Source organism: Dipodomys spectabilis, unplaced genomic scaffold, assembly GCF_019054845.1.
Source record: "Dipodomys spectabilis isolate Male_0828 unplaced genomic scaffold, ASM1905484v1 ptg000319l, whole genome shotgun sequence".
In the NCBI taxonomy this organism is placed as follows: domain Eukaryota; kingdom Metazoa; phylum Chordata; class Mammalia; order Rodentia; family Heteromyidae; genus Dipodomys; species Dipodomys spectabilis.
In genome coordinates, this window is record NW_024870996.1 from 4,488,558 (window position 1) to 4,560,646 (window position 72,089).

Here is a 72,089-nt window from a genome sequence, read left to right on the forward strand (position 1 = left end):
TACCAGAATCAATTCCAAATGGATCAAAGACGTCGGAGTCAAAGCAGACACTCTGAAAACCTTACAGGATGGAATAGGAGAAACCCTAGGTCTCCTTGGCATAGGCCGAACTTTTCTTAATAGAGACCCAGAAACACAACAAATCAAAGAAAGGCTGGATAAATGGGATTACATGAAGTTGCAGAGTTTCTGCATGGCAAAGGACATAGCTCGCACGATCAATAGAAAGCCTACTGATTGGTAGAAGATCTTCTCTAGTCATACAGCGGATAAGGGTCTCATATCTAAAGTATACTTGGAACTCAAAAAATTAAATCCCTCAACAACAAATCTTCAAAGAAACAACTGCCCAATAAATAAGGGGCTAAAGACTTAAAGAGAAACTTCTCTGAAGAGGAAAGAAAGATGGTCAATAGACACATGAAGAAATACTCAACCTCCCTAGCCATAAATGAAATGCAAATCAAAACAGCATTGAGATATCACCTCACCCCAGTTAGAATGGCTATAATCAAGAACTCTAATAACAATATATGCTGGAGGGGATGTGGACAGAAGGGTACCTTACTGCATTGTTGCTGAGAGTCTAAACTTGTTCATCCACTTTGTAAATTAGTGTGGAGGTTCCTCAAAAGACTCCACATAGAACTCCCCTATAGCCCAGCAATCCCAATTTTAGGAATTTACCCAAATGTTTACAAACAAGACCACACTAAAGCTACCAGCACGACTATGTTTATTGCCGCACTATTTACTATACCTAAGATATGGAACCAACCCAGATGCTCTTCGGTAGATGAATGCATCAAGAGAATGTGGTACATATACACAATGGAATTCTATGCCTCCATCAGAAAGAATGACATTACCCGGATTCCTTAAGAAATGGAAAGACTTGGAAAAAATTATATTAAGTGAAGTAAGTCAGGACCAAAGAAACATAGGTCCCATAGTTTCCCTTATTTGCAATGTCTGAGTCAAGCAGAAAAGGTCAGATAAGGTGATTTTAGTGAAATGAACCCTAAGATATGTATTCAAATGTTTTTTTCTTTCTTATGATTGTTTCTAACACATTTATAAAATTATTTCTTTGTTGCTTTGTGTGTCCCTCCCTCACAGTATAACCCCTGCTTTCACTGTATTTGATGTCGGTATAATTTGTGGCGGGGAATAGGAAAAACAATAGGGATACAAGTGGACCCATTGCAACAACGAGATGTACAAGTTTATGTAGAAAACGAACTTTACAACTTTGGTGCGGGGTGGGGGGAGGACTGGGTGAGGGGCAGATTGGGTGGGGGGGGTGGGGGAGGATGTGAAGGGATGGGAAGTGGAAACAAAGGAGGAGGCTACAATGCTTGAACAGAAATATACTCATTATCTTGCTCTTGTAATTGTAACCCCTGTGTACAGTATTTTCACAATAAAAAAAGAAATATCTGATCACAAACACAAGTCAACACACACACACACACACACACACACACACACACTGGCATCTGTAAATTCATGAGAGTGACAGCATAGGAGACCATGTTACTTGTTGATTGGCAAAAAATTCTCACTGTCAAGTTTCATCAGTGGAGGAGTATATAGCTAGCTCCCAGAATAAAGGCAAACACTTCCCAGGGGCATTGTTGATGATTATTGCATTACATTCCTTCTGTTCTTCAGTGATGTCCTCTTGTGGTTTCAGAGATTCCTCATAGGAAGCGATGAAGTCACAGCTCTGTGTGACACCCTTAGAAGAGGCTTCAACTTCAAGCCATGGCTTGTGATTTGGCCCAATGATGCTGCGTTTTTACCCATTGACCAAAGTGCCTTTCATATGCTTTGTACTTCTAGTGATTTTTCTTTCTAAATGCCTCTTCTGTGGTTTCCATGAGGCTTCATTGTAAAATCAGACTATGAATGTAGCACCCCAGGCTTTTGGGCTCTATGTGCTGTTGATAGTGGGGGGTGGGGAGGAGTTGGGGGACAGGACACAACACACATCTCCACTCTTCTCTGCTGTGCTTTCGAGTCCTTTTGTTCATCCAAGCTGAAATGGAACGGAATGGGGTTGGGGGAGGGCTTAGAGATGATCCTCAAGGACAAAAATGGGTTGTCTCCGGTACTCTAGTCCCAAGGGAGCTCACTGAGTGGCAAGACTGTTCTCAGGGCTGCCATGTATTAGTCTACTTAAAACTTTTAGGCACCTGATATATTAGGGATTAGCATTATAACCATTTTACAGATGGAGAGGTTGGCACGATGGAAAGGTCACTTAGTGACTCAGAGTCATGTAGCAAGGAGTCAGAATGTGCCAACCTAAAAGTTACTTCCCAGGCACTAATAACATATTAGTTATTCAGCTGGGTTTAGAAAATATGAAAAATTCTATGCTTGCTTACACAGAGAATACAGAGCTGCAAACAGTCAAATTGCATGTTCTCCACATAGTAGTCAGACACCTTGGAGGACAGAAATCACAACATCTTCTCGTTCCTCTTCTCATTTTCTCATTTTCCCACAGTGCTTTGTGCATACTGCCATGGTGACAGTACTGATCATCTGGGCAGTTGTCAGCGTACCTGACCTTGCTGTATTTGGAGCACAAAGGGCAGGCTCTGGACCCAGAGCTTTGTACCAGTACAGGACACACAGTAGGTTTTCAGCACTCTTTGTGTTGGTCATGGGGCTTGAATTTAGGGCCTGGGTACTATCCCTGAGCTTTATCACTCAAGGATAGCACTCTTCCACTTCGCGCCACAGTGCCACTTTCTGGTGGTTAATTGGAGGTAAGAGTATCACAGACTTTCCTGTTCTAGCTGGCTTTGACCTCAGTCCTCAGATCTTAGCCTCCTGAGTAGCTAGGACTATAGGCATGACCCCTAGCATCTGGCTTATTAGCACTCTTGACTCTTGTGCCATGCAGATGTGAGAGCTGCTGAGAGAGGTGGGGTGAGGGCTTACTATCCTCATTGTAAAGTGGAAAACTGTCCTCAGAGAGGTGAAGGGACTTGTACAAGCTCTGAGCTCTGGGTCCTTTCCTAGACCTGGCTGAGGTCAGGCTTAAGGTGAGCTCTCCAGCAACTCAAGACTGTTTCTCATTCATGCATATGGCTGGTTCTTTCAGGATGAATCGCACTTCCTCAAAAATAGCAAGACCGCACGCTGTTGAGCAGCTGTTCCCATCCTAAAGGTGAGTGCTGCTGGGAATAGACCTGGGCCTGTGCCCACTGGGCTTGAGATCCACTGTCATTGGCCCAGGCATGTAGATGTCTTGTCAGGGCAGGCTGCTGTGAGCTGAGGGCTGTGCTCAGTGTTGCTTCCAGCATCCTTCCTTGGGGCTTGCATGCCTGGTTCAGTTTTTCTTCTGGATATCCTGCTAAGAACCCAGCAGCCCAAAGGAAGACCTGTTGAGGATCACAGGCTTGGTTGAGACTGGACTTCAGAATCCTGTCTAACAGGAGGGGGCCTGCAACAGTTTGTCCACTAAACAGCTCAGGAGAAACTGAGTCACCCATTGTGGCAAAGCTATTAAGGTGCTGGAAACTCAGGAGGTGAGTTATTCAAACCTGGAACCAGGCTAGGGCCAATGGGCATCAGCAGGAAGCACTGTAAAGCTGAGACATGCCTCTTAAACCTGCCTGTTTTCTTACCTTTGAGGTAACTGGAGGGCCAGCCATGGACATTCCTTTCTGTGGGGGCTTCTACCTGTCCCTGAGCAAGCAGGCTGCTGTGCTGGCTTCAGAGCAGGTGCCTACAAGGAATAGGGTCCAGTCTTTCTCTCCATATGTTGTCGTGCAGCTTAGATTCTATGTTCTGTCTGACAGGCTCACACTTGTGTATCCTAGTCCCCCACCCCTCACAGAAGGGAAATTTCTTTTCCTCTTTTTTTTCCCCTCTTAAAATTTGGGTTGGGAGAATATGAAAGTAGCATTTTCCCTTAACCAGTTAGCAGTCTCTCACAGAAGACTGGAGGAACCATTTTGGTTGGTATGGACTAAGCAGACAACTGAGAGTGTATCCTATGCTCACTCTATTAAGGCAGGCCTTGTGTTCCATGAGTGTTTTCATATTGCAGCTTTTATTGCTTAAAAGAAACTTTTACTTTGGCTTAAACTAAGGCAAACAAATTTACTAAAAAATGGCAAAGTTTAAAGCCAGGTGCTAGTGGCTCAGACCAGTAATCCTAGCTACTTGAGAGGCTGAGATCTGGGTTTTATGGCTCAAACCCAGCCCATCAGGGAAGTCCATGAGACTTATCACTAGGTAACCACCAAAAAGCTGGAAGTTGAGCTGTGGCTCAAGTGATAGAACACTAGCCTTGAGCAAAAAAGAAATAATGCACAGTTCAGCGCTTGAAAATTAACTTTATTTTCTCATCTGCCCCCCAAATACATATGTTTACTCATTTCAAGTTGTAATTCCCTAAGGAATAACAGTTAACATAATTAATATATTTTTGAAGGCAGGGTTCTGTCACATGCTTCAAACCTAAAATTTAGTCTTTCACTTAAAAAGCTTGGCTCTGTGTTAGTATTGCCTATAAATATTTATATGTCAGTAGTCATTTATGGATATCCATAAATGAAATGTTTTGCCCTGGGGTAGTGACTCATCTTTTCGTAGAAAAGTATTCCTACACCTTGGTACCAATATTATGGCCACAACTAAGACTAATTCTCTACTCCTGATTGTCTAGACAAAAGAAAGTGTGTAATAGATAGATTATATCATTCAAGTTGTGATATGAAAGCTTATTAGTAACTAATATAGTCATTGCCTGGACTCTCTTGGGGCTTCTTTTTTTTTGGTCTTTTTTTTTTTTTTTTTGGTTGGTTGTGGGGCCTGAACTCGGCCTGGGCACTGGGCACTAGGTACTGTCCCTGAGCTCTTAAGCTCAAGACTAGCGCTCTACCACTTGAACCACAGCGCCACATCAGCCTTTTTCTGCTTCTATGGTGCTGAGGAATTGAACTCAGGACTTCATGCATGCGAGGCAAGCACTGTATCACTGAGCCATCTTCCCAGCCCCTCTTGGAGTTTCTTAGTGGGTTCTAAGCCATGTGTCTCTGGCTAGACCTTTGGAACCATCATGTACATCTTTGACATCTTCGGTATGCTTCAGAGTGACACTTTTAAAACAAGTCTTTAAACTGCCAACACACACACACACACACACACACACACACACACACACACACACACACACACACACACACACAGCATTTGCTGTAGGAGTTCAGAAAACTAATATCATAAAAATAGGGTCCATGAATGTGACCTGCTGTTTATGAATGTATCTCAAAGTTCACTTTCTTCTATAAAGTTGCTTCCTCTGATGCTCAGCAGCAGATTTTTGCTGGATGTTTTCTAGATCAGAGTTGCTCAGCCTAAGCATGGGTAAACCCATTGACATTTGGTGCCCCATGATTCTTTGCTGTGGGGCTGTCCTTTGCATACAGGTTGTTCAGTAGCATCCTCGGCCTTTACCCACTAGATGCCAAGAGTACTCCTAGAGTGACAGCAAAATGGTCTCCAGATGTCAAATGCAAAATGTCCCCTGTGGGGAAAAAAATCATTCCCCACCCATCTACTCCCTGACTCCCACTGAGAACCATTGAACTAAATCCTCTAAGAAATTAATTTGAGTGCATTTAGAATAAGAAGATACTAGCCACTCGATTGTTCCTTTAGTGTATGCTTATTACACAACTATAGTCTGATCATTACATCATATTTTCAGCCAATGTGCTTCAGGATTTTATCATATAAACTGATATAACAGGACTAGGTCATATCCAGAAAAATGTAATTTTATAAATGACAGCAGTATTACAAAGAACACATTAGGTCAAAAGAAATTGCCAGGCTGGAGGATGGGTCAAGGGTAGAGTGCCTACAACAAAGCCCTGAGTTTAAACCCCAGTACCACGAAAGAAAGAGGAAAAGAGAAAGGAGGGAAGGATAGATGGAGTGGGGAAGAAAGAGACTAGTGACATTGTCCCCCAGGAAATGAGACATCATTCTTCCCCCACAGTACTATTATCCCTGGGCTACTAATACCAAGCAGGGTGGTTCTATTTTTATATATAAATATATGTAGGCAAGACAGAACACTATAAAGAACAAACTTTAAATCTTTTGAAAACCACCATTAAGTTGAATTATTTTTGTAACATGTCAGTTGTGGGGAAGATCTTTTTTTTTCTTCTTTTTCTTTTTGATGCCAGTCCCAGGACTTGAACTCAGGGCCTTGGCACTCTTTTAGCTTTCTCACTCAATGCTGGCACTTGAGTCACAGCTCCATTTCTGGCTTTTGTGGTGTTTAATTGGAAATAAGAGTCTCACAGACTTTTTTAAAAGCCCAGGCTGGCTCCAAACCATGATCCTCAGATCTCAGCCTTCTGCGTAGGTAGGATTGAAGGTATGAGCCACCAGTGCCCAACTAGGATCATCTTTTTTCTTCATAATAATTTTTATTGAGATTAAATGATTACATAAATTTCACAGTATTGTAGGATAGTGATACTTAGTTAAAATTACAAACACATTTTAACCTTCACAAGGCAAATTGTCATTATCTTGGCCTATAAAGTTTATGAATTCTACAAGCTTTAACAGTACAATTTCTTCGGCGTTGGGTGATATCTATATTTCTCTTCTTTTACTTTGTGTTAGCTGTTCCCTCTTTTTCTCTCCTTCCTTCCCTCCCATTGCTGCCCTTGAGTCACTTAGTTCATTTTCATGTCCAGTGCAGCTGATGTGCCCCTGTTGTATTTTTTCCCATTTCCCTCTGATTCTGTGCCCTCCTCCTAGCTTCCCTCAGATGTGCATATATATATATATAATTTATTAGGTCAAGAACATGGAGTCATTTAGAAATTGTATGACAAATTAACTAGATGCCCTTTGTTTCTTTTTTCTTTTTTTGGGGGGGAGGGGGGTCCGGTTGTGGGGCCTGAACTCTGGGCTTGGGTGCTGTCCCTCAGCTCTTCAGCTCAAGGCTAGCACTCTACCACTTCAGCCACAGCGCCACTTCCAGCTTTTTTTCTTTTTGCTTATGTGGTGCTGAGGAATCGAACCCAGAGCCTCATGCATGCAAGACAAGTGCTCTACCACTGAGCCACCTTCCCAGACCCTCCTTTGTTTCTTTAGCCCTATTTACTTTGTCGTATCTCCTTGCATTTTGGATTTACCATCCATATATCAGGGAGACTGGATGCTGTTTGTGTCTTTGATCTTGTCTTATCTTGCTCAGAATGATTTGCTCTAGTTCTATCTGTTTCCCTGTGAATGTCATTATTTTGTTCTTTATAATGGCTGCATAATATTCCATTGTATATAGGTATCACAATTTTTGGATCCATTCATCTGCAGTAGAGCATCTGGATTGTTTCCATATCTTGGCTACTGTGAACATAGAGGTGCATGTGTTCTTGTATCTTTGTCCCTGTGGCTCAGGGTAGATGCCTAGGAGTGGTATGGCTGGGTCATAGGGGAGGTCTATATTTAGCTTTCTGAAGTGCCTCCGGACTGCTTTCCAAAATGGTTATATTAGTGTACTTTCCCACGGGCAACACAATAGGGTTAAGATCATCATTCTTTTTTTTTTTGTCGGTCATGGGGCCTGAACTCTGGGCCTGGGTACTGTCCCTCAGCTCTTCAGCTCATGGCAAGCGCTCTACCACTTGAGCCACAGTGCCACTTCCAGCTTTTTTGCTTATGTGTTGCTGAGGAATCTAATCCAGGGCCTCATGCATGCAAGGCAAGCACTCTATCCACTGAGCCACCTTCCCAGCCCAGAATCATCATTTTTAATGACTGAAACATTCCATTGTACACACATATCCTGTAGTTAAACCTTCAGCACTTGGTTGTTTCCCTTGCTTGCCGTCACAGGTAATTCTGCAAGTGAAAATCATCTTTCTTTATACTTGCTTGCTCATTCTAGTAGGACACATTACTACAAGCAGAATCGCTGGACTGGCTGTCATGTTTTCTTCTGGAGGCCTCTGACATCCAGACTGGCCAGGCATAACCATTTTCGTTCCTATGCAGCCTGTGTTCAAGGGTCTTTACCCTCCTATGAACTTTGAAGATTATGGTCATTCATTGAATACCAGAGTGTATGTTTCAGTTTTTTGTTTGATTTATTTGCATTTTTTGTGCTACTGAGATTTGAACCCAAGACTAGGACTTTCTAGCAGGTATTCTTACACTTGAGCCATATATCCAGCATTTTTTGTTTTGTTTCCTTTTTGAATATGGGTCTTCCTTCCCCGCCAAGCCCCCACCCCCACCCCCGCGACCCCCTCTGCCCAGGTTGGCCTGAACAGCAATCCTCCTATTTCTTTGTAGCTGGGATGACAAGTACATACCACCGTACCCAGATTTTTATTGGTGGAGATGGGATCTTTTAAACTTTTGTCCAGGCTAGTGTTGAACCACAGTCTTCTGAGTCTCTGTCTCTAGAGGTCATATTTTTTTTCCCCTCATGTGAGGCTACAGGAGTTCCCAAGTCCAGTCTATTCTTGTCTGTTCCCTGAAATTCAAATTCATTACAGAGCCAGACTTAGAAGGAAATTATTGAAGCTAAATTCTTTCTCTTGTATTCTCTCTCTCTCTCTGTCTTTCTCCCTCTTCCTCTCCCTCTCTCTCTCTCTCTCCCTCGCTCTCTTTCTCTCTCTCTGGTGCCATTATTGAGGCTTGAATTTGAGGCCTGGGATCTGGCCCTTAGCTTTTTTTGCTCAAGGCTGATATTTTGACACTTAAGCCACAGCTCCACTCATAGCTTTTTCCTAGTTATTTGGAGATAAAAATCTTCATAGACTTACCTGCTTGGACTGTATTCAGACTGTGATCCGTAGATCTCAAGCTTCCTGAGTAGTTCAGGCATGAGCCTCAGGGACTTGAAGTCTAATTCCTAAAGGAAAATAGTGTATTTTACAGAGTAAAACCACCTACCTTGGTATTTAATTTTTAGGCTATCTTAATAATACCTCTACACAAATGATTTGCACTCTGCATAATATGACTTTAATTAGTTACAAATTACCACTTGCTGAATTATAACATCTTGGTATTTTGAATCAAGATGCTGGTAATCAGTTTTCATCCTGTCTCTTACCCAAGGACTGCCTCATATGTGGCATCATAATTTTAGAGAGGTGGTACTGGCTTAGTTTGAAAGTGCTCTGTGACCATGCAAATGACCTTAGTGAGGTCACTACCCTTCAGGCTTTTACCCTTTAGGTAGTGAGCTAGAAGAAACCAGAACATTTGCTAAGTATCACTGAGAGATAGGTGGCCTTTGGCTGGTCCTGGGAACAGCTCCTGGTCTGCAGTGGCCATCTTGGGTTGGTCTTTTGTTATGGGGGAGTAACCCCTCAGATGCCTTGTGGAGAGTAGAACTTCTTTTTTTTTTTTAAATGTAACCATCCAGTGTGTTTACTTGTAGATTTATAGGCATATTCTAGTTACCACAAATGGAAATCGCGCAACCTGTATTTCTTTTGGTCTGGCTTACTTAATATGATTTTGTCCAAGTCTTTTCTATTTCCTTGCAAATGGTACAATATCATTTCTTCTGATGAGTGAGTAGAATTCCATTGTGTATATATATATATCACATTTTCTTGATCCATTTGTCCGTTGAGGGGTGTCTCAGTTTATTTCATATCTTGGCTATGGTAAACAGTGCTGCAGTGAACATGGTTGTGCTGGAAGCTCCAGTGCAGCCTTGTTTGTGTTCTATTGGATAAATGCCCAGAAGTTGGATTGCTGGGTTATAGAGAACCTCTATGTTTGGTCTTTTGAGAGACCTCCATACTGTTTTCCAGTGTGGTTGAGCAAGTTTACATTCCTACCAGCAGGGTAATAGAATTTCCTTTTGGCCACATCCCCACCAGCAATGTTTTTTGTTAGTTTTCTTGATAATGGCCATTCTAATTGGGGTGAGATGAAATCTCAGTGTTGTTTTGGTTTGCATTTCTTTTTATGTCCAGAGATGTTAAACATGTGTCTATTGGCCATTCTTACTTCTTCTTCTGAGAATCTCTTTAAGACTTTAGCTCATTTATTAATTGGGTTGTTGTTTCTTGAAGGGTTTATTTTTGAGGGTTTAAATTTTTTGAGTTCTAAGTATATTTTAGATATGAAGTCTCTGATGCATAGCTGGTAAAAACCTTCTCATATTCTGTGGGCTTTCTGTTTATCTTGCTAGCTGTGTCCTTTGCCATGCAAAAACACTTCAGTTTGACATTGTCCCATTTATTCAATCTTCCTTTAATTTGATGTGATTCTGGATCTTTATCAGGAAGTTTTGACCCATGCCTAGGAGCCCTAGTGTTTCCCCTACCACTTCCTGTATTTTTTTTTAATGGTATCTGGCATTTTAGTCTTTGATCCATTTTGAATGAATTCTGGTACAGGGTGATATATAAGGACCTAGCTTCAATTTTCTGCATGTGGATAGCCAATTTTGCCAGCACCATTTTGTTGAAGAGGCTGTTTTTCTTTCAATCTGTGTTTTTGGCTTCCTTATCAAATATTAGATGGTTATCATCTGGATTCATTTATGGGTCTTTTATTCTGTTCCATTGGTTCTTAGGCATATTCTTGTGCTAGTCACGCTGTATTTATTTATTTATTATTAATTTTTCTGTCGGTCATGGGGCCTGAACTCTGGGCCTAGGCGCTGTCCCTCAGCTCTTCAGCTCAAGGCTAGCACTCTACCACTTGAGCCACAGCACCACTTCCATCTTTTTCTCCTTATGTGGTGCTGAGGAATCAAACCCAGGGCATGTAAGGCAAGCATTCTACCACTGAGCTACCTTCCCAGCCCCACCCCCCACAAGCTGTTTTTATTACTACGGCTTTGTTACAGAATTTGAAGTTTGGTATTGATATTCCTTCAACAGTGTTCTTCCTGATAAGTATTCTTAGAGTCTGTCATTCCATATGAATTTTTGAATTGCTTTCTCTATTTCATTGAAGAATGTTGTTGGGATTTTGATGGGGACATGATAAATTATAGAGATCTCTAGTCATTCACACAGAGATAGACCAACGGAGGATATTCTTAGGAGAGGATCACAAAAGTGCAATAGCTATGTGCATCTGATCATATAAAATAATATTTGTCAAAATGAACTCCAGAAAATGTAAACAAGAGTTTTTTTTTCTTTGCTGCTGTTATTGTTTTCCTTTGATTAGCTTATTTGCCTGTCTTTGGGAGGATAACAGGAGCACAGAATTGATGAGGCAAAGGGTGAACAAATGTAGCAGTGATATTGTCTAGATACTACATTGAAATGAACTATATAACTTGTGTGTGGTACTGAGAGGGGAAAAACTGAAAGAGAGCAAGGGAAGGGGTGACATTGTTCAAAAGTAAATGTACTCAAACCAGGCCCCGGTGGCTCATGCTTATAATCCTAGCTACTCAGGAGGCTGAGATCTGAGGATTGCAGTTCAAAGTCAAACCCGGCAGGAAAATCAATGAGACTCTTACCTCCAATTAATCACCAGGAAAGAGGAAGTAGTGCTGTGGCTCAAGTGGTAGAGCTCTAGCCTGGAGCTGAAGAGTTCAGGGACAGCGCCCAGGCCCAGAGTTCAAGCCCCATGACTGACAAAAAAGAAAAAAAGTACTCTTTATCTGACTTATGTAACTGTACATCGCCTTTATGATAACAAATTTTTTTTGGTTGGTTATGGGGCTTGAACTCTGGGTCTGGGCGCTGTCCCTGAGCTCTTTAGCTCAAGGCTGGTGCTCTATGATTTGAGCCACAGCACTACTTCCAGGTTTTTCTGTTTATATGGTGCTGAGAAATTGAACCCATGGCCTCATGCATGCAAGGCAAGCACTCTACCACTGAGATACTTTCCCAGCCCGCAATAACAATTTTTTTTAAGAAAAGAATAGAACCTCAGTCTTCTCTATTACTGGATTTTTCCTTCCTACATATCGAGCTTTCTTTCCATTCTCCAGTCTTCCATTTGCTGAAAGGTATTGACTCTTCTGGGTTTTAGGGGGGGTTATTGTTGTTGTTCTTCTTCTTGTTCTTCCTGAAATGTAGCCTGAGATCTTGCTTTTTTTTTTTTTTTGATACATAGTCTCACTATGTAGCCCAAGCTAGCCACAAACTCTTACTCCTCCTGCCTTAGCCTTCTGAGTATTGCACTTAACATGCTGCATTTGTTTGAGATCTAAGTGCTTGTTGGTTGCTTGTCCCCAAAGTATGCTTGCCACTGTCCTTATTTTTGAAAATTCTGCAGTGACTTAAGAACTAGTTAAAACTTAACTAGCTCCAATGTCCATCATGTCAGGATTCTTGAGTGTTAAGACATTTGGGTGGTGTGGATGTGGCTTTGTGTTTGTTAGCTACCTTCAGCATATCCTGTTCCTACATTGTGTACATTGCATAAGTTTCACTGAAACCATAGCAGTAGTTCTAGGCGCCGGCTCTGGGGAGCATGATTTTATTTCTGACCTGGCATGTTGGTGAAATACATTATAGCCAATAAAGATATTCAATAAACCAAATTACTGGCTCTGATGCTAACAATTTCTGGACTGCTTCTTATATGAACTTTGAATAAATAACACTAAGATTCATTTCAGTAAATCTAGCAACTTACTCTAATATCAACCTGTTGTACAGATTTTGTTAAAACCATTAGTAAAGTAAGCCTGTCTTGGAAGGTCATCTGTCCCGAGTAGTGTCTGTTCATAACCACATCATCCTTCCAACATCAAATTCTTTTCTACATTGTTCCATTGTAGCTTTCTTGGATCCCTCTTTTCTTTCTTTCCCTAGGAGAGGTAATTATAAAGTGTTTGGTTTGGTGTTGACTTATATATAGCTTTGTGTGTTTATATTTCCCTAGATTAGAACTTCTCAAAGGTAGAGGCATATAAATCATTTGCAGCACAGCACAGATTAAAGGCCTTATGGATGGCAGTGATGACACTACATACATATTGGGACTGAGCAGGAAGTGGGCTAAATCATTCACAGCAGATGAGATTTTATTCTGGTTTCTTTTTACAGCCAGCCTTTTTCCTTTTCTATAATGCTACTTGTGCTTTTCCATACCTATACATATCCGTTTGCACTAGTCCCACTGCTCCTGTCTAGGAAGCGTGTGGGGGAACTGACTCAGTACTAACTGCATCTTATACATATCCTACAGAGGTTGGAGTTAATTTCCATCACCTGGTTCAGGAGTCACTTTGGCCCAGGCTCTGCCCCAGGAAAACTTGGTGACATGGGGAGCAGGTTTGAGAGGATGGACAGGTTGTTCTCTTCTTAATGGAACTTTTCATTTTGCCCCTTCATTGAAATGGGCTTAAACCATGCAGAGAGATGCTACAGACATCATTCAAGAAGCCCATTGTTATTTTAATGAGTCTGCACAAACCCATGCAGGAAATTAGAAGACCCAAGTAATTGAACTGTGGAAAATTATAGCTGGAGAAATTCAGAGTTCTACCATCATAATGGAATTAGTTATTGGCAGTGGCTAAGAGGTCGAAAGTGCACTCTAGAATTGTATATATTGTATATTTATGAGTAATCATCTTTCTTCCCACTGTTACATCTTATTTATTTATTTTATGAGGCAGTGTATTCATTTGAAAATCTAATTTCCTCCCCTAGGAGATTGACTTAATGCCACTACCTTATATTACTGTCATTAACTCAAGGTTACAGTGGTTAACAAGCTGTTTCTAGACAACTGAGCTCTGCTCAGAACTGAAGTGAATTTTACCTCCAGCAATTGTGGAGACTTTACGTTCTAATATGTTAAGAAGTGTCTTTCCTTAGTCTCGCCCACTTTCCCCTTATACTGAGAGGTGGGAGATGAGTCTGCTTTTCTCTTGGCTGGTGTCAGGGTGGTGAAGGCTCTAGAATTTGTCATTGGGGTTGACCAACTATTTATTTCGGTCCTGATCACTGCTGAGTGGGCTGCACCTAGGCTGAGTTTAGAGTCAGTGTAGCAGGTCTTATCATGCAAAGACCCCAAAATTAACTTGAAGCAAGGGTCTTTAGGCTTGAACCAAAATGAAGTTTGTAAAGGCATTTTTCTTTTTTTTGAGTAGTGGTAGAGTTTGAATTCCAGGCCTCATTCTTGTTAGGCAGGGGTTTATTGCTAGAGCTATACCCAAAGTCCTTTTTGCTTTAGTTATTTTCAGGTAGGGTCTCATGTTTCTACACAAGCCAGCCTTGGACTATTACCCTATCTCTGGCCTCCTGAATAGCTGAGAGACCACTGGCTTGCACAGTGGTGCTCAGCTTAAGATGGGGATGGGGTAGGGGAGAAGTAATCTCATGAATATTTTTCCTGGGCTAACCTTGAACAGTCATACTCCAGATGTTCTTTCTAAGTAGCTAGAATTAAAGCTAGAATTAAATTTTGTTTTATTAAAAACAAAACAAAATAGAGCCCCCAAAGTCAATAAAGGTTTATAGCTAGGCAATCCCTCACTCTTTCTCCTGGGCCTAGCAGTGTCTGACAGTACCTGACAGTGTCTGACAGTAAATCCTTTTGGATGCATTCTGTAGGAAGTTCAGCTCTATGGCTCTCTTTTCCCACTTCCTATTCCACTGATGGAGTCTTTGAGTTCACTCCATGTTTTCTACAACATTAACCAGCTTCCTTCAAATTATTTCTCAACATCTAGTGAACATTTATTGGTGACTTGCTTTTGTGCCGGGCACAAAGTTCTACAGAAAATAAAGGGCATAACAGCTCAGTTCTTCATCTCAAGAAGCTTGCAGTTGAGTGAGGTTGGCAGGGGAAAGAGAGTCCAGAATATTGTAGTCAGTGCTGTGAGAATAGCTAAGAGGCACTTTAGAGCTGAGAGCCCACCTGACTGCAGACATGGCAGTGGCACTAGGTTCTCACAACACATATGGTTATGATTCCCTGGCCTAGAAATCTCAGGTTATCAGCCACAGATTGTGGTTGGCCTCTAGCAACTTTGGAATCTAGACCTACCCTGAGATCTAAGGTATTTGAACTTAAGAACCATGAGAGGTAAGAGCTCCCAGAAAGTGGAAGGCCATGGATTCCAAGGAATCCTTCTATTGCAAAGGGCACAACTCCTGCTCACTGGGGCATTTTGCATATTCCCTGTGTCCCAAACACCTTTTGTCATTTGTCTTCCAGGTTGCCAAGAGAGTGATCTTACTATCAGGCACGCCAGCCATGTCCCGGCCATCAGAGCTCTACACGCAGATCGTTGCTGTCAAGCCGACATTCTTCCCTCAGTTTCATGCCTTTGGACTTCGCTACTGTGATGCCAAACGGGTATTCTCTCTTTCCTCCCTTGCCTTGATTGTTCACCCTGATTTTGACATGTGATCTTGTTGCTCCTTCTCTTTGGCTGTGATATGAGCTGAGGATGAAGGGCCGGGAAACTGGACTAAGTTCCAGTTTGCTCCTAACCCTAACTTTGGCATATTTTCAAAGGCAAGATATATTCAGATGCCTCCTAATTTTAATGTCTGTGGTGATTCTAGATTAGCATTGTCTACAAAATGGACCAGCAGATAGTGCAGAGTTGTGTCCAGCTCTGATAGTCATAACCCTGAGCCACTCTTATAGTTCCTCCAGCAGGCAGGGTTGCTGGGGCTGTAGAAGGAAAGTTCACACCAGATGCTGGCCCCTTGAAGGTAATATGGTGGCGAAAGGGAGGTCCTAGGCAGAGTCAGGAAAATATATGAAGAGGCAAGAGTTGCTTGGGAGGAATCTGAAATAAAACTGGGGGAAAAATCCTCTCTACAAAAAAGGCAAAAGATCCCTGGAGCAAGCAGAGTAGAAGCATGATCCAGAGCTTCCCTGGGAGGTTTTTCTGCAGAGCTTTTACTCCTAATGGTGACTCAAGTGTGTCATCCCTGGCTGGAAGGTCTGAAACCTCTGACCCTCACATTCTTACGTGAATGCATTGCCAGTGGAGCAGGAAACCTGTAATAGAAATGTGCTACAGTCAGTATCGCCATTGTAAAAGCCAGACCAGAGTGATTCTTACTTTGTAGCCAAATTACAAATATGTACTCAGTTCTTATTTGCATCAAAGACACTGATAGTGTGGAAAAATGGGAACTATTTTTGGTGCCAGTTCTGGGGCTTGAACGCAGGGCCTGATTGCTGTCCCTGAGCTTCTTTTGCTCAAGGCTAGTGTTCTACATTGAGCCGCTGCTACCTTTGGTAGTTTAATGTAGATAAGAGTCTCATAGACATTCCTGCCTTGGCTGGCTTCAAACCATGATCCTCAGATCTTAACCTCCTTAGTAGCTAAGTTTATAGGCATGAGCCATCAATACCTGGCTTAAAATACTTGTTTTAAAAGAAAAATCCTAGCTGGGTGCTGGTGGCTCACGCCTGTAATGCTACCTACTCAGGAGGCTGAGATCTAAGGATCCCTGTTTAAAGCCAGCACAGGCAGGAAAGTCCGTGAGACTCTTACCTCCAATTAACCACTAGAAAACCGGAAGTGGCTCTGTGGCTCAAGTAGTACAGAGCTGAAGAGCTGAGGGACAGCACCCAGGCCCAGAGTTCAAACCCCACAACTGACCAAAAAAAAAAAAAAAAAAGAAAAATCCTTTATACATTTAATTGGTAAAAGTATTGCAAGAGTCCTGTTTATAGTTATAGTATATATAACACAAACTACAATGATTTCCAAAGTTAATTCCAAACTTTTGTAGTTGATTGTTGATGCAGGAAATTTCTCAATTACTAAATGCATTAAAAAACTGGGGCTGGGAAGGTGGCTCAGTGGTAGAGTGCTTGCCTCACATGCATGAGGCCCTGGGTTCGATTCCTCAGCATATAAGCAGAAAAAGCTGGAAGTGGTGTGGTGGCTCAAATGGTAGAGCGTTGAAGAGCTGAAGAGCTGAGGGACAGCACCTAGTCCTAGAGTTCATGCCCCACAACTGACAAAAAAAAAGAAAAGAAAAGCCTATATTTCTATGGGGAGTGAATATGTGGCCATGCACTTCTCTTCTGGGGGAGGAGCGGTTGAGACAGGGTCTTGGCTGTATGGTTCAGGCTAGCCTGTGACCAACTATGTAGCCCAGATTGGCCTCTGAATGTTTGATCCTCCTGCCTCTACCTCCAGAGTGTTGAAATTAACAGATGTGTGCCAGTGTGCTCAGTTCTCACCACATGCTTCTTTAACACAGTCTGTGACTCATTTTCTCTGTGGTTGGATCTAGACTGAGTTGATTTTGTATAGGTTTCAGGTACGCTTTGTACGTGTGACTTTGTTTACAAATAATGTTTGGATCAGGATTTCTCCCTAAGCTAGTTTATCTCTATAGCTTCAGAGATAAACAGGTCTGAAGGCTGAGTCATTTTCAGTACTCCCTAGGTCATCCCTTCCTTTGTTGTCTGTATCAGGCTCATACTAGAAACTCAGTATATCATTCTTGAATTCTTCCATTCCCCCCTTATCTTCACTCCCTCACCTCCACTTCCAAACACCATTAGTGCTTTTTCCTCCTCACATCCTTTTCCTCAGCCCAGGGTCTGGGACCAGTAAGTTTTCAATGAAAGTTTGTTGGATTGTGATTGTTCCAAAGTCCAGTTTAAAATCATTGGTATTATTTGGCTTTAACCTACAAGATTAAGAGGAAACAATATTAATCTTAGAATGTGATGTCAAATTAATTCTGATACCTTCTTGTGCCCAGCATGCTTTTTTTTTTAATTTCCATCTTCATGCATTAAGAGAAGCTGCTGAAAAGAGTACCCATGCTGAGCTCATTTGCTGCCCAGTGGCTATCTAAAGGAATCTACTGAGAACTTTCCATTGATTTCTGCCTTTTAAATTTTTTTTTAGTTTTAAGTACTCCTACAAAGAGATTTTGATTCAACATGTCAGTTTGTGAGTGCAATGCATCTTGCTCAATGTCACCACTTCTGTCATTCTTCCCCAATTCTCCCAACCCCACCCACCTACCCAGGTTACCACTTTCACATATGTACATTGAATGTTATGGCTGTATTCTCCCACTCTTCCTCTCTCCATTTGTTCCTCCTTTCCTCCCAACTGAAACAAAACATGTTTCAGCTTTCTGGTATTCATTCTGTTAAACTTAGTTATTCAAAAGAGACCATTGGAATCCTAGCTGTATATGCCCTACTGTAGTAATATGTTTGTGTATATATACATACATATGACCCTGTATATGTTTTCATGTTTATAATTTAGATCTGACTTCCACATATGAGTGAAAACATTTGCCCTTTCTGTCTCTGAGCCTGACTTATTTTACTTAACATAATTTTTTCGTAAAAAAAAAAAAACAGCTTTGAGTCATTGTATATCTTCATCTTTGTCTCTTTTGGTTCTCAATTGAGCAAAACTATATGGGACACATTGCCTGCTCCCACTACGATGCTGGGCCCTTGGGTCCTTTAAAGTAAGCAAGCCCAGACCCTCCCTTCAGGCTGCTCATAGTCCAAAGAAATGTGAAGCAGGAGAGACATAAGCAGTTGAAGATGCAAAGCAGGCACTGGTGGCTCAAGTTAGGGGCCACTTAGTGGAGGCTGAGATCTGAGGATTATAGTTTGAAACCATCCTGGGTAGGAAAGTCGATGAGACTCTTTATCCCCAATTAACTGCCAAAAAACTGGAAGTGGAGGTGTGGCACAAGTCCAGAAAAAGCCAAGCGAGAGTGCGAGGATCTGAGTAAAAGCCCCAGAACTGTCACAAAAAGAGAGAAGGGGAAAGAAAAGGGGGAGAGTGGGGAGAGGAGGAGGGGAAGGGAAGAAAAAGAGGAGGAAGAAGAGCAGAGGGAGAGAGTACAAACTAGGCTTCCTGGTTTTCAACTGTGGAAATGAGTCCTGTTTCCTGTAAGCTTGTTGGTCATGGATAGGATTTTTATGTATTTGATTTGTTTGTATAGTATTGTGCTGAATGGAGCCTGGGGCCTCACACATACTAGATGTGCTCAACCACTGAGCTACATCTTCTCTCCCTGCATGACAGGAAATAGGCATTTGAGCTCACTGCTTCCTAGGAGCTGCTGTTTGGGGAAAGCAGGTTGTGAAGGACTGCTAGCCCTCCTGGATGACCTAGTCAAACCAACCCCAACCACCGTTTACCACAGTAACACTGCAGTTGGATTTGATTGGGTTGCTGTGATCCACAATGAGAAATAAATAGTTTTTGTTTTTGCCAGTCCTGGGGCTTGAACTCAGGGCCTGGACACTGTCCCTGAGCTTCTTTTATTCAAGGCTAGTACTCTACACTTGAGCCACAGCACCACTTCTATAAATTTTTCTTTGGGGGGGGGTCCGGTTGTGGGGTCTGAACTCTGGGCCTGTGCGCTGTCCCTCAACTCTTCAGCTCAAGGCTAGCGCTCTACCACTTGAGCCACAGTGCCACTTCCGGCTTTTTTCGTTTTGCTTATGTGATGCTGAGGAATCGAACCCAGGGCCTCAGGCATGCAAGGCAAGCACTCTACCACTGAGCCACCTTCCCAGTCCCCACTTCTATAAATTTTTTTGATCCCCAGAAATCCCATCAAATAAAGATGTTTCTGATGTTGTTTATGAGATAATGTAATGGAGTCTGTAGGATTTACCTTGAGGAGAATTTCTTTCTCTATTTAGTATATAGGAATAGTCTGAAAGCTATTTTTTTATTTTTCAATATATACCTAATCTGAGCTGAGAATGTGGCTTAGTGGTAGAGTGCGTGCCTAGCATGCATGAAGCCCTGGGTTCGATTCCTCAGTACCACATAAATAGAAAAAGCCAGGAGTGCCACTGTGGTTCAAGTGGTAGAATGCAAGCCTTGAGCACAAAGCAGCTCAGGGACAGTGCCCAGGCCCTGAGTTCAAGCCCCAGGACTGGCAAAAAAAAATACATAAAATAAAATAAACATCTAATCTTCTGTCGTTCTGCATTTGCAGCTGGAAAAGTTGATGCCAAACTTTAGGATGCCATGCCGTGTCATTTTTATGATCTTCTGGCTGTTTTTTCCCCACCTTTCTTCCTTTATTTATCTTATCTGGGGCTAATTTCTCCTCATCACCACCTGGGTGGTGATGAGAAAAGCACCCTGCCTGGAGCAAACAGTCTAACGCAATCTCATTTCTCCTCAGTTATCCTGGGGCTGGGACTACTCGGGCTCCTCCAACCTGGGAGAGCTGAAGCTCCTGCTGGAGGAAGCCATCAGGCTGCGCCGCCTCAAATCTGATGTCCTTTCCCAACTGCCTGCCAAACAGCGCAAGATGGTAGTAGTTGCCCCAGGACAGATCAGCGCCAAGGCCAGGGCTGCCCTGGATGCAGCAGCCAAGGAAATGACCACTGACAAAACTGTGAGTTCTGGTCTGGAGACAGGCTGGAAATGGATGCAGACAGGTGTTCCTTTCTGAACAAATCTGTGAAAATGGCCCAGGGTTCTCACCTTGCCTTTCCACACTTGCTGCACCCAGGCAAGAACAGCCAGCCCTTCCTTGATGACTGGTGGCAGATTGTCATAAAAATAACCTCAGGGGAGAAGCAAGATGGTGATATACATGTGTATTCTGACAGAAAGCTGAAATTTATCTTCAGAGTACAATGAGGCTGCCGCAGTATGGTAGCAGTTAAGACCATTAGGGCTCCATCTAGTGGGTACTTAAGTTACCCCTCAGGTCACACCTATGCATTGGTACCAGTCAAGATAACAAATGGACATGGGTCCCAAAGCAGAGTTTTTGAACCCTCTTAAACCTTGGAAATCCTTAAGTCATCTAATAATGGCTGGCAGGAAGTTGGCTGGTCCATTTTACAGAGAGGGAAACCAAGGCTCACAGGATGCTAGGGTGTTATTTCTATTCTACAGTAGAGGCAGGGCTAGAGCCAAGTCTCTTGTCCCTGTAATTTAGGGTTAGGGCTCTTTTTTTTGCGGGGGGGGGGGGGGGGGGTCGGTTGTGGAACCTGAACTCTGGGCCTGGGCACTGTCCCTCAGCTCTTCAGCTCATGGCTAATGCTCTACCACTTGAGCCACAAGTGCCACTTCCGGCTTTTTCTGCTTATGTGGTTCTGAGAAATCGAACCCAGGACCTCATGTATGCAAGGCAAGCACTCTACCACTGAGCCACCTTCCTAGCGCCTTAGGGCTCTTTCTACTTTCACCTTTTCAAAACAGTTATTTTACTATTCCAACTCCATTTGTGTCTCTTAGGGTAATAACCTTCTTGCCCTGGTGTTATTCTCATTGGTCAGGCAATAATCAGATGTTTGCCATTATCACAAAGCATTATTTGAGCCTCATATTATTTATTTCATAAAGAAGCTTAAATATCAATAAGGTCTCAGCTTTGTAGGAGATTGCAAAATAAATAAAAATAACAGGAGACACAATGCATGAAATTTTTGGTGTCATTTTTACCATAAGTAAAACTAGCCCATCACTTTTAAGAAGAAAATGCATTGGTAAATTGTTATACTGTATTTAATTTATACTATATTACATATACTAACCTGGATGATTCCAAGTAAATAGGGAAAGCACAATTTCTTTGCTGTAGACCTTTACTGTGGACCTGTAGAACATTGTTCTTCAACTTCAGCAGAATCATGAAGAGAAGCAAGGTGCTGTTGTAAAAATAGTTCAGTCTTCCTCTTCTGATGGGAGTTAAAATTCCAGTGAATAGAAATTTTCATCTCAATTTAAATTTTTTTCTTATCATTTTTTCCTAAACTTTTAATATCTGCTGACTTCTGTCCAATAGTGAATAGCACCGGACAAGAACTGATGAATAAGGACCAAATATAAAGAATGATAGTAGTGGCTGAGGATGTAGCTCAGTGACAGAATACTTGCCTAGCTAGCATGTGCTTGGGGATAGGGAACCAGTATCATAATGTCAAGATTGGACTCGATACTTGTAGGCATTCCTTCCAGACTCTGACCAGCTAGGAAATCCTGAGTTCAAAGTTAAATGGAGAATTGTGGTTTTATGGTTTTAGTCAAATAAGAAATCCATCTTGCTATAGTTAATAATTAATTTTTAGCCCAAAGTTTCTCTTTTTTGTATATCATGGCAGCTCCACCAAGCACTGCTGACCTGCCTGTCAAGAAATGATTCTTTGTACCTTTCCATTTAAAAAAAAAGAAGAAGAAGCTTTAGGAGAGGGACAGGTATGAGAGGTGGGAACACAGAGTGTGGGGTGAAGCTTTAAATCATAAAAAGGTAGCCAGTTTACAATCTAGGTTATAATGAAGGCTTTTTCTCATTTTTTTCAGCTGAAATAATAGGTCTCTCTTCAAAGGCTAAGGAAAGGCTGTCTGTAATTGTCTTTTTGTCTAAAGCAGTTTTTGATCAGCAAGAGCAGGATCATGTCCACCCAGACCTCCTGGTGACAGAGTCAGTTTACTTATGACATCTGACATTCCATTTTAAAAAAAAGTTTAAAAACTCCAATACATCTAATTTAACCAAAGTCTAGGAAGCAGGAACAAAGAATACAGGCTATTTAAAATTTTCTTGCTCACAGCTAAAAAAAAAAAGTGGGGGGGAGAGATCATTAATATGTGATATCTACCCAACTTGGAAAGTTTTCCCTTTCTTTTTAAGATAACACTATTACAGTTTCTCCTACATTAAAAATCCATAGGTTTGGGGATATAGGGCAGTGGGAGAACACCTGCTTAGCAGGTTGAGAACCTTGGGTTTGGTCCTCAGCATTTCCGAAACAGAGAAAGAAAGAAAGAAAAAGTAGTTGCTTATAATGCAGTAGATATCTATTCTATAAAATCTAAAAAATAAATAGGTCTGGTGCAGGGGCTCCTACCTGTAAGTTTTGCTCTTCAGAAGGCGGAGTGATCAGGGAGGATCACAGTTCATGGTCAGGGCAAGCAAAAAGTTAACAGTACTCTGTCCCACAACAAGCCTGGCATGGTAGTGTACCCCTGAAATCCAAGACACTGCAGAGGGTTAGATAGGATCCCTGGCAAAAACATGATACTGTCTGAAAAGTAATTTGAATTTAGGGCTGACAGTGTGGCTCAAGTGGTAGAGCACCTGTCCAACAAACAGGAAGACTTTGTATCCAATTTTCAGAGAAAAAAGGAGAGGTACTTACAGTAAGGAACCATTGAGTACTTGCTACATGCTGGGAATGATGCTTTATGTATTTCAGTTATTTAACTCTCACCATCTGGGTCTAATCCCATATACTTGAGCTCCCAAGACCACATTGATTTCTGGTTCTGTCAGGTGTTGGTGGCTCACACTTGTAATCCTAGCTCCTCAGGAGGCTGAGCTCTGAGGATTGAGGTTTGAAACCAGCAAGAGAGGAAAGTCCATAAGACTTTTACCTTAACCATTAATCAGCCAGAAATGGAGCTGGGGCTCAAGTGGTAGACCTCTAGCTTTGAACAACAAGCTAAGAGACTGCCTAGGTCCTGAGTTTTAAGCCCAAGTAACACATGTGTATACACACACCCACACAGACACACAGACACACACACACACACAGGGCTGGGGGGGGGAGAAAAATTCTAGTTCTGCCTTTAGAAACAGTGTGGCATCAGCTTATGTGTCTTTTTTACTTTCATTTTTCCATGTCTGCAAATGGAGATGAGATCATTGTGCCGTCTTCAAAGCCATCTTCATTACTGAGTTAGAACTCAGTACATAGCCTTTACACACTGCAGCTAATAGCATTAGCTGTTATTTTTATTTCTTTACTACAAAAAAATAATTATCTTTGCAACCACATAATTTAGAATACAGCATTTGGGTGTTTTTCTAAAATGCTTGTATATGTGTATTTTGCTTTAAATGTCTATAATTTCTCTATAAAATATGTCTTATATGACTATATATAAATATTCCAACATATTTGCATATACCTATAATGCATATTTATGTGTAAAACATATCACTCAGTAAAACCATGTTCTATTATATGCAAAATGCATGCAAACAGTGTCTGCATTTCAAGAGAAGAATTGGGACCATGCAAATATGGAAACCAGTGACAGACTGTTGTGAATACCTGTCCATGTTATTAAGTGTTCTTCAAACCCAATGTCTTAGTGTTTGCTCACATGGCAGTGTTAGAACTTTGCCTTCCACTTATTTAGTTGGATCTTGAAGTTATCATCACTCCCTCTCTCCCCTGAGTAACACCACACTGACAGAGTAGCTTGTGTATAGATTTGTGCACATATAATTCTAGCTCATGAATAAATTCTTAAAGAGTAAATTCTGAATCCCAGGGGGATGAAATGCTTTCCAGAAGAGCTTTCATGATCCTTGTCTCCTTAGATCCATGCAGCTGTTATGGGAATGACTGAGGATCTGGAATGTTGGCTCTAGAGAGAAAACCAGAGCAGTTCCTCTCACCTGGGCAAAGCGAGCAGATAGGTCAAGTGTCAGTGCTAGGGTCTCCCCATAAACTGGTGGCTGTTGGGAAGCTCAGGGTAGCCACAGTTGAGTCAGCTTGTCACAGAGTTCTCACAGGACACCTTTCAGCTCTCTTCCTCTTTCAATAAAAACAGCAGCAGAAAGAAGCCCTCATTGTCTTCTTCAACAGAACTGCTGAAGCCAAAGTCCCATGTGTCATGTGAGTACTTACCAAGTATCCACCTGTGATTCTCTCTCTCTTGTCTCTGTTACCCCTATCAGTCTGCCAGAATCATTTTACTGCTCTGAGAGTTGACTCGCAGGCTGGAGCTGTGCTCAAGTAGTAGAATGCTAGCCAAACAAGGAAACTGAGCAACTTCAGGGCCCTGAATTCAAACTCTGGTGCTGGCTGGAAAAAAAAAAAAAAGGAATTAAGTAGAGTTTAGAATTATAGCTGCTTTGAAAATCAGTTTAGTCTCCATGAACTCAGCATCTACCATACATAATCACCCTGTTACTGGAGCCACGCCTGGGCTGTAGTTGGAGTCTAACAAGCCTTTCTCAACCCAAGAGGGTAGAGGGGTTAGATATAATGGTAAGCACCTGTAATCTCAGCTACTTAGGAGGCAAAAATAATAGGACTATGGCCAAGTACTGAAGGCTCACATCCTTAATCCTAGCTACCCAGGAGGCTGAGATCTGAAGATTGTGATTCAAAGCCAGCCCGGGCAGAAGCGTCCCCATGAGACTCATATCTTCAACCAGAAAACCGAAAGCGGAGCTGTGGCTCAAAGTAGTAGGGTGCTAGCTTTGAATGAAAAAGCTCAGGGACACCACCTAGGCCCGTGAGTTCAAGCCCCACAACTGACAAATAAATAAATAAATGAATGAATGAATGAATGAATAAGAGGACTGTGGTTAGAAGCTTGCCTCAACAAAAGTCCCTGTCTCAAAAATTAGTTGGGTTTGATGCACATGCCTGAGGATCTCAACTTGTAGGGAAGTTCAGACAGGAGGATTGAGGTCTGAGGCCAGCCCAGGAAAAAACATGAAACTTGCTCTGAAAAAAAAATGAAATAGGAAAAATAAAAGGATGCAGCTTGACTGACTCCCCAGCAAAGTTTTCCCTGGCTTGGGGAACTGTGGTCACCTGCCTTTAAGAAAGAAATTAAAAAGAGAAGCTGCTTTTGAGGATACTCTCTGCCTCTCTCCAGCGACATGAGATTTCAGCCATTACTTACCTAATTTTTTTTAAAGTGGGCTATTGTCACATTTAGTTCTCTTTTTCACCATATAAACTAAAGCTGAAGAAATAATTGCTGTTCTAGTTTTACTGATTTTAAATATCCACAATTGCTGCCTTTCTTAAAGAAAAACCCACTCATGTTCCAGTATCACTGTGGTCGGAACTTCAGGCGACCCTAATGGTAGACAGTAGGCATTATTTTTTTTTAATTGTCTTTACATTTGTATGAGGCTCTGGTGGGATTATGGTTCAAGTGATTGATTCATAATGAAAATAAATTTGGTGTGGGCTGAGAGGTGCCAGACTGGCTATGGAGAGAGATCTATGGGTAAACTGACAAACACGTGGCCTGCCCTGCCCTGCCCTCCCACTAGGCCCTTGGATCCCCTTGCCCACCAGCCTGGCCCTGCCACCTTTACTGCTACACTCAGGTCCACATGCCCCAAGAGAGACTGCTGACTGTCAGCCTGCTCTCCTTTACTCTCTAGGCAGGGCCCTTTTCATTCATAAGACTGTTGTGGGACTTGTGAACTCCAGATGTGGCTTTTATGACCTGGAAACTTCTCGTAGAAACGAATCTGAATTGCCCTTGCCAATGCATTCCTCACCTGCTGCTAAGTAACAGATGGCAGGAGGTTGTTCTTTGCGTTGCTCCTTCAGCCCAAGACCTACAAAATTCAGGGTCCATGGGGCTATCTATGTCTTTGGGTGTTGAATCAACAAGCACACATTGCCCTTAGAATTTTAAGCTAACCTTTTGTTTTTTGTTGTCTAGTTGTGGTTTTTGTTTTTTTGTTTTTGTTTTTTTTTTACAGTGCTGAGGATGAGACCTTGGGCTCCATATGTGCTAGGCAAGTGCTCTACCATTGAGCTGAATTCCCAGGACTTAAGGCTAGGCATTTTACCATCTCATAAATAAACTTTGGTCATACATCATACATACTTTTTCAAAGTTGTATGGTAAATTATATAGTTCTTTGCAGTTTCTAAGCAATTTTTAGCTCTATTTATTTTTTGAGTGTGCCAGCACCAGGGCTTGAACTCAGGGCTTCTTGCTTTTGCTTAGCTTTTTTGATCAAGGCTGGCACTCTGTCACTTTGAACCATACCTCCACTTCCAGATTTTTATTGTCTGATTGGTAGGTAAGAATCTCATGGACTTCACTGCCTGAATTGGCTTTGAACTGCAATCCTCAGATCTCAGCTTGCTTGCTTGCTTGCTTGCTTGCTTGCTTGCTTTCTCTCTCTGTCTCTGTCTCTGTCTCTCCCTCCCTCCCCCTTCCTTCCTTCCTTCCTTCCTTCCTTCCGTTTTCTTTCTTTCTTGCTTTCTTTCTTTCTTGCTTTCTTTCTTTCTTTCTTTCTTTCGTTCCTTCTTTCTTTCCTTCTTTCTTTCGTCATGGGGCTTGAACTCTGAGCCTAGGTGCTGTCCCTCAGCTCTTCAGCTCAAGGCAAGTGCTCTACCACTTGAGCCATAGCTCCACTTCCAGTTTTCTAGTGGTCTATTGGAGATAAGAGTCTCATGGACTTTCCTGCCTGGGCTGGCTTTGAACTGCGATCCTATGATCTCAGGCTCCTGAGTAGCTAGGATTACAGGCGTGCACCACCAGCACCCAGCCATGGGCATCTTTTAATATAATAGGACAGTTACTATGGTAGGCAAGTGCTTCCAGCCTGGTAATTGAGGGACTTGTAATGGGTAGAACGGTGAAGCTGTGTCAGATGGAGAGGGAAAAGAGGCATTACGAAAACTGGGACTAGAGGTCACCAAATTAATTTTTTTTGTGGCCCTGTGACTTTTTGATGCTGTAGCAATAACCTTTTTTATTTATATCATGGCAAATTTTATAGTTCGCAAAATAATTAATGTGGTTTTATTAGTACAACAGTTCACAAATTGATCTCAAATCTGGTACCTTCCATCCACCATAGTGTTGTTTAAAAACAACTCTTAGAGGACAGTCCACTTAATTCTCCAACCCCCTACGTATAACAGGAAGCTGTTGAGATTTGTTTGTAAAGGAAGGCTGCAATATTCTTTGTGAAGACTGCCATATCTGGGGATGACCTCAGGTTGGGGGACAGGCAGGGAAGCTCTTATGATTAGGGACGGGAGCCGAAGTTACCTGCACAGGCTCACCTCTTCCCTGGGGTTATGAACCTCTACAGGGTGCTAATCTATGGGGAACAGCAGGGTCGGTTAGCTGGGTCACTCATACCACTCACACTATAGCTCCACCAGGAATGAGGCCTTTTGAGGGCTTGCAGATAAGAAGTGTGATGTTAAGAAACAAGGCAGGGAAGTGGTTCTGTGGCTCAAGTGGTAGAGCACTAGCCTTAAGCTAAAGAGCTGAGGGACAATGCCGAGGCCCAGAGTTCAGGCCCCATGACCAACAAAAAATAGCCTGGGAACATGGTTGAGTGGTAGAGTGCTCACCTACCATGCCCAAATCCTAGGTTTGATTCCTCAGTTCCACATAAACAAAAAAGCCAGAAGTGGAGCCATAGCTCAAGTGGTAGAGCAGTAGCCTTAAGCAAAAGAAGCTCAGGGACAGTGCCTGGAGCCAGAGTTCAAGTCCCAGAACTGGCAAAAGAAAAAAAGAAAAACGGGGGGCTGGGAAGGTGGCTCAGTGCTAAGAGTGCTTGTCTTGCATGCATGAGGCCGAGTTTGATTCCTTAGCACCACATAAGCAGAAAAAGCTGCAAGTGGTACTATGGCTTAAGTGGTAGAGTGCTAGCCTTGAGCTGAAGAGCTGAGGGACAGCGCCCAGGCCCAGAGTTCTGGCCCCATGACTGGCAAAAAAAAGAAAAAGAAAAACAGGGGAAAAAAAGAAGACAGTGGCTGGGTGTATATCAAACAATCAAGGTTTGAAGGCAGCCTTGGCAAATATGTCTGTGACGCTCTGTCTACAGTTAGTCAGCAAAATGCTAGAAGTGGTAGAGCGTCAGCCTTGAGTGAAAAAGCTAAACAAGAACAAGAGGTCCTGAGTTCAAGCCCCAGTACCAGCATAAAACAAAAACAAAAAACAGTGAGTGGAGGAGAGAAATAAAGGGAAATTTTAAGCAAGTGAGATCCTTTTTTACCGTATTCGTTTGCCTTGGAAAAGAATTCAGTCACCACTGTCTTAACTGTGGGCTGTGTTTTCTGAATTCTGAGTAGGAGGAAAAATAGAACCAAAGAGCCTTCTCCGAATATCTCTTCAGTATCGTTATTATATTTTTCATTATTATTATTACTGTTATTATTTGGTGGTGGTTTGTGGATTGTACTCAGGGCCTAACCTCATGCTTGTTAGGCAGATACTGTACCATTTGAGCCATGCCTCAGTCCCTTTTTGTGTTTTTTATTTCTAAGATAGGGCCTTGTTTTATGTGCAAGCCAGCCTGGGCTGTGTTCCTACTCTTTTGCTTTCCCTCACTGTTGGGGGTGACAGGTGTATACTACAGTGCCTAACGGTTGAGATGGAACCTCCCAAACTTGCTTTTTTGCCCAAGGTGACCTTGAACTACAATCCCTCCATCTTCACCTCCCAAGTAGCTAGAACTCCACACTTAAGCCACTGCACAAGAGTCACTTATTTCTTAATATTAAGCTTCTAGAAATTTGCGAACTGTTAAAAATCCCTTAATGCCCTGCCTGTGTGTTCCAGGACTATAAAGACATTTCAGTTTGTATGGAAAACAGATGAACATCCAAAGTTAACAAGTTAGCAACCAAAGTGAGAATTGTTGGTGACCTTCTCTGATCCAATTAAGAAGACTGTTTCAATAACATATCATAGACACATAAAACATTAAGGATACTTCAATATACTTGTGTAGGCGAGATGACTGAAAAGTATAGAAGTCTTTCTGCACATGGCAGAAGATGGCTTCTCAGCAGCTTCTCATTTTGTTTCTTGTCCACATGACCTGGTGTGAGGAAAAAGGGGAGCATTCCTCTCCTAGAGAAGGGAGTGGATAAGCTTGGGAGTACAGTTGATCTTGAAGGGTCTGCTGTCCATGTAGAAACTTTTCAGTGATTAACCTCAACTAGATGAGCATATGTTTAATCCATTTTATTTTGTTGTCCATGCAGTGAATATATCCTAGACCTTCTGGAAAGTGGAAGAGAGAAGTTTCTAGTGTTTACACATCATAAGGTGGTTCTGGATGCAGTTACAAATGAACTTGAGAGAAAGGTAAGCTTCCTTTGACTTTGAACCACTGGGTCTTGAGTGAATTTCAGGGTGCTTTTACTGCTTTTTTGTTGTTTTTTTATGGTCAGGGATAAGCTGGTAAAGGAAGTGATGCTTCCCAGACCCACAGCTGATGACCTTCTGAAGAAGAGTCCTTGCTTGTTGGACAAGTGGGCACAGTTAGTTCCCCACAGGGAATATTTCAATTACCCTGTGCCCTAGATAGACATCCACAGCATTTTGCTTTAGGGCTGTCTCCAGGGACTCTTCCACTATTCTTCACTTATAATACAAAACCTCCAGAAAGGAAGGAACAAACGTCCTCTTTGGGGCAAACAAGTGTTTGTATGCATGTCTTCTGGTCTTCTTTCTTTTGTTTCTCTTTACTATTATTTTTTATTAATTATACATAGCAGTGTGCAGACCAAAGTACACAGGAAAATCCACAAGGATCTCTAAGGGTGTTTGTTAAAACTTTACTTTCACTCTTGGTTAAAGTTTAGGACCATGTATTTCCTGTTGTCTTCCTTCATCCTTTGCAGTGATGTTACATTAAACACACAAACTCAGGTACATACACAGCACCTATGTATCTTACACTCAGACTGAATAAATCTAAAGTTTCACTGTATTAATTTCAAGGCTTTTTTTTCCACTACCATATGGAGATACTATTATTTATCCACTCATCAATAAGGCTATTTGAGTTGATTCCACGCTTTGTAAATATGAATAATACTACCATACTTTGGTTGCTAACTATATTGCTGAACTTTAAACTGAGGAATGGAAGTCCGTGTTGAATTATTGAGGAAATGTGGTCAGCTAATACATTAGTATTGTCAATCATTTAAATTTATTGTTATATGTTTTGTGGCCTAATAACATTGACATTCAATATGTTCTTGAGAACAATGTATAATCTACTTTTATTGGGTTTAGAATTCCATAAAATTTGTTTTATGTAGTTGGTTTAGAATGATTTCCGAATCTTTTATTTCCTGTTGATCTTCTGTTTAAGTATTCCATCCATTAGCACAAATAAAATACTTAAGTCTTTGACTACTCCCTCTCTCCTTCCATTATCTCTCTGCCCTTCAATTTTATCAGATTTTGCTTCATGTATTTTTTAATTATAAATGAGTTTATACTAATGTCTCCTTTTTTTCTTTTTTGGGGATTAGTACCAGTTAGTTGAACCAAGGTGTTTCATTTTAACATGTATATATATCGATACAGGTATCTATTAGTTACCTCCTCCATTCTTCTCTCTCTTCCTTTATCTCCCTTCTCAAACCAGTCTCAAGTTTCTTTGTTCTGTTTTCATGTTCATAGATTATTAGGCTTGTTTTCATCCTCCTTCCTCCTTATCTGTTCATCCATTGCATTTAGCCCTACTGCTACATCCCAACCCAGACATGTGAATAAAGGGAATGATCCATGAAGAGGAAATTACAGTTGTCAACATGTATGCATCAAATAGTAGGATACTCACATTAAACTAACACTGACTTACAAATATTGAGAGATCCCAGCACAGTAATAATGAGAGACTTCAACACCCCATTCTCATCAGATATATCATTCAAATAAAAGATCAGCAAATCGCAAAGTTAGACGATACCATAGACCAACAGACATCTACAGAGTATTTCATTCAGTAGCTGCACAGTACACATTCTTCTTAGCAACCCATGGAATTTTCTCTAAAATAGATCTTATCCTAAGGCATGCAGCAAGTCTAAACAAATATAAAGGGCTGGGAAGATGGCTCAGTGGTAGAGTGCTTGCCTTGTATGCATGAGGCCTTGGGTTCAATTCCTCAGCACCACATAAGCAGAAAGAAAAAAGCCGGAAGTGGCGCTGTGGCTCAAGTGGTAGAGTGCTAGCCTCGAGCTGAAGAGGTGAAGGACAGTGCCCAGGCCCAGAGTTCAGGTCCTACAACCAGACCCCTGAAAAAAAATAAATATAGAAAGAAATTTTTTAAACTCCTTTAAAACTATATAAAATATAGTCTAAACTAATATAGACATGGTCATTCAATGGAGAATGATTTCCTAAGCATATAAACAAAGTTATAAAAAGACATTTATTGAAGGGCTGGGAAGGTGGCTCAGTGGTAGAGCGCTTGCCTTGCATGCCCGAGGCCCTGGGTTCGATTCCTCAGCACCACATACGCAAAAAAGAAAAAAGCCAGAACTGGCGCTATGGCTCAAGTGGTAGAGTGCTAGCCTTGAGCTGAAGAGCTGAGGGACAGTGCCCAGGCCCTGAGTTCAGGCCCCACAACCGGACCCCACCTCCCAAAAAAAAAAAAGAAGACATTGATTGAGATAATGTAAAAAACATATGGATTTACTCATAGTTGTTGTGTATACTTGGTATATTTGTACATTTGTCAATAACAATAAAAACTCACTTTTCCAAACTCTCCTTTTTAGGAATTTATCCTAAGAAAATAAATGATCAGACTAGTGAACAAAGATTTATTTATAAGGATATTATATATAAGGATATATGTCATTCTGTTAATATTTAGAAACTTAAAAGGTTATCAGCAAATGTCCCATTAAATAAATTGCAGTATATATAGCCATAAAAAAACCATCACAGGGGCTGGGAAGGTGGCTCAGTGGTAGAGTGCTTGCCTTGCATGCCTGAGGCCCTGGGTTCGATTCCTCAGCACCACATAAACAGAAAGCCAGAAGTTGGGTTGTGGCTCAAGTGACAAAAAGTTTAGGGACATCATCTATGCCCTGGATTTAAGGGGTGTGTGTGTGTGTGTGTGTGTGTGTGTGTGTGTGTCTGTGTGTGTGTGTGTCTGTGTGTCTGTGTCTGTGCGTCTGTGTCTGTGTCTGTGTGTCTGTATGTCTGTGTGTCTGTATATTTGGAGACTAGATAGAAGCATCTTTATTACCATGTAGAGGAAAAAACCTGAATAATATATAACAAAATTTTAATGTTGATTATAAGTTGTTTATATTACCTTCTTTAGTTTTTCTACACATAAAAAAGACATACCTAGGTATGACTTATTCTTTCAGATCTCTGCTATTTAGTTATATTTTTGAATAGCTTGCAGTAGTCACGATAGGGGAAGGTATTTCCATATATGTTTGCTATGTATTTCTAATCAATCTCACCCCTCTATCACTTCCTGCCCCCTTCCCTTCCTCCTTCCCAAATAACAGCAGTAGGTTTCATTATTCTATTTCCCTAGTTGCAAACAATCTTATTTCACCAGCCAGGGTAGAAAAATCTGTAAGACTCTTATTTACAGTTAACCACTCAAAAATAGCTGGAAGTGACTCAAATAGTAGAGCAATAGTTCCTTGTGCACAAAAGCTCAGGGACAATGCCCGGGCCCTGAGTACAGGCCCCAGGAATGGAACAACAACAACAACAACAAAATCTTGAAGAGGAAGAGGAGGAGGAAAATAATGTTAAAAAAAAAAGTTTGGGGGCTAGGAAGGTGGGTAGAGCACTTGCCTTGCATGCATGAGGCCCTGGGTTTGATTCCTCAGCACCACATAAGCAAAAAGAAAAAAGCCGGAAGTGGTGCTGTGGCTCAAGTGGTGGAGCGCTAGCCTTGAGCTGAAGAGCTGAGGGAGAGCGCCCAGACCCAGAGTTCAGGTCCCATGACCGGACCTCCCTCCCCCCCCCCAAAAAAAAAAGTTTGACCCAGTCTTACTATCTTAGAGTCCAGTTTAGCCCCATTCTCCTGCCTCAGCCTCCCTAGTACTGGGATTACAAATGTGCATCACCACATCTAGCAACAAGATAATTTTTTTGCCCCATCAAAAGCAAGATGTAAAAATGTGATGCAGGCTGGTAATGTGGCTTAGTGGTAGAGTGCTTGCCTAGCATGCATAAAGCTCTGGGTTTCATTCCTCAATACCACATTAACAGAAAAAGCCAGAAGTGGTGCTGTGGCTCAAGTGGTAGAGTGCTGACCTTGACCAAAAGCTTAGGGACAGTGCCCAGGCCCTGAGTACAATCCCCAGGACTGGCAAAAAAAAAAAATGTGTGTGATGCTCACTGTTGATAAGAGTGCACCAAGATAACATGCTCACACTTTATGTTGGAAAGTCGACCAATGATATCAAGGAGCCTTAAATTAGGTTTTTCCCTTTTGCCTTGGTACTTGGATTGGTTTTAGGGCAGGGGAGATGTTTTATTTTGGGGGGAGGGTGACGGTGGTTTAAGACTAGGCCTTGCTAAGTAGTCCAGACAGGCCTTGAACTTTTCAATCCACTGTCCCCAGCCTCCTGAATGCTAGGATTACAAGAATGAGTCACCATGTCTACCATCATTGTAATGTGATACACTGCACATAAACACAGAATTTGATAAGAGGATATAGAGTATCTCCATCAACCTATTTCCTCAGTCCCCTGTCATCACCCTTTTCTCTGAGATACCTTCAGCTTCCACTGATCACTTTTCACTGGGTTAGTTTGCATTTTTTTTTTTACAGTTTTATGTAACTGTGTAATCCAAGTATATGTTTATTTGGGGGATCTAGTTTGTTTCAATGTTTTTTGGGATTCATCCTTATTGTGTGTGTTATCAGTCTATTCTTTTTTTTGCTGAGTAATATTCCATTGTATACATGCACTATATGTTTTTGTATATAGTCACATGTGAATGGATGTCTGCCAACCCTTCCTTTGAGGGAAAAACTGGAAACCCTCTAAAACAGCAGAAATAGAAAAACAGTTATACTATTGACACATAATAAATTAGAACCAGTAAAAACAAAACTTGGGAAACTTGCTAGTAGCTTAGTCAAAATATGATATTTGTTGTAAAAAAACTGGCAATAAAAATTTTAATTTGACTGGGTAGGTGGCTCAGTGGTAGAGTGCTAGTCTTGAGCTGAAATGCTGAGGGACAGTGCCCAGGTGCAGAGTTCAGGCCCCATAACTGACAAATAATAATAATAATAATTTAAACTATGTGCCATAAACACTGAGAAAAGAAGGACAGAAAATAAAATTGTTATGTTTACTATTTGTTTTCCTTCTAGTGTTTTACCATTTGAAAGGGTGAATGAAAATGTTCCTTAACATAGCTAAGCTGAACATATAGTTACATACAATCCAGCTTCTTGGGTATTTATCTGATAGAAAGGAAAATTTAATGCTCACACAATAGTCTGATCATGACCATTCCTGAATTTTTTTTTTTTTTTGGTCGGTTGTGGACTTGGACTCTGGGTCTGGGCGCTGTCCTCAGCTCTTCAGCTCAAGGCTAGTGCTCTCCCACATCGGCCACAGTACCACTTCCGGTTTTCTGGTGGTTAATAGGATGTTCCTGCCTTGGGCTGGCTTTGAACTTCGATCCTCAGATCTCAGCCTCCTGAAGAGCTAGGATTACAGATGTGAGCCACTGGTGCCCAGCCCCAAGCGTCTTTATATGTAGTGCCCCAAACTATATCAGCTCAGATGTCCTTCAGTAGATAAGACATTAAATTATGTACATACACATAAGTGGATTCTCATCCTTGATAACAAAGAGATCACTGATTTACTCAATGGCTCTGTGAATCCCCACAAAATAATACTGACCAAGCTGGGAAGGTGGCTCAGTGGTAGAGCGCTTGCTTTGCATGCATGAGGCCCTGTATTTGATTCCTCAGCACCACATAAACAAAAAGGAAAAAGCCGGAAGTGGAGCTGTGGCTCAAGTGGTAGAGCGCTAGCCTTGAGCTGAAGAGCTGAGGGACAGCGCCCAGGGCCAGAGTTCAGGCCCCACGACCGAACCCAAAAAAAATTTAAAAAATAAAAAATAAAAATAATAATACTGACCAAAAAAAGTCCTTCCCCTTCTTCCCCCCCCCCCACCCAAATTACCCATTGCATGATCACCTTTGCATAGCATTCAGGAAATGAAACATTTTAGAAATGCAGAACCAGTTAGTGGCAGAGGTTAAGGACAGTGGAGAAAGAATTACAGAAGGATCCTTGACTGTGGAGATGAGTACATGAAAAGTTTACTTAAGTAATAAAAATGTGTAGAGCACACATGCATTCAGGAAGAGAAATCTGAAGGTCAGGAGGTTGTATCAAAGTCAGTCCAGGTTGATGTCATACTGTTCCAGGAAACCTGAGCGCTGTGTACAAAAGATCTCTGAGTTATTTTTTAAGGTGGTATGTGAGTATGCAGTTGTGTTTAAGAGCAGAGGGCCAGACAGTCTCTGGGACCCTGCTGAGCGGGCTTGCTCTTCAGCCTCTGGCACCACAGCATTGTAGCCGGCCTGAGTTTCCCCTGTCCCTGCAGCACGTACAGCAAATCCTCATCGATGGCTCCACACCCTCAGCCGACGGAGAAAAGCTGTGCCAGCGGTTCCAGCTGTCTGAGGGACACTCAGTGGCAGTGCTGTCTATCACTGCCGCCAACATGGGCCTCACTTTCTCCTCAGCTGACCTAGTGCTGTTTGCCGAGCTCTTTTGGAACCCAGGGGTAAGGGGTACAGAGACTAGAATCTCCCTGGGCATGCTTGTTTCTGGGGGAGTAAGGGAGATGGGTCTGCAAGCTTTCCCCAGTCCAGTTCCATTGACACTTTTTACTTCTTTCAAGTACTGCTTCTTAGGTCTTCATGGTATTCTGCAGGAGTGGCGGCTCCACGTTATCAATGGTAAAATCAGAGTTGTAAAGGAGCCCTAGATGTCATCTCTATGAGGAGACTGGGAACAGAGAGTTGAGGTGGTCAGCCGGCACAGCAGAGTTGAACCTTTAGGGGCGCATGCAACAGCATTGGGTTGCAGCCTACTGGGTTCCAGCCAGTGCTCCTTTTTATTAGCCATCTCTGTGAGCTGCTCAGCCAAGGGGTCCTCACACAGAATGACCGTGCTCAGTGTTCCCTGGATGTCATGAACCACTTCCCTTACTGATCACAGCCAGACTGAAGGCTGTCACACAGCTGTAGGGCATTTGTTTGAACTCATAAAATTTTCTTCTTAAACTTCAGAAAATGAGGCATTTCCCTCTGATGCTCTTGATATGTGGCTTCTACTGGCCAGACTTCAATGAGTGCTTTAACAATAGGTGGACTTCAAGGTCACAGATGTCAAGAAAAGAAACAGTTCTCTTGATTTTAGTTACTTATTCTGCAGTATATACCATATGAAAATACCATCCCACCTCTAGCCATATATGGTCTCTTTCCTGGATATTATCTTTCTGGTTCTTTAGAAGATAACATTGACTATCCCAAAGACAAGAAATGCAAATGTGGACTGGGAGTATGGCTCAGTGATAAAGTACATACTTAGCATGTGCTAAACCATGGGTTTAATTTTCAACACTGCAAAAAATAAGAAGTGTTAGAGTCGGGGTAAAGATATCAAGCAGTGGTAGAGTGCTTGCTTAGCATATAGGAAAAAAAGAAGGAAAAGAAAAGAAAAGGAAGAGATAAAAAGACATGGAACTGGGTGCTGTTGGCTCATATGTGTAATCCTAGCTACTCAGGAGACTGAGATCTGAGGATCATGGTTTGAAGCCAGCCCAGGCAAGAAAGTCTATGAGACTCTTATCACCAACTAACCACAAGAAAACTGGAAGTGGAGCTGTGGCTCAAAGTGATAGAGTGCTAGTCTTGAGCCTGAAAGCTAGGGACAGTGCTCAGGCCCTGAGTTCAAGCCCTACAACTGACAAAGTAGGGGATGGGGAGAGAAAGAGATGGAGATATGCCAGGTTACCCTAATTTCCTCAGCACACAGCCTGATGGTGGAGCCTGCACATTTTTCACTGCAGCACCCAGCACCTCCACAGGGTCCTTTCCAATTCCAGGTCCCCCACCAAGGTTTGACTGTCCTTAAATGTCAGGTCTGAGAGATAGTGAAATGCTGTGAGGAGGAAGGGCTGAAGTAGAGCTGAGAGACCAGAGGCTACATGCTATGATTAGGCCGGGGGGGGGTGAGGGAAGGAAAGGCTGCTTCAGGCCCTCTCCCTAGCTGTCTTGATCCCTGGGCACACAGGTGCTGATCCAGGCTGAGGACCGAGTGCACCGCATTGGACAGACAAGCTCCGTGGGCATTCACTACTTGGTTGCAAAAGGCACAGCGGATGACTACCTTTGGTATGCCTAGCTGGACAGCTGTATGTGGAGTTGACCGAGGGTGGACACTGTTTTCTGAGCTCTGGAAGTGCTTCCACTTTTGCTGAGACCTTCAGAAACCCATTAGTCATGGCACCACAGCATGACTATGTTGGAGCTGTGACACTGGCATTCTTTGGGGACTTGCAAGGTGCAGGAGAAGGTCCTGTGGGACCAAGGGGAGGTAGCTGCTCTCCCACCTGCTCAAGAAGGAGAAGAGCACAATAGGAACTGGTTGTAACAATGTAGATGGTTTAGTTTATAAATCAGTCTGTTCCCAGCCATGAAGACAGTTGTTAGGATAAGCATCCCTTTTCTCTTTTATGATGTGTGGGATGATCGCTGCATCTGTCATCTACATCTGCTGCTGCTGGATGCAAAGACAGACAGGCTCACTCTGGACCATGCAGTGTTCTATTAGAAGGGCTGAGATCACGTGTTTGGCCCCAATGTTTTGTGTCTGTCAACTAAGCAAAAAAAACCCCCAGTACTCTTTCCCAGTCCCATTTCTTTGTTCCTGATCTTAAGTCTCTGAGTTATCTCCTTAGTGTCCACTAACCCCTTTGTCCAGCCTCAATGACCAAGGTGTATGACCTCTGCAGTGCACATGGGCCACTCACTTCTCTGTGTTCAGTGGGCTGGTTCATTGCACAGCTCATAGCACCATCAGACTCACAAAATTCCTATAGTGAGGCAGTGTTTATTTCCTGAACATCTTCCATTAGGAAGAATATTGAACCAGTTCTGATGAGTCCTAAGGTGGAGGTTGGTTACAACTGAGAGGGGCACATATTTCAGGGTAGATCCCGAAGCCTTGTAAGATGCAAAGATGGGAACCACTTACCACCTCGCCGTCCCCTAAGGAAGAGCAGGATGGCTTCATTCTAATCAGCTGCTACTTCTAGAAAATTACGTTCACTACAGTTCATTTTTCCCTGACAGGCCCTTGATTCAAGAGAAGATTAAAGTTCTAGGAGAAGCTGGCCTTTCTGAGACCAATTTCTCAGAAGTGACAGAAGCCACTGATTACTTCCACAAGGTAAAGCCAGCCCTGACTGCCTATTTCTGGAGTGGAGGCAAGGCATCAAGCTGTCAGCCAAGCCCTTGAGACCTACGGACACAAGGTGTGATTCACTGCTTGGGCTATCTCTGGCCCTAGGGTTTCATCTGGCTCTGGAGTTAAAAAAAGAAAAAGAAAAAGAACCTACAGTCATGCTCAAGTCAGCCCACTATACAGCCCTTTATGGGGAAACATTGACTCTTAATGCTTCTCACATGCCCCAGAAGAAACCAAGGCTTCCAAATGCTGCTTTCCCTTAGCCCTCCAGAAATTGAAAAATTCAAGGCAATTGTTGAATTGTCACCAAAAAAAAAACAATAGCAACACCAATCATAGCAGGACTACTACAGAACTGTCTCCAGCACAGAACAGAGAAGACACTGAAATAGGGTACTACCTCAAAGAGCAGCTTCCCTTCTGTCATTTAATTTTATTCCCATTTTGTAATGGGGTAAACTGAGACACAATGCAAAGTCACAGGGGTATGTGAAACCCATGCCATCATGTCTATGGCATCAGCCCTCATTCTAAAGGGCCGTGACAGGCCAGAAGACATCATCCCATGACCAGATAGGTTTTGTCAGAGGGGCCCAGAGGGAGCTAGTTGATCTCAGAGTATAACCCTAGGCCCACCATGCCCGCCTTGCTTGGGCTACATGCTGATCCAGTGGCTGCCATGGCCTCCTGTGCCACCATTTAAGTGGGATACCATGGAGCAGGAGGCTTAGAGACCAACCCAGATGGTCAAGGATTTGGGTGAGTCTGAGCCTCAGACAGGAAGGCAGCTTTGTATCAGTATAGTCAACAGGGGACTAAGGTACCTTCTCCTTCCTCTGCAATTGCTGAATACTGGAATTTGAGTTAAATGGATGGATTTTATAGGTGACTCTAAAATTAAGAGCCTGAGCCGAGTACTTCTGGCTCATACCTTTAATCCTAGCTACTCAGGAGGCTGAGACCTGAGGATCATGGTTCAAAGCCAGCCTGGGCAGGAAAGTTCCTGTGACTCTTATTTCCAACTAACTACTCAGCAAAAGGAAGTGGCACTCTGGCTCAAGTGGTAGAGTGCTCGCCTTGAGCTGAAGAGCACTGAATTCAAGTCCCATGACCAACAAAAAAAAAAGAGAGAGAGAAATAAACAACCACCACTAACTACTCAGAAAAAGCCAGAAGTACTTCTGTGGCTCAAATGGTAGAGTGCTAGCCTTGAGTAAAAGAAGCTCAGGGATAGCACCCAGGCCCTGAGTTCAAGCTCCTGGATTGGCAATAATAATAATAATAACAACAATAGCAATAATAATAAAGATAAAATGGAGTTTGAATATTGACTTAACAAAGAAATCCTTTTTTTCTTATTATTGGCAGTAAGAAAGAAAACTGGAAGTGGTGCTGTGGCTCAAGTGGTCGAGTGTTTGCCTTGAGCTGATGAGCTGAGGGACAGTGCCCAGACCTAGAGTTTAAACCCCAGGACCACCAATAACAACAACAAAAAAGTAAAGAGCCATTGGTCACTGGTGGCTCATGCCTGTAATCCTAAACTATGCAGGAGGTGTAAGATCTGAAGATGGCACTGTTCGAAGCCAGCATGGGCAGGAAAGTCTGTGAAATTCTTTTTTTGGGGGGGCGGGGGGGGGGGGGGGGGGGGGGTCCGGTCGTGGGGCCTGAACTCTCCCTCAGCTCTTCAGCTCAAGGCTAGCGCTCTACCACTTGAGCCACAGCACCACTTCTGGCTTTTTACTTTTTGCTTATGTGGTGCTGAGGAATCGAACCCAGGGCCTCAGGCATGCAAAGCAAGTGCTCTACCACTGAACCACCTTCCCAGCCCCAGTCAGTGAAATTACTATCTCCAGTTAACCACCAGAAACCAAGAAGTGGAGATGTGAGTCAAGTGGTAGAGCACCCAAAATAAGTTCAAGGACAGAGTCCAGGCCCAGAAGTCAAGCCCAAGGACCAAGACAAAAAAAACTCAAGCCAAAAATACCAAAAACAAACAAAACAACCCCTCCACCCTCAAACAAACAAAACGATACTCAAGAGTCCCAGGGAGGAGCTAAACGGTGATACTCTACAGCAACAGTTAATCCCACCCAACTTTCAACTCAGACTTTAGGAAACTTCAGGCTCTTTTCATATCCATTCTTTCATTCATTCTTTCGGAACTCTGATCAGTGAAACTGCGTCACTCATAAACCTGACAATGTGATCATGGCCCAGCATTAGAACTTGTTCTGAGAGCTGTCTTGGATTTTTGTCACCACGATGGTCAGCAGTCAGGCAGAGGGCCTAACAATTTTATATAATATAGTGGAGAAAGCAATGCGATTCGGCAATGGGCTAAAGGTTTAAGGACTTCGCTAAGTCAAGCATCTAGTAAGCAAAGTTTCCTTGTGGACAGCCTGGAGGAGTTAACTGCAGGAAAACCTCAAGGCGATAGAGCTGAGTTCCTAGCGAGGTCGTTTCACCACTTCCGGTCTCCTGCCTAAAACCGCGCCTGCGCGGGACGGCCCTTCCTCTCTGGGCCTGGACCTGAGTTACGGCCATATGGTGAGCGTTGGTTTTTCTGTGACATAAATCTCTATCCATCCGCATCCGTCCTCTCGGTGTTTTCGTCTACACCATCCTCCATCTATCTGTGTTGTCTTGCATTCCACCCCGGCGTCCGCGTCCTCTTCGTGTTTGTAGGCTTCATTCCAGGGACGGGGGCGGCTTGGTGGGGCCTAGCTCATTCGAACCGGCTTGTGTCAGGGCATCGGGAGGCTTGGGACGCCGGTATTGCTGCACGTGGGGAAAATGAGGCCCCACCGGAGGTGAGGGGGAGATGCAAGGGCCGACTCAATGTTACTCCCATTCCTCCGTATAAACAGGCCAAACGCACCAAGAAGGTCGGCATCGTAGGTAAATACGGCACCCGCTATGGTGCCTCACTCCGGAAGATGGTGAAAAAAATTGAAATCAGCCAGCACGCCAAGTACAACTGCTCCTTCTGTGGCAAGGTAAGGTGGGGTCAGAGCTGTCTGATGGTTGGGGTAGAAGTTCATTCCAGCTGAGGTGGGCGTCCTTGCAAAACTTGGAGTTGGGCATAAATAAGGATTTGGTCCATTGTGTTCAAAAGTTGGTTTTCCTTACTTGTGCTCTCAAAAGCTAAGAAAAGGTTTTTGTTGTTTGTGCTGAAAATTACTTCTTTTGTAGACAAAGATGAAGAGGCGAGCAGTGGGCATCTGGCACTGTGGTTCCTGCATGAAGACAGTGGCTGTTGGTGCCTGGACCTACAAGTGAGTCTTACTTTGTGGTGCTTAGAGCTATTTGTGGACCAGACATGGACTTTTTTTCTGCCTATAATATATTAGATGAGGAAGGTAAAGATGCTGGTGTTTTCTCAAATTTCTTCAGTGTTACTGTTTACTTTCTATTCAGAATAGAAATAGCTACTGAAGCAAAAGTTGGAAGAATCCTCTACACCTCCATCTTGGGGGTTTAGGGGTGTACCATGCAAAGCAAGCTACTGAGCTATATATTCCTAGACTGAGAATCAAAATTGAAGAATTGAAGTTTAAGCTGATTTAACAATGTAAATTTTGGAGATATGTAAGATACACATGAAAGCACCTTAAGGTAAAATCAGAACAAGAGTGTTCTATTCTAACAGTGAAGTGAACGAGCATTTGTATACATCCATATGAGGTGGTATACTTGATAAATTTTTTTTAAGGTCTCCCTTGAATAGTGAAGCTTTTTCTAAGGGTTCTGGGGATTGTACCCGGGGTCTTGCATGTGCTAAGCAATCATTCTGCCATTGAGCTGCATCTTTTGACATTTAAATCTGTCTGGCACCTTAGTAACTCACTGTACGATCTTGGTAATTTAGTTTCTTCTGATCTGTCCATGCCCTTAAGAGTAGGTCAGACTGTTAGCAGAAGTAAGGTTCTGAGTACAGTGCATCCAGATCAGTGTTACCCCTTCCATTGATTAACTGCGGTATAATATTGATAGACTGGAAATTCAGACTTAGAATTGTAATGTTACAATGTAGATCTTCTTGTTACTTTAATCAGTTATGTTTGAAACTGCCTTTTTCTTAACAGCACCACTTCTGCCGTCACAGTCAAGTCTGCCATTAGAAGACTGAAGGAATTAAAAGACCAGTAAAAGCTCTAACATCTGAGACGTCCCTACCCTACAATAAATGGGTTAATTTATATAAGTGTTATATTTTTTGTAGTTAATTATTAACTATTAACTATACTAATTTGTGTGAATTATTGGATTTTTCTGATGGGCACAACCTGGCACTGGTAAGATTTGGAAGTTGAAGTCTTCCTGGTTTGATTGGAAAAGTTTTTGGTGGTGGGTCAGTTATCTTGATCCATTCTCTTCTAGTCTGCTGATAAAGTGTAAGAAAAGGTAAGCCTTATGAGTGGGTGTTATATGTCTTAGGAAGTATTCTAACGATTCCACTTTTCTGAGGCATGAGGCTTTTTTTTTTTTTGCCAGTCCTGGGGCTTGGGACTCAGGCCTGGACACTGTCCGTGAGCTTCTTTTGCTCAAGGCTAACACTACCATTTGAGCCACATCACTACTTCCAGCTTTTTCTGTTTATGTGGTACTGAGGAATGGAACCCTGGGTTTCATGCATGCTTGGCAAGCCCTCTTCCACTAAGCCACATTCCCCAGCCCCTGTGCTTTTAAGAATTACATTTTGGTGGTACTGGTGTGCTCTACCAGCCTTCTAAGTAGCTAGGATTTTTTTTCAGGCAGTTTCATGGCTGCCTTCCATTTGCTATCTTATACTCAGGAAAGTAGATTACAGGTGTGAGTTATCAGTGCCTGGCTCTTTTAAGGAGTACTTCGCATCTTTTTTAAAAATTTATTTTTAACATGAAAGGATGGAATAGGAGAAACCCTGGGTCTCCTTGGCTCAGGCTGAAATTTTCTGAATAGAGACCCGGAAACACAGCAAATCAAAGAAAGGTTGGACAAATGGGATTGCATAAGGTTGCAGAGCTTCTGCAGGGCAAATGACATAGCTAGCAAGATCAATAGAAAGCCCACGGATTGGGAGAAGATCTTTACTAGCCATACAACGGACAAGGATCTCATATCTAAAATATGCTTGGAACTCAAAAAATTAAACCACCCAACAACAAATCCTCAAAGAAACAACTGCCCAATAAGTAAGTGGGCGAAAGACTTAAAGAGAAACTTCTCTGAAGAAGAAAGAAGGATGGCCAATAGACACATGAAGAAATGTTCAACATCCCTAGCCATAAAAGAAATGCAAATCAAAACAACATTGAGATATCACCTCACTCCAGTTAGAACAGCAAAAATCAAGAACTCTAACAACAACAGATGCTGGAGGGGATGTGGACAGAAAGGAACCTTACTTCATTGTTGGTGGGAATGTAAACTTGTTCAACCACTTTGGAAAGCAGTATGGAGGTTCCTCAAAAGACTTCACGTAGAACTCCCCTATGACCCAGCAATCCCACTTTTGGGCATTTACCCTAATGTTTACAAAACAGACCACACTAAAGCTACCAGCACAACTATGTTTATTGCAGCATTATTTACCATAGCTAAGATATGGAACCAACCCAGATGCCCCTCAGTAGATGAATGGATCAAGGAAATGTGGTATACATACACAATGGAATTCTATGCCTCCATCAGAAAGAATGACATTTCCCCATTTGTTAGGAAAAGGAAAGGCTTGGAAAAAATTATATTAAGTGAAGTAAGCCAGGCCCAAAGAAACATAGGTCCCATGGTTTCCCTTATTTGCAATATCTAGTATAGGTATGAGTCAAGCGGAAAAAGTCAGATAATGTGATGTTAGGAAAACGAACCCTCAAATATGTATTTTAATGTTTTTGTTTCTTTCATGCATGTGTTTCTAACGCATTTATAAGATTATTTCTTTGTTGCTCTGTATGTCCCTCCCCCACAGTGTAACCCCCGCTTTCACTATATTTGATGTCAGTATAACATGTGGAGGAGAGGGGACAAACAAGTCGTTTAAGGATTCAGGTGGACCTGTTGCAACAATGAGAAGTACAAAATGTCATGTCAAAACCAGCTTTACAATGTCAGAGTGGGGGGGGAAGGGGGGGTTTGATTGGGTGGGGTTGAGGGGGGAGGGTGGGAAGGGAGGTGAAGGGTAAACAAAGGAGGAGGCTGCAATGCTTGGTAAGAAATGTATGCATTATCCTGCCCATGTAATTGTAACCCCTCTGTACAGTATGTTCTCAAATAAAATAAAATTAAAAAAAAATTTATTTTGTAGTCTGGGGCTTGAATTCGAGCTCCCTATCAGTGAGACACTTTTTGTTCAAGGCTAGCACTATACCACTTGAGACAGCTCCACTTTCAGCTTTTTGCTGCACTTTTCTTGTCTGGGCTGGCTTTAAATGCTATTCTTAGATTTCAGCCTCCTGAGTAGCTAAGATTACAGGTGAGAACTTAGATGTGATCTAGCTAAGTGATTAAGGGATGCCTTCCATTATGCATAAAGGACAGCAGTGTGTCTGCATTCCAGTGGCTAGGATTATAGGCATGAGGCACCTGCACCTGGTAATATTTGTCTTTTTTGAGCTTAAGTCAGTATGGTGTCCCAATTTTGTCCATTTTCCTGAAAATGACTTTTTTTTTTCAGGACCTAAGGCTGAATTCTTGCTCTGGGTGGTATTCCTGAGCTTTTTTGTTGTTTTCTCAAGGCTACTGCCACAGCTCTACTTTGAGCTTTTTGGTGATTAATTGGAGATAGGAGTCTCGTGGACTTTGCTGTTTGAGCTAGCTGGCTTTAATGCACCATCCTCAGATCTCATTCTTGAGAGTAGCTAGTGTTACAGGCAATGGCCATTGATGTCCAGCTGGCTTCAATTTTTTTGTAGCCAAGTAATTTTCTGTGGTGTATACATACCATATTATCTGTAGCACCTTGGCTGATTAAATTGAAATCTTGAGTCTATTTTAGTTTCATTGTACAATGGGACTAACATGCAGAAGTCTTTTTAGTGATAGTACTTACAATCTCAGTAACTAGGGATGTTGAGGCAGTAGGATAGCTAATTTGAGGCCAGCCTACGCTGTATTGTGAGATCATGTGTCAAAAAATGGAGTAGAGAGGAATAGGAGAATAAGGAGAGCTGGGTACCAGTGGCTTACACCTGTGATCCTAGCTACTCAGGAGGCTGAAATCAGTTGTTCAAAGCAAGCTCTGGCAAGAAAGTCTTGAGACTTCAATAAATCATAAAATCAACTGGTGAAGTGGCTCAAAGTAGTAGAGTATTGACTTTGAGACAAAGTTCAAGCTCCAAAACCAACCAAAAAGAAAAGAGAAGAGGGCAGGGGAAAGGAAGGACTTCTGTCTCTTAATATTCTCTGGATACTTTGTGAATATAGAGTAAAGTTCCCATTCCCTAGGAGTGAACAAGAAGTAAATATTTTTGAGACTAAAGAAGAGTTCAAATAATCTTATTCAGTGATTGAGTTTAGTTCATCTAGAATCTTCAGTGTTCTAGTAGCCTGTAAAAAGCAAGTATTAGTCCTTTCTGAAAAAAGGAAAAAATTCAAATCAATAATTTATACACCATTTCTTTCACCTAAATAGGTAAACATGCATGGGGACAGTAAATGATGTAGCCTGACATGGAATTAAAAATAGCAGCTTAATATAAGAAGGAAATGAAAGACAATACTAAGAATTTCATTATAAAGGCAACAACTCTTACTTGGCTTAAAAATCTTTAAAAATACTCTTTATAGGGCACAATGATATTTTGCTGCATATATTCTACATTATTGGGTTGGGATAATTTTACTTTCATAAACCTAGATTTTTGTGCTGGGAGTCAGCCTTTTTTTAAATTAAGTACATAATAAATGTAAATGAGTCATTGTACTGTGGTATAGAACCCTAGTTCTTATTCCTCCTACTTGAAAAATGTGGATGGATCTAACAACAGATTAGGTCTGGCTCAAGAGAATCAAGTAAAATAGAAAAAGTGAAAACAGGAGACAAAAGCAATGGGAAAGATCAAGTATGAGAGGCAAACTACAGTGAAGAGTTCTGATACATGGGAAAATAATAATGGCTTATAAGTTCCCCAAACCAATGAAAGCTACCAAGCTGCAGATTCACGAATCCCTGTAAATTACATAACCTAAGAAATTGCACCGAGGCCAGTCTCATTGGTTTAGATCAGTAATCCTGTAGTTACTCAGGAGACTGAAAACTTAGGGTCTTGGTTCAAAGCCAACCTGGGCAAGAAGTTTGTAAGATTCCAGTTAACAAGCCCGGGCACTGGTGGCTCACACCTGTAATCCCAACTACCGGAAGTGGTGTTGTGGATCAAAGTGGTAGAGCGCAGGGACAGTGCCCAAGCCCAGAGTTGAAGCCCCAGAACCAACAAAAAAAAAAGATTCCAGTTAACCAAAAAGCCAGACGTGGAGCTATGGCTCAAGTAGTGAAGTGCTAGCTTTGAGCAAAACAGCTAAAAGACCACCCAGACCCTGAGTTAAAGCCCAAAAAATTCACTGGAGAATGTCATACTATTAAATATTCAAGGAATAGCTCACAAAAGAAACAGTGCTGAGACTGTCTTGATTTTTTTTTTAAATGTCAGTCATGGGGCTTTAACTCTGGGCCTGTGTATTGTCTTTTTGCTCAAGGCTAATGCCTTGAACCACAGGGCCACTTCTGGTTTTATGGTGGTTAATTAGAGATAAGAGTGTCAAGCTTCAACAACTCATCCAAAAAATCATACACCACGATCAAACAGGATTCATTTCAGGGATGCAAAGCTGGTTCAATATACGCAAATCAATTAATATTATTCATCACATCAACAGGAGCAAGAATAAGAACCACATGGTTATCTCAATAGATGCAGAAAAAGCATTCGACAAGATCCAACACCCCTTTATGATGAAGGTTTGGGAAAAATTAGGAATCCATGGAACATTCCTCAATACAATAAAGGCTGTATACGACAAACCTACAGCCAGCATTATACTCAATGGTGAAAAACTAAAGCCATTTCCTCTTAACTCAGGAACAAGACAAGGATGCCCACTCTCTCCACTTCTCTTCAATCTAGTATTAGAATGCCTAGCTACAGCAATAAGACAAGATGCAGACATAACGGGGATCCAAATAGGGAAAGAAGAACTAAAACTCTCCCTCTTTGCAGATGACATGATCTTGTATTTAAAGAATCCCATAGACTCCACTCCCAAATTACTCAAGCTGATTCAAAACTTTGGCAAAGTAGCAGGTTATAAAATTAACCCCCAAAAATCAATGGCTTTTCTGTATGCCAACAATGAGAAAAGTGTGGCTGAAATTAGGAAAGCAACTCCATTTGTAATAGCCCCACAAAAAATAAAATACCTAGGAATTAACTTAACCAAAGAAGTGAAGGACCTCTATGATGAAAACTTTAAAATCTTGAAAAAGGAAATCAACACAGAACTTAAAAAATGGCAAAACCTCCCATGCTCCTGGATTGGAAAGATTAACATCGTGAAAATGGCAATACTTCCCAAGGCTATCTACAAATTCAACGCAATACCTATCCAAATTCCAACCTCATTCTTCAAGGAAATAGAAGAGGCAATCCAAAAATTCATATGGAACAATAAAAGACCCCGAATAGCAAAAACGCTCCTGAATGGAAAGAACACTGCTGGAGGAATATCAATACCAAACTTCAAACTCTACTATAAAGCCATAGTAATCAAAACAGCTTGGTATTGGCATAAGAACAGACCTCAGGACCAATGGAATAGAATTGAAAACCCAGAAATGAACCTACAGACCTATAGCCATCTAATCTTCGATAAGGGAGCTAAAACAATAGAATGGAAGAAAGACAACCTCTTCAGTAAATGGTGCTGGCAAAATTGGTTAACTACATGTAGAAAACTTAAGCTAGATCCTTATATATCACCCTGCCCCAGAATCAACTCCAAATGGATCAAAGACCTTGAACTCAAAGCAGACACTCTGAAAACATTACAGGATGGAATAGGAGAAACCCTAGGTCTCCTTGGCTCATGCCGAAATTTTCTGAATAGACACCCAGAAACACAACAAATCAAAGAAAGGTTGGACAAATGGGATTGCATAAAGTTGCAGAGCTTCTGCAGGGCAAATGACATAGCTAGCAAGATCAACAGAAAGCCCACGGATTGGGAGAAGATCTTTACTAGCCATACAATGGACAAGGGTCTCATATCTAAAATATACTTGGAACTCAAAAAATTAAACCCCCCAACAACAAATCCTCAAAGAAACAACTGCCCAATAAATAAGTGGGCGAAAGACTTAAAGAGAAACTTCTCTGAAGAAGAAAGAAGGATGGCCAATAGACACATGAAGAAATGTTCAACATCCCTAGCCATAAAAGAAATGCAAATCAAAACAACATTGAGATATCACCTCAGTTAGAACGGCAAAAATCAAGAACTCTAACAACAGATGCTGGAGGGGATGTGGACAGAAAGGAACCTTACTTCATTGTTGGTGGGAATGTAAACTTGTTCAACCACTTTGGGAAGCAGTATGGAGGTTCCTCAAAAGACTTCACATAGAGCTCCCCTATGACCCAGCAATCCCACTTTTGGGCATTTACCCTAATGTTTACAAACAAGACCACACTAAAGCTTCCAGCACAACTATGTTTATTGCAGCATTATTTACCATGGAAGCAACCCAGATGCCCCTCAGTAGATGAATGGATCAAGAAAATGTGGTATATATACACAATGGAATTCTATGCCTCCATCAGAAAGAATGACATTGCCCCATTTGTCAGGAAATGGAAAAACCTGGAAAAAAATTATATTAAGTGAAGTAAGCCAGGCCCAAAGAAACAGGTCCCATGGTTTCCCTTATTTGTAATATCTAGTATATGTATGAGTCAAGCGGAAAAGGTCAGATAATGTGATGTCAGGAAAATGAACCCTTAGATGTGTATTTTAATGTTTTTTTTTTTTCATGAGTGTGTTTCTAACACATTTATAAGATTATCTCTTTGTTGCTTTGTATGTCCCTCCTCCACAGTATAACCCCTCCTTTCACTATATTTGATGTCAGTATAACTTGTGGAGGAGATGGGGAAAAACCAGTTGTTTAAGGATACAGGTGGACCTGTTGCAACAATGAGATGTACAAGTTGTCATGTCCAAAACGAGCTTTACAACGTTGGGGGGGGGCCGGGGGAGAGGAAGGAGAAGGATTGGATTTAGGGGGGGAGGGGGGAGGCTGGGAAGGGATGTGAAGGGTAAACAAAGGAGGAGGCTGCAATGCTTGGTAAGAAATGTACGCATTATCCTGCCCATGTAACTGTAACTCCTCTGTACAGTATGTTCACAAATAAAATTAAATAAAATTAAAAAAAAAAAAAAGAGTGTCAAGGACTTTGCTGCCCAGGCTGGCTTCAAATATCCATCCTCACATCTCAGCCTCCTGAGTAGCTAGGATTGTAGGCATCTTTTGATTTTGTTGTGGGGGCTTGACTTCTTGGCCTGGGCCCTGTCAGCTCTTCAGCTCAAGGCTAGTGCTGTACCACTTGAGCCACAGTGCCACTTCCATCTTTTTCTGCTTAAATGGTGCTGAGGAATCAAACTCAGGGCCTTATGCTTGCATGGCAAGTACTCTACCACTGAGCCACCTAGGATAGAAGCTAGAATACAGTAGGTTTGTATTTCCCAAGTACCTTCAATTCCATATCACATTGATCTATAGATCTGTGATCTATATGGTCATATTTAGGGATCATTTCTTTAAGAGAATGAAATAAGGACAGTTTCCAACAACAAAACATGAGAATGTGTAACTTGACATATCTTGCAAATATATGGCATAGTGGAACATGCAGGTAAGTGAAAGCAGAAGGGACCTTTGTAGCTAAGCACAAGTGAATATAGACACGTAATGGCAACCATGACTTTGGAGGTGTAATATTAAAATATATTAAAGCAACAACAGACTGGGAAGGGATGATTAATGTCAAAATGCCCTCTTGTATTGGAAGATAAAACTACAAGTATATGTTGTAACCTTTGGTGATTGAAAGATTAGAAAACATGTAACTAAGCAAAAATAATTAAAAGTAGTCAGAGGAGGGAGGGAAAGAGGGCTGTTACAGTAAACCTGGTACAGCACTTGCTGAACATATATGCAAGGTCATAGTTTGATTACTAGACCACAAAAGAGGGAGGGAAAGAAGTGGAACAAGTAGGACACAGGAATATAGTAGATTAAGCATGTATTTACATATATATCACTACTTCATACTTAATTACACACAACTAAGTCATACAAATACAAAAAGCCAAAAAACTAAAATGGTACCATATGTAAGCACTCATCTGAAGTACTACATTAGTATCTGACAAAAGAGGGCTTTTTTAAGGCAAAAGTTAAAATTTTATATTGTTGCACAAAAAAATATGGACATTTTTGGAAACAAGCTGATTTCTAGGCCATAGATTTAAAAAAAAAAAACACTGGATGGGGCTGGGAATGTGACTTAGTGGTGTGGCTTAGAGTGCTTTGCCTAACGCATGAAGCCCTGGATTTGATTCCTCAATACCATATAAACAGAAAAAGCCAAAAATGGCTCTGGTTCTAGTTGAGTGCTAGCCTTGAGCAAAAAAGGTTCAAGGACAGTGTCTAGGCCCTGAGTTCAAGCCCCAGGACTGGCAAAAAACAAAACTGGTATTGATGTCTGAGAAGGTTCTTGAGGTACAAATTGAAGGACGTAGAGAAATACTTGGCGAAAACAACAGTGAAATCTGTAAGGCCCTTTGCCTGAGAACAAGACAATAGAACAGGTTGGTATTGTAATAAAACATGTCCCCCCCCCCCAAAAAAAAAAAGAGTTAATTTTAAAATCATAGATGTATCGATGTGAAGCAAAAGCAAAATAGCAAGAAGCATTTCAACACTCGAGGTAGAGGAAATAGATGTAAATCACTGAATATACACTGCTGTAGAAACTAACCCCCTGCCATTCCACCTGTTTTCTGAATTGGTATACAACTTGATGGGCGCTTACGAAGTTAATTATTGCATATAACATCACTATGTTCACAATTTGTTTTGTCTGTTGTGTTTGAAAAATTACCTTAATAACACATCATAGTTCCTTTAGTTTTGATATGTATAGTGAACTCTGGCTTTGGAATCTAAATAATTTACATAAATTCTTTGGGAAACTAATCTATTAATTAGGACTTGTCTGCTCATTTCTTCTGTTCATTGACTGCAAACATCATACCTACCACTAGAGGTCGATACAATGTCAAGTGAAGAAAGCCATAGTATGGGGAGAGGGAAGTGAAAAGAGGATTTTTTTGAGAGCATCTACAAAACTTGAAAGCATGCATAAGAATACAGTAAGTGCAAAATTTTTAAAAATTCCCATAATGCCATAATATAATCAAGCTGTCTAAAGTAGCAATGAGAAGTTAATAATTCTAGGCCTTCTGGAACAAAAGCTATGTTACTAATATATAGCTGAGACAAACAGGTATATTTTCTAACATAAGATAGAAAAGAATATTAATTTTGCATTTTCATTTGTTAATAGTTAAATTATTTTTATGAATCATAACCAAAACTTGTGAAGTGGTAATGTACTATTAAAATACATAAGATTTTACTTTAAAGTGTTTTTCCATTGTCAGGATTGGCTTGACAAGCATGGGAGCCAGTAGGAAAGGGGCTGTTTCTTCAAATGGGAGCTTTGTGCTATATATGCACGTGAGTGTATGTACATGTATGTGGTGTGAGTTTCTGCAATCAAGGAGCAGTACCACAGGAGTGACTCCTCTTGCCTGATGTTCTTATAAGTTTTTTATACTTTCCTTCTCCCACCAAGCTACTATGCTTTTCTCTCCTTATTCAGAGCTGTTCTGTTCATGTGCTTCACTGTTTTAGTTTCTAGTCATGATTACTCTTGAGAAGGTTTTATTAGGAATATGTAATATGCTTATTGTCATGAGCTAGGCTGTGTTCTAAAGACTTGAACTACATTTCTAATCCTCACAATAATCTGTACTGGGTAACTGTGGGTCTTTATTTTACAAAACTCTTCATGACTGACTTCTGCTAACCTCATCAACCCCTTCTGTCATGATGTCCTGTCCACTTTGAGCACCAGCCCTGCTAAACTTGAACACCCTTTGCTTTAAGATTATAGCTAGTATTTATAGTGCTCTTTTATTGCCAAGTCTCCTTTCCTCCTTCATTTTCCCCTTCTCTTTGTACCAAACTCACGAGATTAGTGTGTTTGTCCCACTTTACAGATGAAGGGAAAAAGTTTAGGGAAGTTAAATGTTCTGTTTAAGATTACACAATCCAGAGAGGAGTTAATAAATGTAGAAAAAGAATGAGCTTTGAACTCAGAAGTTACCGTATCCATCTTCATCTCTGTCATTTACTAGCTTGAACATCAGACGTTTTTTCTCTTTTTACAATTAAGGAACTGAGGGATGTACCACTAGGGTATGGCTTTGGATAATAGGAGGACCAGTCCAGACTGATGAAGACATAAAATTAGAGTCAGAACAACAGAATGGAAAGGAAATAATGTTTGCAAGAGATTATTTTAACAAAGTACTCACAGGATTCTGCCAATTAACTGAGGCCTATACTTATTTTGTGCTCTAAGCTAGTATTAAGGACATTGTATTTTACCTAAGAAGAATGCAGAGATGGACAGCAGAGGGAGCCCCTTGAGAAATTTGATCAGTCAAATGGATTTAGGGGAATGAGAAAGTGACTTTTTTCCCTGGTGATCACTGACAAAGAGCTTATTTCTTCCAACTCTTGTCTTTACCTAGAAAGTTCTGTTTCCTTAACAGAAGTGGCCATGGAGGAATGGCTAGGGATCCTGCCTCTCCTCCCAGTGCCCAGGGATGCTGCTGCTACCTTCATAAGATGCAGCCAAGAAAGGTCAGGAAAGGAATCTGCCACACCAAGTTCTATTCTACAAATGGTAGGGAGTTGTGTCAGGATTCCAATTCTTAGAGGACTCTTTAAGTTTCCAAAGTTCTACCTTCCCATACCCAAATCCTTATCTGGCACCCCCCACATCTTTTATGGTTCTTTATTCCCTTCTGCAGATACAAATGGGGCTTAAAGGACACTTCCTAGTTCCACAATAGGTTCATTTTGGCAAGGCCATTGTAAAAAGTGTCTTAAAGGAGATGCCCCCCCCCTCCTGGAGGGAGCAATATGAGTCTAATAATAGCAATGCAGAGCCCATTGTGGACTTAGGGTTTAAAAATCTCTCCATAATTTCACCAGGTACTAGTGGCTCACACCTGTAATCCTAACTACTCAGGGGGCTGAAATCTGAGGATTGCGGTTTGATGCCAGCCCAGGCAGAAAAATCCCCATAAAACTCTTAGCTCCAACTCAAAAACTGTAAGTGGTCCTATGGCTCAATGGTAGAGCTCTAGCCTTGAGCATAAAGAGGCTCAGGGACAGTTCCCAGGTCCTGAGTTCAAGCCCCACGACCACCAACCACACTACTACCACCACCAACATCCAAAAACTCCCCATAATTTCCATTCCTTCACCTCTCCCATCACATTTATAAACAACTAACACCATCTTAGATCTAAAGCCTTGCAAACATTACCTTCAAAACACTTCCATGCTGCCTCCTCCAGACCCTCTTCAAGCACACTGGGCTGCCTCTACTACAAGGTGTGCCCTCCCTCTTGTGAGGGATGGTGGATAAGGCTATCTTGTGCGGGATGGTGGATAAGGCTATCTTGTGCCTGGAACCCCAAAGCCAAGGAGCTCCAGTTCTAAATCTTCAGCTGCCACAATATAAAGGCTCCTGTCTTCTTTCCTTCTTCCTCTGAGACCCCACTGTGCAGCTCGGCATGGGACCAAGTCTTCAGGGGGGCTCAGTAAAAACTTGGTGACAAGCTGATGGATGGATTCCCCCGCCTTTGCCTGCCTTCTTGCCCACTCCTGCAGGCTCTGGCCCTAGTCCACTGTCCGGCTGCCTGAGGGGTCTGCTTTTCTTTGTTGAGTCAGCACCAAGGAGTTAGGGCCAAGATCAGCTGGGGGCCCAGGGAGGACTTCAGGAAACCGGGGAGAGAGTGAAACTTAGTGGCGCCAAGGAAAGGCTGGGGAGAAGCCTCTGGGCAGAGGGCGCTGGATAAAGGCCTTAGTAGTAACAGTCTTCCTGACCTATGGTGTCAGTAGAACTCTTTCTTTTAGTAAAATACGATGTTACTCAAATATTGCTAAGACCTCTAAAAAGTCCCAGTCATGTTCCTTCCATGTTTCAACTCTACTCTCTGAAAGCCGACCAAAGGGAGCCAGATCTCTGTGAACTCTGCTAGTGGAAGTCAGAAGGCGGATGAGTAGAGTTCTAGGGCATACCTCAATAACAATCATGTCCTTTTGTCAGAGTTACCAAAGATAGCATCCTCATGGCATCCTCGTGTACTCCATCCACAGGTTGTACTCCAAAGTAAGTAGAGGGACAAAACTACAGAGAAATCAGCATTTCTTAGGGAGAGAATAGATGGGAAAAGGCAAGCCAATGAGGCTATTCTTGCCAACAGTCAGGCAAGATAGCTATGCTAATGTTGCCCCCTGGAATCACAGTCCATATGACATCCTGGGACATGGTGAAGGATGGCCTTATTCTACTCTGACATATTAAAGAGGAGATGCAGGCTCTGGAAAGTGGGGTATCTTACCTACAGTCATACCACTGGGTGATACTGTAGCCTTAACCCTGAATATGTCATTGCTACAAATGAGGACTAGATTTATAAGAGGTCTCTGGTGAATTCAGGGCTGTTTCAGACATAGGGTTGAGAATGAGGGTCTGGGGCTTTTGGTTTGACACTTCTGTTCTCTGAGGGAAGCAGTCTTTTTTTTTTTTTTTTTTGGTCAGTTGGACTCTTGAGTCTTTTTCATTTCCAAGAGGTAGAAATGAAAAAGGCCCTCTCCTTGGAGAGGGCCATGGAGAGTGAAATGTCCTCTAAAAATACCTTGGATTTCTGCCTAACATAAGAGGAGAACTAGCCTAGAAGGATGTGGGAAGGTCTGTTTGCTCAGGGTCTCACCGGGCAGATAGGGGGAGTCTGCATGAGATTTATCAACACTATTCTGGGAAAGGAACCGCAGTTCCATTCCTGGGCCACTCTGGTCCCATGTTCCTTTCCCAGGAGGCTGAGGGGCACCTGTTGTGAGGATTAGAAGGATAAAGAGCAAAATTCCCTGTGACTAGAAACTGTGAACCTGAGCATATGGCCACATGTTGAGATCATACCCACACCCAGGCTCCCTTACTTCTTGTAACTGATTTTCTACCCCTTATAAAAAATCTGGCATGAACAGGAAGGCTTTCTGCTTTTGTGGCACATTTCTTACACAGTGAGACAGTGACTTTGGAAAGGAATGTAGCCCAGCCTCCCCCATGGGCCAGGTCAGTCACTTTTAATTCTCCAGGGCCTTCTTCCAAGGCATTCGAGCACAGCACACATGGCTTTCTTTACTTTGCAAGAGTAGGACAGTGTTGAAAATGGTCCTGCTTTCAGAACTGAAGAGGCAATTGAGACCAGGTGGCAATGTCAGAGTTGCAGCATATTTCAGGGAGATAAGCACTTTGAGACAATCTGATGTGGCTCAGAGGTCAAGAAGCTGGCCTTTGGAGTCAGACATTTGCCTTTCTTCAATAATTCTCATATCTTAGAGATCATTTTCAGTATGTAAAGTTTGTAATGTCTTTGGGTAAATTTCCTAACCTATCTAGGCCTCTGTTTCCCAGTCTGTGATATGAGGATAATAAACTTAGCCACCTCAATGAGTTGTTAAGAAGATGAAATAAGATAATTTTTTCTAAAGTGCTCAGCCTGACCTCTAAACATCAATTGACATTTGATTTTTACTTATTTATTTTTTTGCTGGTCCTGGGGCTTGAACTCAGAGCTGAGGCACTGTCCCTGAACCTTTTTGTGCTCAAGGCTAATATTCTACCACTTGAGCCACTTCTGGCTTTTTCTGAGTAGTTTATTGGAGATAAGAGTCTCAGACACTTTTCTGTCCAGACTGGCTTCAAACTGTGATCTTCAGATCTCAACCTCCTGAGTAACTAGGATTACAGGTGTGAGCCACCTGTGCCTGGATACTATGTGATTAAAAAAAAAATTATTGCATTGTTCTTATCTCCAGTTAAGCACAAAGAAAAACTTGTGGTAGAGTGCTAACCCTGAGCAAAAAAGCTCAGGGACAGTGTCTAGGCCCTGAGTTCAAACCCCAGAACTAACATTAAATAAATACATAAATATATAAATAAAATATGGGGCCATGTGGACATCTGGAAATGAGCCAGGAAAATACCCATTATATCACAGTAAAAATTCCCAAATTTCTACTCCTAGCTATGCTGTTTGTCCTTGATGGTCAGCTGTGGGCTCTACTATTATTACTGTCCTTATTCCAGGATCTCATCCAATGACACTCACAACTGATCCTTAGGAAGTGACTCAGATTACTTCTGCCCCCATTTGATGACCAAAGAAAGCCACATGACCATATGCGCATTCCACAGTAGGGGTAAGCCTAGTTTTCTCACAGGGTGGTAACATGATATGATGGTTTTTGCATAAGCAAAGATGATCTTAGTGTTGAAAAACCAGCTCCAAGATGTCAAAATTAGTATGAAATCCTGAAATTCTTCTACAGCATAAAAAGGAATATCTTTTTAAATTACTCCTTGAAATATTTTTCTCAATATCCACAAAGCATGGACGGAAAAAATTTCTAATGATTGAAGGTCAAACTCCTAATTCTGTGGCTCATTGGGGATTCGCAGAACCTTGTATTAGAATGTCATGGAGAGTTTACCTTTGTTCCCAATCTCAAAGGGCTTTCTGTCTATCCCATGTGATTCTTGCCTCCTGGGGCTCATTCCATGAACATTGTTGATTCACTGCTAATCCATGATCTAGTTGCTATAAACACAAAAGGAAAGGGAGGAAACTCCCTTCTAGTCAGAGAAGACATGCAATAAAGTCAACATATAGATGGTATGATCTGGAGGCTAGGAAACAAGGAGAGCCATTTATTCTAAGGCAAGTATTTTCAGAGAAGTTTAATCTGGAAATGATGTTATTGGAATTTCATTCTGAAGAAGGGGTGGGAATTATATAGTTGGTTAAAATTATGAAATGTTATAGCTACAACCTATTAAGTAATAAGTGTTGAAGCATCTTGATATTTCTTTCATATTAGCAGCATTCATTTCTGACTGATGGACACGGGTGATGTGCCAGGAGGTTAAATGACTTATTGTGTGCCCCCTGAGACTTCACTAAGCTGGGCAGAGGTTTTCAAATGAATTTTTCTTGAAGACCAGAATGCAGTCCAAAAAAAAGATAAACCTGCCAGGGAGCTTGTTTATGGTGCATATTTATGAGTCTCAACCTAGAGTCTTTGTTTTTTTGGGTTTTTTATTGGTCATGGGGCTTGAACTCTGGGCATGGGCACTGTCCCTCAGCTCTTCAGCTTAAGGTGAGCACTCTACCACTTGAGGCACAGTGCCACTTCTGGTTTTCTAGTGGTTTATTGGAGATAAGATTCTCACGACTTTCCTGCCCAGGCTGGCTTTGAACTGTGATCCTCAGATCTCAGCCTTCTGAGTAGCTAGGATTACAGGCATGAGCTACCAGTGCCCGGCTTTCAACCTAGAATCTTTAGATGTAGGACACAAAAATTGGCATTTTAAGCAAGTGCTTAATGATAGATAGATAGATAGATAGATTGATGGATAGATAGATAGATAGATAGATAACCTATATCTCTATCTATGTCTATATTGATAGAGATATATCTCTATCTCTATTCATACCTATCTATATCTGTCTATCTTTCCAAATTTAAGAGTTAGTGCTTAAAAGGTAGCTATAATATTAATGCATGTAAAGAGGGCTCATAGAAACAGGATGAGTGTATAGAACAAAGACATACATTGGAGCAAAAGGGATTTGTGTTAGCTATGAGTTGGGGCCAGTGCCTTTGAGTCTGAGAGAAAGGTTAGAGAACATGGGATTTCTCTTTCAGGGCTGCTGTTGACTTCAGTTCAGGACCATCTCATCAAGCCTTCTTTCTGATGCTAACATGATACTTAAAATAAAAAAGGTGCTACCTTTCATTCCTTTCATCTCTTCCAATAAAATAGTTTAATGGCAGAATATGGTACCTGCTTTGTGTAGAACAGCCAATTAAGAGTAAAGATGATTAGTGAATAATGACCTCTTTGTTGGGTTAGAGTTTACAAACAACTTAAATTGTCTCATTTGATCTTCATCTAATACTCACTCTAAGGATAGATCTTAGGCTCAATTTGCACCTGAGGAAACAGTAGGGTGGGATAGGCCATCTGATCAAGGTCAAGTTAGGTTGTGCCTAAGCTAGCTATGCTGATAAATGCTGGCTTTCTTTGAGAACCAAGGCTTTATGGGACTATTCCACTGACTTTAATGATCCTGGATAAATAGTAAGAGAGGCACTCCTTTATAAAAAATCTGCATGAACCCCACCTTGATCATTTGATCCCTATGTTGGCTCCTAGCATCCCTTGGTACTGCTAGATCCATAAGAATGAAGTATACTGGGGAGCGTGAGGAAGAGACAGATAAAAGAAAAAGGTCAGAAGATGCCTGCCTTCTTCTCAGTAACCCACTGAACCAATACTGGAAATATTGCACAGCTTTTCATGTTCTACAAACTGTCTCCCCCACTTTTCTTCACATAACTTTTTCTTCACCTAACTTTCAACCTTTTCTCTCAAAGGACCTGTAAACTCTCTTGATGTGAAATAATCAGAGAGTTGGTGTGTTCCCCTTCCAAGAGACATGTTCCTGCTTTAAGAACAGGGACAATTGGGGGGAAATGTAAAATGTAAAGGAACAGATCTAATGATCTAATCACTTCCTCAAATCCCTACTCCCAAATGCCATACTCTGGGGGTTACAGAAGACTTTTAAGGGGATATAAATGTACAGATCATAGCAGGTAGTCTCTTTAGAGAACTATTTTCTGATCTCTCATGAGAAGAAGTAAAATCTTTATTTCTTCTGTCTTTTATCTGGGCCCCTAGCCCACTGGATGGTACTCATACATATAGAGGGCAGATCTTCCAAGTCAGTCCCTGTGCTCACATGCCAGTCTCTTCTGGAAGTGCGCTCACAGGCAAACCCAAGATAACACTTTTATCATTTCTCCAAGTATTCCCTAATTCTGTAGGTTGACACGTAAAATTAACCATCAGATCTGTCACTTTAATTTTATTTCATAGCTGCCAATTGTGAGAAAATTCTGTTGTATAACATGCAGCCCCCAGTCTGTGGTATTTTGCTGTGGCAGCATGATATGACTAATAAGCATATTTGAAGCCTAACTGGACAGAAATAGAAGCATGGAATCACTGGGTCACAGTGTATATGCAGTTACAAATTTGATGGTCAATACCAAATAACCCTTCATAAGAGGGTAGCCACTTCTACTAGCAAGCTATGACTATCAAACTATTTTCAAAATTAGGTTTTTTTCTCCTCAAATTCAGACAAAAGTGATTAATGTTTGTAATTGAATTTATTAAGGAAATATTCTATTCCTGCCATAAACTGAAAATTAGCAATATTTTTTCCATAAATAAAATGTGACTGCCCAAAATAAAAAAAAAGAAAAACAAAATATTATTCAATTTCTGCTGGATTCTCTTGTTTTCAGAATAGCCAGAACCTGAGATCTGCCCTTACTTGTTAAGAAGAGAGATCATAAGAAGCTTCCTATTTAGAAAATCAGACATTGGTGTTTAGAACTCTTTTTGGTCCCAGACTCTTAATTCTACTATCCTTCCTGAGCTGCTATGTAGCTGAGGCCATTGAGGTTGAACATCCCTTATCTGAAACTGTTGGGGCCAGATTGCTTCTGATTGGAGATTTAAAAATTTTTACACATGCTTGCATAATGTATATGAGGAGCTATCTTGGGAGATGTTGCCCAAGGCTATATGTGAAGTTCACTTACACACTTATACACACAGAGTGACTGTTTTATATGACCTTTTTGATGTTCCTGTGGTTTAACTACAGCCTATCACATGAACTCAGGTGGGACGTTTAACTAGTGGCATCACATTGGCACTCACATGTTTTCGATTTTGGAGGAGTTCAGATTTCAGATTTGTTTTTTGCATTAGAATTGCTTAGGTAACATAGGGGAAGCTATTGGTTAGGTAGCTCCAAACATGGCTGTCTGGATGGGTACAAGAAAGGCTCGATCCTGCCTACTGACTCATTGTGAGCAAGTCCTAGGGCTCATACTTGTTGGCTTTGCCCTTCTAGAAAGGAAAGGCTGCCTGCCTCCTGCCTTCATGGGACTTTGGTTCTGGGCCGGAGCCTTACCTGAATTTCTGATAAAGTACCTGTTGATTGTAGCTACTTGAGTTAAGTCACATTTTCACTATTTAAAGTTTATTTTATGTTAGGAGACTGTGGGGGGGGGGGGGTGGGTCCTGGGGCTTGAACTTGGCCTCAGTGTTGTCCCTGAGCTTTTGTGTTCAGGCTCTATCACTTTGAACCACGATGCCATTTCCATCCTTATAGTAATTAATTGGAGATAAGAGTCTAAAAACTTTCCTACCCGAGCTGGGAAGGTGGCTCAGAGGTAGTGCACTAGACTTGAGCTGAAGAGCTGAGGGACAGTGTCCAGGCCCAGAGTTCAGGGCCACCACTGTCAAAATAAATAAATAACAAAAAAACCAAAACACCCAAAACTTTCCTACCCTGATTGGCTTTGAACCGTGATCTTCAGAGCTCAGCTTCCTGAGTAACTATGATTACAGGTGTGAGCCACTAATACCTGGCAACAGTTTTAAAAATCAACTTTCTGACAGTAGTGGGTTTAGGCTCAGTGCTTTGTGCTTACTAGGTAGCCACTCTACTGCTGGACTCGCATATCCAGCCTAACAATTTGAAGAATCCTTTTAGATTTAAAGACAAATCAAGCACACCCAACTTCTCAAACATTACTGATGTTAATGTACTATTACTAAGAAATTACTAAACCCTTTTGTAATATGCTATATTAATGAACCCATATTGGTACTATGTGATAAAATCCATGGTTTATTCAGATTTCCTTAGTATTTACTAATGTCTTTTTCTGATCATGGGTTGCACATATGCAACTTAGTAAACTATAAATAATCGCGTTTCTCTCCTGGACAAAAGACAGTAAAACGTATTTCTCCAAGCCAGGACTAGCTTTAAGCTGTCAAAGAATTACAGGTTATTTTTCTGGCATCAGTGTTTTTCTTTATTCAGGCATGACTATCCCTCTAGAAACCACATTACATTTACTTCCCATGACTCTTTAGACTCCTCTCAGGGGTGACAGTTTCTTGAATTCCCTTTGTTTTTATGACTCTGAGGATTCAGGGAGGGGAAAATCAACTCATCCCAAATGTGGGATGACTTCTCCTTGCATTTGGTAAGTAAGCTATCAAGTCTGCAACCTGTTGCACAACCTCCAATTCATTGCTGACCGTCTGGAGGTTCCTGCAGGTTGAATGATTTGCCCTAAAGACTGGCCACTCACTTGAGATGCCAGTCAAAAGCCCCAGTGATCTGTGCTCTGACTGATCAGCTATCAATCAGAGTTTCCAGCCAAGTGCCAGTGACTCACGCCAATAATCCTAACTACACAGGAGGCTGAGATCTGAGGATTGTGGCTTGAAGTCAGCCCTGGCAGGAAAGTGTGTGAGATTCTCATCTCCAATTAGCCACCAGATAACCAGAAGTGACATTGTGGCTCAAGTGGCAGAGCTCTAGCCTTGAGCAAAAGAAGCTCAGGAACAGTACCCAGGCCCTGAGTTCAAGCCTCAGGACTAGAACCAAAACAAAAATAAAAAATATGGAGCTGAAGATACCCACAGCATGTAGACCCAATACCCAGTACTCAGCATAGCTTCAGAAATCTGACTTTACTTTGGTTCCCCCATCTGTACAACTTGGATCTTGAGACAAACAGGAAACTCCTCCTCTACTTTGTCTTGTCTTGAATCTCCATAGAGTTGGGCACATGGCAGGGGTTCAAACATCCTTGGTGGAAGAAGGAAAGCCACAAAGTGCAAAATCTGTCTGGATTTAGACCCCAGGGACATCATAGATGAAGAAAGACAGAGAAAGAGAGAAATACAGATAGAGAGAGAGGGAAAGGAGAAGAGAGAAGGCGTGGGAGAGGGCGTTGCAAGTCCGTTGAATGTGTATGCTAAAGGAACAAGGCCTGTTTTGGGCTTTGAGCAGGCATAGGTGGCATGTGGGCTGACCTCTTACTTTAAATAGGGGATTGATGACTCCAAGGGGGCTGGAGAGAGGGATCTATAGAATGAAGCCTCGGTTCCATATCAGGGTGGAGGCGGCCAGGGTGGAGGCGGGATACAAGATCAAGGACCTGGAGGCCCCATGCGTTTATCCTTTCTAGCCTGCCAACCTCAGCTTGGGGCAGAGGCATGTCCACAGCTGAACAAGATGTGGCAGGAAACCATGAATCAAGGGGCAAAGGACTTCTTGAAAGTGAGCTAGCTTGTGGAGCTAAATCCCTTTCTTTCTCTTAGCTTCCAGGCCTGCACTGGCCTGTCAGCCCTGAGGCTAGCAGCTTCCCTCAGCAGTGTTTTCCAAATCAGATTGCCAGCCAGGTGACAGTTAGAACCAGGGATGGCTTAGCATGCATAAAGTCGGAATTCTAAAAGGAAGATTTACTGCTGTGGAAAGGGTGCCCTTTATGTCGTACTTTTATGGAAAGGGAAATTTCTTGAAATTAGTTTCTATAAAGGAATCAGTGTGACAGCAGGGAAACAGACTTTTCTTTGAAAAGCCAAAGAGCACATATCTCATACTTGGGATGCATGCTGTGAATCTCTCCTGCATATATACTCTTAACTCACCTGCAGAACACAAATGCAGCTAAATGTTGGTTAAATGATGTAATGGTGTTCCAATAAAACTTTATTGGGTCTCAAATTTGAATTTCATTTAATTTCCATGTGACATAAAACAATAAAGCCATACCAAAACAATATTTAGCCAGATTGCAAGAGGTCATTTGTACCCCCTAGCATACAGCATGGATATGGAATTCACACTAGACCCCAGTTTAAGACCAGCTGGGCTACACACCTGATATCTGATCTTTGATGAGTGCTTTAATCTCCTGGAACCTCAGTTTTCCTATCCACACATAAGGATAACTCTGCCTGCCAAATGTCCTTTAGCCTTTTCCACTCAAGGCTAGTGCTCAAAAACTTGAGCCACAGCCCTACTCCAGTGTGTGTGTGTGTGTGTGTGTGTGTGTGTATTGGAGATAAGAGGCTGAGGGACTTTTCCTGCTTGTGTTGGCTTTGAATCATAATCTCAGCCTCCTGAGTAGTTAGGATACAAGTGGGAGCCACAGGCATCCTTCAGTAAAGGTTATTATAATTACTTTTCTCAACATTACTCAAGCACATAATAATGTTATTCTATTCTCTCTTACTACCTATAACCTAAGAAGTCTTCATTTTTTATTTTTAATTTAATTTTATTGTCAAAGTGATTTACAGAGATGTTACAGTTGCATACAAAAGATAGAGAGTACATTTCTTTTTTTCTTTTTCTTTTCTTTTCTTTTTTTTTTTTTTTGTTGGTCATGGGGCTTGAACTCTGGGCCTGAGCTCTGTCCCTAAACTCTTCAGCTTAAGGCAAGCACTCTACCACTTGAGCCACAGTGCCACTTCTGGTTTTCTCGTAGTTTATTGGAGATAAGAGTCTCATGGGCTTTCCTGCCTGGGCTGGCTTTGAACCGCGATCCTTATATCTCAGCCTCCTGAGTAGCTAGGATTACAGGCATGAGCCACCAGCACCCAGCTAAAAATGTTGTATTTTTACATATAAAAATTCTCTATACAAAAAAGGCTTCCTAACTAGAAATCTCTCATATTACAAATGTATGCTAAACCTTGGTCCTCAGATCTCAGCTTCCTGAGTAACTAGGAATACAAATGTGAGCCACTGGCTCTTGGCTTCCAGCCAAGATTTTTGCTGGTTCTTTTTTTTTGGTCAGTCGTGGGGTTTGCACTCTGGGCCTGGGCACTGTCCCTGAGCAGTTCAGCTCAAGGTGAGTGCTCTACCACTTGAGCCACAATGCCACTTCCAGTTTCCTGGTGGTTTATTGGAGATACGAGTCTCAGGGACTTTCCTGCCTGAGCTGGCTTTGAGCCATGATCCTCAGATCCCAGCCTCCTGAGTAGCTAGGATTACAGGCGTAAACCAACAGTGCCCAGCTTGTTGAACATGGTTACCCCCTCCCTCCTTTTTTGAGAAATATGTTTATAAAGGCAATCGCCATAGTCTTTTAACAAAAACTATAGCTAGCTCTACTCTTTATTAAATCTAGTCTTGTTAAGTCATCTTTTTTAAAAAAAAATTTGTTTCTTGATTATTTCAACCCACTCTCACAGAGCATCGACTTTGCACAGGCTCAGGTGCAGCGGGAATGAGGTATGAAAAGATGAACTTGATAGAGTCCTGGCCAACAGATGAATATCTACTTAAGAGAGGAAGGAAATAAGATGCAATTCCAAATCATAAATCAAAACAGCATGCGTAATAAGCCCTCCTAGGGAAGCAATTGTGCCTTCTATTGTTGAGCCCTAGGCTCCATGATGCTAAAGTCTTCCTGTACACATGTTAATCACATTAATATAACTCCAGAGTGGGGATGGGGAACTGTTACTATGACAGGTCGGAAAATAGTGCTGAGCCTTAGAGATCAAGAAGGCACTTGCCAAAGGTCACACCAGTGTGAGCAGAGGACCAAAATACAGGCCTGGATAATGAGGAAGCCAAATTTATCATGCTCCAGAGCTCAGAGAATCCTTTCTGGCCCTGGTGGCAAGGGAGGCTTCAGAGAGGACAGATTTCTAGCTGTCCCCTGAGTTCTGGGAAGGTCTTTTCAGGTTGGTGGGGGTAAGGGTTAGGGGATAGAAGAGATTCAGGCTCAGGCACAGCATTAGAAAATATCCCTTAGCAGGAATGTGGAGTGCACTAGGTGTGTTTAAGGAACAGCATGTAGCCTCTCATTGGATGCACTCCACATAGTTGTCCTATCTGGGTGCCTGGATTTCTGAGTGCCTAAATTCAGGCAGGGGTGGAGGAGAAGCAGATCTGATGACTGTACCACAAACACATAAACAGGAACTTCTTTCAACAAAGCATAGACCTTCTCATTTTAAAACAATTTGCTGTATAGGGCCATAGACTCTTCAAACCTGTTCTGTATGTTCTAAATACCTCCCTGATTTTCAGATGTGGTTTCCTGGTATGAAGGAAAGGTGGGGTGGTTGGTGTGTCGAGATTAGTGTTGGGCACAGAGGTAGCTTGAGTCCTGGTAGGGCACTGTGTGACCCTGGCGCTCACCTGAGTTTACTCAAGTGCAAAATTAGGAGTTAGATGGCCTCTGAGTCCTTTCCATTTACACTCTTCCAAAGTATGACCTACTAAGCCTGAGTGAGGAAGACAGCATTCACGTCCAGCTTAACCCAAGTGAGGCTGCTGGGTAGCAGCATTAAATGGTACCCCAGACATCCTGGGGACCAGTCATCTATGTTCTGTCTACCTACCCTCTTTGCCTCTTGCTGAAGAGCATAAAGATTTGATGTGTTGTCTATCCATTTACAATACATAGACTCATGCATTTACTTTTTTAAAATTTTTTTCTAGTCGGACATGGGGCTTGAACTCTAGGCCTGGGCACTGTCCCTGAGCTCTTCAGCTCAAAGCTAGTGCTCTACCACTTGTGCCACAGCGCTACTTCTGACCTTTTCTATTTATGTGGTGCTGAGGAATTGAACCCAGGGCCTCATGCATGTGAGGCAAGCACTCTACCGCTGAGCCACCTTCCCAGCCCCACATTTACTTTTTATTTTCATTTTTTGTGCCGGTCCTGGAGCTTGAACTCAGTGGCTCACTCTTGCTTACCTTTCTTGGGCAAGGCTAGCACTCTGCCACTTGTGCCATACCTCTGCTTCTGGGTTTCTGCTGGTTAATTGAATAAAAGAGTTTCACAGATTTGTCTGCCCAGGCTGGCTTCAAATGGTGATCCTCAGATCTTAGTCTCCTGAATAGCTAGGATTTCAGGTGTGAGCCATCAGTGCCTGGCTACATAGGTTTGTTGATTCACATTTAGTTTCTGGAGCTAAATAGCAAGTGCCTTAGATTCTTCCATAAAATGAGGATCACCATGGAAGCTGGTTGGCAGGCTTGTGAGGATTAAGTTAGTTAATATCCCTGGTAGCATGTAGGAAGCAGAGTATGAGAGTTTATAATTACTACATTCAAAGCATTTCTTATGTGTCTGGAGCTGTGTGAGGAACTCTCCCTATGTAACCCATTCATCCTCCCTATAGCTCTGCCAGGTAGGCAGTACTGAGCCTGCTCCTCATTCTAAGAAACTAAAGCCTAAGATGTACCACTGCCCCCAAGGGCTTCAGAGGACACGTCAGCGGGACCAGAAGTGAGAGGACTGGGAGAAGTGGGCAGGTTGCCTCTTGCCCCTGTCACTTAACATCCACCTCTCATTGCCTCTCCCTGTACTTTTTGGTTCTTGCTCCAACTGGAGGAGCTCCTGCTGATGTCCTGTCTTGAACTGTAGAAGCTGTCAACACATGAGAATCATTTGCTCTTGGGAGAGCAATGGGATTTAGAAGCAGAGGAGAGTAGCTCAGTGAGACCAGAAAACCCATGCTTCATGGTTCATTCTGGAGTTGCCTCTCAGCCAGAAGAAATGGGAAACTTCCTGCTGAGGATGGATCAGGACATTACTACTCAGATGAGTGAAGACACACGTCTCCACCAATATCCCCGTGGATCAGCCTGATTAGGGTGCACAGCAGAGCTATTTCCTCTCCTTTTCTGTTTCCTTGGCTGGACATTGTGCAGATGGTAAGCTTTGCTTACTGGAAGTAAATATGGAAATGATAAAAAAAAAAAACAGAAATATGAGACTCTTGGATATCACTTCAGTGGAAACTTGACACCATGATTCTGATTGAAAATCCAGCAGGCCTCTCTTGACCCTGTGTTCTGTGCCCTCCCTTGCTGGACTCCCCTCACTGGTTCCAAATCCTGCTGTTGCTAGCCCTGGCTCAGTCAGCCTGACTTCTTCTCACTACCGAGTTAGCCTCACCATTAGATTGCCAGGACAAACTGGGCACTGGCGTCTCGTGCCTTTGTTCCTAGCTATTCAAGAGGATGAGATCTAAGGATCATCGTTTGAAGCCAGCCCATGTAGACAAATCTGTGAGACTTTTATCTCCAATTAACCTGCACTTAGCCAGGAGGTGTGGCCCAAGTGGTAGAATACATTGATCCCTCATCTATCCCAGGAGTTACATTCCAGAGACTCCCTGACTCCCTGTCATAGGTGAGGGATCACTCTTCATCCATCTATCTATCTATCTATCTATCTATCTATCTATCTATCTATCTATCTATCTATCTATCTACCTATCTATCTATTTTAAACCTGTGATTTAGTGGAGCCTCAATGAGTGAACCGTGATATGGCCAGGGGAGGCTTTACCAGCCTTGAGCAAAAAAAGCTAAGCAAGAACAAGCGGCTTTGAGTTCAAGCCCCAGTACCAGCACAAGCAAAGCAAAACAAAACAAAACAAAACAGTTTGCATTGTGGGTATGGGAAGGAACATTGGCTCCTGAGGCCTGTCACCTTAGTATGTAGATGTTACCTTTGCTCTGTGTCCACCTGTGATCTCCCCTCTGAACCTGTGTCCTAATCTTCTCTTGCAATAAATCAGGACACCAGTCAGATGGGATTAGAACCCACTCTAGTGCCTCATTAGCTTACTCACTTCTTTAAAAGACCCTGTCTTTAAAGAAAATCATATGCTGAGGTGCCAGAGTTTAGAACATTAATGTTGGAATTTTGCAGGTACTCTCTACTTGTGCAATATATACTACTTGTTTATAGGAAGTGCTGGATTTTTTTTTGTCAGTCATAGGGCTTGAACTCAGGGCCTGGGTGCTGTTCCTGAGTTTTTCTGTTCAAGGCTAGTGTCCTACTATTTTGAGCCACAACTCCACTTACGTTTTTTAAGTGGTTAATTAGAGATAAGAATCTCACAGGCTTTCTTGCCAGGGCTGACTTTGAACCACAATTCTCTATTCTCAGATCTCAGCCTCCTGAGTGGTAGCTAGGATTACAGGCATGAGCCACCAATGCCCAGCTTGAATGCTGGAATTTAATTTAACCTTCCTAGAGAACATTTCCTCTGTAAAATGAGATTAGTAAGAATTCTGATCTTTTCAGGTTACTTGAAGGATTAAATAAATTCATGTAAGGCTTAACATAGCCTGGGTCAGAAGTACTTAGTAAATGTTTGAAGCATTTAATGGCAATGAGGGCAATGATGATGGTACACACTAACCATTAGCAGCATGTATCTTGGTTATAATGGGTTTCTACAGCAACTAGTGATACTTGAATTGTGCTACTTTTAGTTTTCTCATTTCTCCACAAGTCTTCACTGTGGCTGCCCAGTACCCTAGGCTTAGGTCCAAGCCACTCTCTACCCCCTGTCATGAGGACTGTAATTGCTCTGTCAAGGGGAGATACTGGACCTGCCCTCCTTTTCTGTCTCCTCTAGATAACCAGGAGGCTCAGGGGCTTCCGTGGTCACAGCTCTTTCAGGCAGGCATCTGCTTCTGATCTTGGTATCTTCCCCTGTGCAGTACTAGGTGCCTGGGGCACTGCCAGCCCTCCCAGCCTGCCAAGCTGAGTCTTCTATCACTCAAGTAACAGGGAAAACCTCATCTCCCCTCCAGCAGGGAGTCTCTCTGCATATGTCACAGAATGGTCTGTTGTTTGAGGTCCCAAGAGCTATCCTCACCACCTCCTCGCAGATGCTTAGCTTGCACTCAGAACATCATGTAATAAAAAAAAAATCTACATCTATCTTCAAGTACCCATCTCTCAGATTTTTTTTTTTAAATCTTAATTCATAAGACTGAGTCTAATTCCATTCTCCAGGCTGTGCTGTGTGTTACAGTGCATAACATGCCCAGCGGAAAGGCTGAGTCTTTGCCATTTACAAAGCAGTCACACCTGGGCACTTTCCTCTTTCTCCACCTTGTTGCATGCTTTTGTGCCTTGTATCTGCTGCTTCCTCTTTGTTTGGAAACATATCTTCTGCCTTAGCCCTCGGAGGAAGGTTTGTTCTCAGGTCTGGGCTGAGGCTCTGGGCTGCATCACTGACCCAGATGCAGAGCCTCTGCCTCCCCCTTCCATAGCTCCTTTGTGCCTTTGGTGGCCTTTTATCCATACTTAGTATACTGTACCATGATTGTCTGTGTGGCTTACTGGCTGGACTGAGAGCTCCTCGAGGGCCAGGATGGTGATTCATTCAATTTTGCCTCCATGGTGCTCAGCATAGTGGCTGGATATGGATGAATGAAGCCAGTGAGGAGAGCTCTGGGACCCGGCCATGCTGGGCAGTGCCTTTCATGGCATTTTCCGTTTGGCCTCACCTCTTTCTTTGTCCTGTTTTTAGCCTAATTCCTTTCAAGGCTCTGGCATGGGACTCAGAGCTCATTTTCATGATTGCTTTAAATATTTGGGGCTGTTGGCATGCCAACACGGGGACCCACACTAAGGAGGGAGAGGAATTCTCCAGCCCTCTGGGTCCTGCCCAAACTCAAGGAATGTGGCAGAGGCAGGGGAGGTTCTGAGCAAGTGCCAGCGTGGGTCAAAGTAAACCGCGTTTCTACATGGCCTAGGGAAACAGGAATTTGGGTCTGAGACAGGAAAATGAGAGGATGCAGGAAAATGAGGTGGAAAGAGATACCTTTCTGGGAAACCTCGGACCAACCTCAGATGGAAGTCACAGGGCAGCAGTGTGACAATCAGATATAGAGGTGCAGCATCTAGACCCCCAGATGACAAAGAGCTCTTTGGATTAAAGGCATGGATGTGGACGGCTGAGGAGGAGGGAGTGACTTCTGAGGAAATTCTAGAGTCCCATTATGGTTGAGTTAGGCAGCCACAACCTTGGGAACCTTGAGCACCAAGAAGGTCTTTGGGGGTCGCCATATACAGTCCCTGCCACCTACAGATGAAAAAATGCAAAGTCAGAAGGAGGCCAAAAACACCAATGGCAGCACCACGACCAGACTCCAGGTCTACCTGTTCTCTTCCCAAGGCTTCGGTTTTCTCAGGGGGTGGAAGGAAGCTAGAATTAGGCTTTTCAGATTTTCTCTAGCAGTTGTTATAAATAGAACTGAAAACCCAGCTTCTGCTTGGTGACTTCTTGTTGTATGTCAGGAGCAATATTGATATAGCTTTGTGAGGTACACATCTTTATCCCTATCCCTCTTTTCAAGCTGGGGAAATTGGGGTTCAAAGCCTAAACAGTTTACCTTAGATCTATCACCCACTGAGTAGTAAGGCTCAGATTTGAATTCAGAGACTGACTCTGGAACTCTTTCAGAAAACTACTGGTTTCTAAAACCTGCCCCTTATAGATCTCTGGAGACTGGGCCAAAGAAAGATGACATTCAACTTTGTAATGACAGGGCAGCGTTCTAGCCCTCCTGATAGGGAGACTGGATACAGGTAGGCATGGGCTTCTGAGGAAGGTTGGGCATTTTTCTTCCCTGGACATTCTTTAATCCAAAAGAAGCCTATGGAAGATGAATGCTGGAGAGGGGCGGATGGCCCACCGTGAGGATGCTGATTCAGAAGTGGGTTTTAAGAGAAGATAGCTTGAAGGGCTCTCTACAGGGAGGGGACGGGGGCTTCTCACTCACTTCCCTGCTTGGTTTACTCACTCTAGAGTTGTCTAAGGGAGAAGGATCCTCCAAAGGCAGAGAGCAGTGCTTCAACATTCATAACACTTTCATTCATATAGTCACTTCAAGCTGATAGAGTGCTTCCCACACATCCTTGGATTTTTTTTTTCTATTTCCACTTTAAACATGTCACATGGACTCAGGAATATTGAATGGCCTACTCAAAGGCACCCAACTAGGTAGCAGCAGTACCGGCCAGAACCCAT

The 72,089-nt window shown here is 42.2% G+C and overlaps 2 protein-coding genes across 2 annotated transcripts; both read left to right on the forward strand.

The window, feature by feature from the left end:
- Positions 1-2,056: 2,056 nt before the first annotated feature.
- Positions 2,057-39,054, forward strand: LOC122128008 (SWI/SNF-related matrix-associated actin-dependent regulator of chromatin subfamily A-like protein 1). The gene is given in 10 exon segments (XM_042702310.1): positions 2,057-2,113; positions 3,119-3,184; positions 15,166-15,306; positions 20,115-20,330; positions 24,503-24,573; positions 29,674-29,776; positions 36,053-36,235; positions 37,753-37,853; positions 38,814-38,910; positions 39,031-39,054. Coding segments are annotated over 10 exon segments (1,059 nt in total).
- A 2,341-nt stretch (positions 39,055-41,395) lies between these two features.
- On the forward strand, positions 41,396-43,132 carry LOC122127984 (60S ribosomal protein L37a-like). The gene is made up of 4 exons (XM_042702296.1): positions 41,396-41,475; positions 41,796-41,924; positions 42,121-42,203; positions 43,014-43,132. The coding sequence occupies exons 1-4, from the start codon at positions 41,473-41,475 to the stop codon at positions 43,075-43,077; spliced, it is 279 nt and encodes a 92-aa protein (XP_042558230.1). The 5' UTR covers positions 41,396-41,472; the 3' UTR covers positions 43,078-43,132.
- The last annotated feature ends 28,957 nt before the right edge of the window (positions 43,133-72,089 follow it).

What these genes read in the sequence shown, in the direction of transcription:
- LOC122127984 (XM_042702296.1), top strand. An exon ending in ACTGCTCCTTCTGTGGCAAG is followed by an intron (nt 41,925 to 42,120) that starts GTAAGGTGGGGT and finishes CTTCTTTTGTAG; the next exon opens with ACAAAGATGAAGAGGCGAGC. An exon ending in GTTGGTGCCTGGACCTACAA is followed by an intron (nt 42,204 to 43,013) that starts GTGAGTCTTACT and finishes TTTTCTTAACAG; the next exon opens with CACCACTTCTGCCGTCACAG.